At 55.5% G+C, this 69,347-nt stretch overlaps 4 protein-coding genes across 5 annotated transcripts in view; 2 read left to right on the top strand and 2 right to left on the bottom strand.

The window, feature by feature from the left end:
* The first annotated feature begins 20,574 nt into the window (after nt 1–20,574).
* FAM240C (family with sequence similarity 240 member C) lies at nt 20,575–23,021 on the top strand. Its single transcript, XM_089916068.1, has 2 exons — nt 20,575–20,793; nt 22,907–23,021. Exons 1-2 carry the CDS (start codon nt 20,648–20,650, stop codon nt 23,019–23,021), a joined length of 261 nt encoding a protein of 86 aa, XP_089772194.1. The 5' UTR covers nt 20,575–20,647.
* Nucleotides 23,022–37,055: 14,034 nt separating this feature from the next.
* RTP5 (receptor transporter protein 5 (putative)) lies at nt 37,056–39,005 on the bottom strand. Its single transcript, XM_022568251.2, is given in 5 exon segments — nt 37,056–38,109; nt 38,112–38,381; nt 38,384–38,460; nt 38,463–38,792; nt 38,795–39,005. Coding segments are annotated over 5 exon segments (1,545 nt in total). The 3' UTR covers nt 37,056–37,452.
* Nucleotides 39,006–49,312: 10,307 nt separating this feature from the next.
* PDCD1 (programmed cell death 1) lies at nt 49,313–58,667 on the top strand. Of its 2 annotated transcripts, none has more exons than XM_022568249.3 (5): nt 49,313–49,616; nt 55,771–56,130; nt 56,487–56,648; nt 57,301–57,335; nt 57,619–58,667. In XM_022568249.3, the coding sequence occupies exons 1-5, from the start codon at nt 49,541–49,543 to the stop codon at nt 57,847–57,849; spliced, it is 864 nt and encodes a 287-aa protein (XP_022423957.1). In that variant the 5' UTR covers nt 49,313–49,540; the 3' UTR covers nt 57,850–58,667. The 2 variants fall into 2 exon arrangements, with proteins under 2 accessions (XP_022423957.1, XP_022423956.1); XM_022568248.3 differs by having other exon boundaries at nt 49,315–49,616; nt 57,616–58,667.
* Nucleotides 58,668–62,332: 3,665 nt separating this feature from the next.
* Nucleotides 62,333–69,347, bottom strand: part of NEU4 (neuraminidase 4) — an 11,778-nt gene continuing 4,763 nt past the window's right edge. The window contains 5 exon segments of the mRNA XM_030760452.2: nt 62,333–65,288; nt 66,664–68,653; nt 68,656–68,788; nt 68,790–69,130; nt 69,133–69,267. Of these exon segments, the coding sequence (XP_030616312.2) occupies nt 68,301–68,653; nt 68,656–68,788; nt 68,790–69,130; nt 69,133–69,267 (962 nt within the window). The 3' untranslated portion in view covers nt 62,333–65,288; nt 66,664–68,300.

Consider the following 69,347-nt stretch of genomic DNA (forward strand, 5'->3'; position numbering starts at 1 on the left):
ACTAAGGCTGTGATGATGTCTCTACCTGAGGCACTGTCACTGTCTATAATAACAGCCGACTCTTTCCCTAACACCCTGATGCTGTCCCTAATAGCCTCACGTATCTCTCAATAACGCCCTGATCCTGTCCATAACTAAGGCCCTGAATATGTCCCTAAGTATGTCTCTGACGCTGTCCTTAACTAAGGCCCTGATGCTTTCTCTACCTAAGGCACTGACACTATCTATAATAATGGCCTGACTCTTTCTCTAACTAATACCCTGATGCTATCCCTAATTGAGGCCCTGAAGATGTCCCTAAAATCCTTAGGTGTTCCTCTGTATCACCCTGATCCTGTCCATAACTAAGGCCCTGAATATGTCCCTAGGTAAGTCTCTGACGCTGTCCCTAACTAAGGCCCTGATCCTGTCTCTACCTCAGAATCTGAAATTCTTATGTCCTGACTCTCCCTAACATCCTGACGCTGCCCCTAAGTGAGGCCTCAACACCTTAACTAAGGACTTGCCGCTGTCCCTACCTAAAACCCTGACACTGTCTGTAACTAATGACCTGACTCTTTCCCTAACTAACACCCTAGTTTTGGCCCTAACTAACACCCTGACACTGGTTCTAATTATGGCCATGATGCTGGCCTAAGGCCCTGAAGATATCCCTAAGTAACAGCCTGAACTGTGTCTAACTAAGGCTCTCACATTATCTCTAAGTGAAGCACTGACACTGTCCCTAAATTAGGCCCTGATGCTGTCCCTTATAGTCTAAGCTGTCACTAAATAATGCCCTGATCCTGTCCATAACTAAGGCCCTGAATATGTCCCTAAGTACATCTCTGACGATGTCCTTAACAGCCTGAGCTCTCTTCAAGTTATCTCTGAGGCTCTGACACTGGCCCTTCCTAAGGCCTCACCCCAGGGTTGTCCCAGGCCGCTGGGCAGTTTTCTCTTGTCCGCATCTCTAGCCAGCTGCCTGCCATCAGCCACTCTAAGATTCTGCGATGCAGTGGTCCCACGTGGGATGTGCCTGTGTAGGCTCACCTGCAGGAGGAGAGTCATGGCCACTCCGCCCTCCAGGGGACTGCGGCTCAGGGTAGGAGCCTCTCAGCCAGTGTCTGGGCACAGGGTTCTGTGTCCTTGTTTGTTGTAAATCCCTTGGAGTTACCACTCACATTTTTGAATGGATATCCCCCGCTCTGCATATTTATAATATAAATTATTTACCACATTAAAATCCAGGAATGACATTCTCAGAATGAGCAGGAGAACACTGGATGCCCCCCCAATGATCTATTACTTGGAGGATTTAAAATTCTAATGAGAAAACACTCACGCTCCTCACCCTCTTGGGCGTCAGCACAAGGCGGGAATCAGCTGCATCCTTTATTTATCCCTCTGATTTTCCAGAACCTTTCCTTCCAGGAGAAATCTCTGGGCTCTGCGGGAGCTGTGAGTGGTGGCCATCAGGTAAAATCTGAGACTGAAAAGCAAGAGGAAGAGAGACAGAGGAGGAGATGAGAATCGGTGACGGGGAGAAGCAGGGGCGTCCACGTTCAGTCGCAGGCTGAGAGTCTGGGTTAGTCTCCAGCGAAGCTAAGGACCACCAGGGTCTGGCCCCACTGGCCTTGTCACCTGGTGTGGGGACTGGGGACAGCCAAACCACCATGGCCACTCTCAGGGAAATCAAGAAGGTTGGAGGGCACCCCTGAAAGCCAGATTGAAAATGGTCATGCTGTGAAATAATAAGATGCCCTTTCAGAAAAGTGAAGACGGTTCTCTTGGTTCTCAAAGACTTGCAAATACTCTGTGTCCTTCTGGAGGCATGATGAAGCCTTCAGCCTTTGAGGGCAGTAATGGGAGTGCATCTGGGCTCAAAACCATCCAGCACTCACTCCCTGAGGGTGCTGAGGGTGACCCGTGTCCACCCCTCGGGTGCTGTGGGGCCTGAAATCCCCTGATCACCGAGGACGGGAGGGGCCGCACAGACACTCCCCTGGACCACCGGGGGCTTGGCTGCTGGGCTACAGTCCTTTATCAGATACATGGTTTGCAAACAACTTGGGCCACTTTGGATGGTGGATTATCTTATTCCTTGCTTCTTTTATATACAATTGTTTTTCATTTTGAGGAAGTCCAATTCATCTATTTTGTCTTTTGTTGCTTGTGCTCTTGGTAGATCTAAGAAATCATGACCAAATCCAAGGTCATGTAGATTTACTCTCATGTTTTCTTCTACGAGTTTTATAATTTTCGTTCTTGCATCTAGGCCTTTGGTCCATTTTGTGTTGATTTTGTATATGGGGTCGGGGGAGGTAAGGGTCCAACTTTACTCTTCTGCATGTGGGTATCCAGTTGTTCCAGAACCTGTGCTCACTGTTTGGGCAAAAATACCTGCAAATGATGCGACCAACAAGGGCTTAATTCTAAAATATACAAACAGCTCATACAACTCAAAAAAGAAAAAAAATCAAAAAATAGGCAGAAGGTCTAAACAGACATTTCTCCGAAGACATACAGATGGCCAAGAGGCACCTGAAAAGACGCTCCACATCGCTAATTATTAGAGAATGCAAGTCAAAACTACAGCGAGTTATCACCTCGTAGTGGTCAGAATGGCCATCATTAAAATGTCTAGAAATAAATGCTGGAAGGGGTGTGGAGAAAAGGGAACCCTCCTTCACTACTGGTGGGAATGTAAATTGATGCAGCCACTATGGGAAACAGTATGGAGGTTCCTCAAAAACTAAAAACAGAATTACCATATGAACCAGCAATCCCACTCCTGGGCACATATCCAGACAAAACTATAATTCGAAAAGATACATGCACCCCAGCATTCACAGCAGCACTATTCACAATAGCCAAGATATGGAAGCAACCTGAATGTCCCTCAACAGATGAATGGATATAGAAGATGCGGTACATATATACAATGGAATATTACTCAACCATAAAACAGAATGAAATAATGTCATTTGCAGCTACATGGATGGACCTAGAGGTTATCATACAAAGTGAAGTAAGTCAGACAGAGAACAACAAATACCATATGATATCACTTATATGTGGATTATAAAATGAGACCCAAATGAACCTATCTACAGGACAAAAACAGACTCACAAATATAGAAAACAGACTTGTGGTTGTCAAGGGGAAGACAGGGGAGAGGGATGGATTGGGAGTTTGGGATTAGTAGATGCAAATTATTATATATAGGATGGATAAACAAGGTCTTACTGTACAGCACAGGGAACTGTATTCAATACACTGTAATTAACCATAATGGAAAAGAATATGAAAAATATGTATATATGTATGTTTGTATTTATGAATCACTTTGCTGTACAGTAGAAATTAACACAACATTGTAGGTCAACTATACTTCAGTATCAATTAGTTTGAAGGCACTTTTATAAATCAGGTCTTATTTCTCTTGTCCTTTCATCCTGGGACAAATGTATAACAGAAACTAACCTGGATTACTCCGGGATGAACTCATATCACACAGAACTTTAATTGTTGAACAAACCATGAATACCAGTTACACCATGGGAGGTCCTGATCCAATATGAAGTTTGTAAACCTTGTATCAAGCCTGCAGAATCCACTAAATTTGGAAATTCAAACTGAAATGAAGCCACCTATCCCATGACTTCTCCACAACTAGTTATACAACATCAATTGGAAACCATATACAATCAAATGAATGTAGACAGAAACAACTATAGCCGTCCTTTTTTTGCCTTTTAGATGAAGACGGTATTTAAGGTGATGTCTTGGGCCGTTTCAGGGTGTTACTCAATTTCCTGGGTATCTGCCATGCACACAGGAGGTACACATGTTAGTTAACTTGTTTGTGCAACTATATGAAGGTAGTTAATACCACAAAACTGTATACGTAAAGTGAATTAAATGCTAAAGTCATGTTTTGTATTTTTAATGACAATGAAAAACAAGTGCAGCGCTGATATTTGTTACAAAAATGAACATTAAAAACATTCTTAGTGAAAAAAGTCATACAGAAAACGCCACCTAGATCCCATATTCATCTTGTCTGCTTCAAATCCATCAAGGTTGTCCAAATGAGGGAGAAACTCAGGAATGGTTCCAGAAAAAGAAAACTGGATCAGGATGGAAAAAGACATTTTCATACAGTTGGGATAGGAGGTGAAAGTTGAAGTGGGGCTGAGTATTAAATTATAATGTGGACATCAGGATTTCTTCATTTAGGGGTTATGTGCTGGTTCCGTGGGCAAAACACACTGAGCATTTTGTGTGAAGTGGCAAACGTGAGTGCTTTTTACCATTATTGCAACTTTTCTGTACATTTAAAATTACTGGAAAGTAAATTACTTTTCTAGACAACCATGTCAGTATCATGCCAGAAAATCAGATAAGACAGACATCAAATTTTATTATAGAGGCCAAGACATACCCAGACCACGTTCAGCCAAAGTTGTGATACTTATTTCCCTTGTCGGAGTCCACATGGTATGAAGAGGCACCGTGGGAAGAGTATATTAGTAGCTACCATCTCTTGGATCCTGTGGATTACCTGGGGTGCAGTAGAAACTGTGAGATTTTAGTATTGCAATTTTTCACATTACTTCAAAAAATATGCTAAAAAGTAAATTCAGTAAAGTTGCAAAATATGGAATCAATACACACAAATCAGTTTTGTTTCTATACACTAATAATGAACCACCAGCAAGAAAAATTAAGAAAACAATCCCGTTTACAATTCCATCAAAAAGAACGAACTATTTAGCAATAAATTTAACCAAGGACATGAAAGACCTATACTCAGAAAACTATAAAGCATTGATAAAGAAACTGAAGACACAATAGAAAACAATATTCCATGCTCGTGCATCAGAAAAATTACTATTATTAAAATGTTTGGGAGAGGGGGAAAATGGCGGAAGAGTAAGACGCGGAGATCACCTTCCTCCCCACAGATACACCAGAAATACATCTACACGTGGAACAACTCCTACAGAACACCTACTGAATGCAGGCAGAAGAGCTCAGACCTCCCAAAAGGCAAGAAACTCCCCATGTACCTTGGTAGGACAAAAAAAAAAAGAATAAACAGAGACAAAAGCATAGGGACGGGCCCTGCACCAGTGGGAGGGAGCTGTGAAGGAGGAAAGGTTTCCACACACTAGAAGCCCCTTCGCGGGCGGAGACTGCAGGTGGGGGAGGGGGAAGCTTCAGAGCCGCGGAGGAGAGCGCAGCCACAGGGGTGCGGAGGGCAAAGCGGAGAGATTCCCGCACAGAGGATCAGGGCCGACCGGCACTCACCAGCCTGAGAGGCTTGTCTGCTCCCCCGCCAGGGCGGGCAGGGCAGGGAGCTGAGGCTCGGGCTTCGGTCGGAGCGCAGGGAGAGGACTGGGGGTGGCGGCGTGAACACAGCCTGCAGGGGGTTAGTGCGCAATGGCTAGCCAGGAGGGAGTCCGGGGGAAAGTCTGGAGCTGCCGAAGGGTCAAGAGGCTTTTTCTTCCCTCTTTGTTTCCTGGTGCGCGAGGAGAAGGGATTAAGAACGCTGCTTAAAGGAGCTCCAGAGACGGGCGCGAGCCGCGGGTAAAAGCACGGACCCCAGAGACGGGCATGAGACGCTAAGGCTGCTGCTGCCGCCACCAAGAAGACTGTGTGCAAGCACAGGTCACTCTCCACACCTCCCTTCCGGGGAGCCTGTGCAGCCCGCCACCACCAGGGTCCCGGGATCCAGGGACAACTTCCCCGGGAGAACGCACGGCTCACCTCAGGCTGGTGCAACGTCATGCCGGCCTCTGCTGCTGCAGGCCCGCCCCGCATCCGTGCCCCTCCCTCCCCCTGGCCTGAGTGAGCCAGAGCCCCCGAATCAGCAGCTCCTTTAACCCCGTCCTGTCTGAGCAAAGAACAGACGCCCTCCGGCGACCTACATGCAGAGGCGGGGCCAAATCCAAAGCTGAGCCCTGGGAGCTGTGAGAACAAAGAAGAGAAAGGGAAATCTCTCCCAGCCGCCTCAGGAGCAGCGGATTAAAGCTCCACAATCAACTTGATGTAACCTGCATCTGTGGAATACATGAATAGACAACGAATCATCCCAAATTGGGGAGGTGGACTTTGAGAGCAAGATTTATGATTTTTTTCCCCTTTTCCTCTTTTTGTGTGTATGTGTATGCTTCTGTGTGAGATTTTGTCTGCATAACTTTGCTTCCACCATTTGTCCTAGGGTTCTATCCGTCCGTTTTTTTTTTGTTTGTTTGTTTGTTTGGGGTTTTTTTTAAATTTTTTTCTTAATAATTATTTTTTATTTTAATAACTTTATTATATTTTATCTTTATTTTATTTTACTTTATCTTCTTTCTTTGTTTCTTTTTTCCTTCCTTCCTTCCTTCCTCCCTCCCTCCCTCCTTTCTTTCCTTCTTTCCTTCTTTCTTTCTTTCTTTCTTTCTTTCTACTTCTACTAATTCTTTCTTTCTGCTTTTTCTCCCTTTTATTCTGAGCCGTGCGGATGAAAGGCTCTTGGTGTTGCAGCCAGGAGTCAGTGCTGTGCCTCTGAGGTGGGAGAGCCAACTTCAGTACACTGGTCCACAAGAGACCTCCCAGCTCCACGTAATATGAAATGGCGAAAATCTCCCAGAGATCTCCATCTCAACGCCAACACCCAGCTTCACTTAACAACCAGCAAGCTACAGTGCTGGACACCCTATGTCAAACAACTAGCAAGACAGGAACACAACCCCACCCATTAGCAGAGAGGTTGCCTAAAATCACAAGTCCACAGACACCCCAAAACACACCACCAGACGTGGACCTGCCCACCAGAAAGACAAGATCCAGCCTCATCCACCAGAACACAGGCACTAGTCCCCTCCACCAGGAAGCCTACACAACCCACTGAACCAACTTTAGCCACTGGGGACAGACACCAAAAACAATGGGAACTACGAACCTGCCGGCTGCAAAAAGGAGACCCCAAACACAGTAAGTTAAGCAAAATGAGAAGACAGAGAAACACACAGAAGATGAAGGAGCAAGATAAAAACCCACCAGACCTAACAAATGAAGAGGAAATAGGCAGTCTACCTGAAAAAGAATTCAGAATAATGATAGTAAAGATGATCCAAAATCTTGGAAATAGAATAGAGAAAATGCAAGAAACATTTAACAAGGACCTAGAAGAACTAAAGATGAAACAAGCAACGATGAACAACACAATAAATGAAATTAAAAATACTCTAGAAGGGATCAATAGCAGAATAACTGAGGCAGAAGAACGGATAAGTGACCTGGAAGATAAAATAGTGGAAATAACTACTGCAGAGCAGAATAAAGGAAAAAGAATGAAAAGAACTGAGGACAGTCTCAGAGACTTCTGGGACAACATTAAACACACCAACATTCGAATTGTAGGGGTTCCAGAAGAAGAAGAGAAAAAAGAAAGGGACTGAGAAAATATTTGAAGAGATTATAGTTGAAAACTTCCCTAATATGGGAAAGGAAATAGTTAATCAAGTCCAGGAAGCACAGAGAGTCCCATACAGGATAAATCCAAGGAGAAACACGCCAAGACACATATTAATCAAACTGTCAAAAATTAAATACAAAGAAAACATATTAAAAGCAGCAAGGGGAAAACAACAAATAACACACAAGGGAATCCCCATAAGGTTAACAGCTGATCTTTCAGCAGAAACTCTGCAAGCCAGAAGGGACTGGCAGGACATATTTAAAGTGATAAAGGAAAAAAACCTACAACCAAGATTACTCTACCCAGCAAGGATCTCATTCAGATTTGATGGAGAAATTAAAACCTTTACAGACAAGCAAAAGCTGAGAGAGTTCAGCACCACCAAACCAGCTTTACAACAAATGCTAAAGGATCTTCCCTAGGCAAGAAACACAAGAGAAGGAAAAGACCTATAATAACAAACCCAAAACAATTAAGAAAATGGGAATAGGAACATACATATTGATAATTACCTTAAATGTAAATGGATTAAATGCTCCCACCGAAAGACACAGACTGGCTGAATGGATACAAAAACAAGACCCATATATATGCTGTCTACAAGACACCCACTTCAGACCTAGAGACACATACAGACTGAAAGTGAGGGGATGGAAAAAGATATTCCATGCAAATGGAAACCAAAAGAAAGCTGGAGTAGCAATTCTCATATCAGACAAAATAGACTTTAAAATAAAAACTATTAGAAGAGACAAAGAAGGACACTACATAATGATCAAGGGATCGATCCAAGAAGAAGATATAACAATTGTAAATATTTATGCACCCAACACAGGAGCACCTCAATACATAAGGCAAATACTAACAGCCATAAAAGGGGGAATCGACAGTAACACATTCATAGTAGGGGACTTTAACACCCCACTTTCGCCAATTGACAGATCATCCAAAATGAAAATAAATAAGGAAACACAAGCTTTAAATGATACATTAAACAAAATGGACTTAATTGATATTTATAGAACGTTCTATCCAAAAACAACAGAATACACATTTTTCTCAAGTGCTCATGGAACATTCTCCAGGATAGATCATATCTTGGGTCACAAATCAAGCCTTGGTAAATTTAAGAAAATTGAAATTGTATCAAGTATCTTTTCCTACCACAACGCTATGAGACTAGGTATCAATTACAGGAAAAATATCTGTAAAAAATACAAACACATGAAGGCTAAACAATACACTACTTAATAACGAAGTGATCACTGAAGAAGTCGAAGAGGAAATCAAAAAATACCTAGAAACAAATGACAATGGAGACACGACAACCCAAAACCTATGGGATGCAGCAAAACAGTTCTAAGAGGAAAGTTTATAGGAATACAATCCTACCTTAAGAAACAGGAAGCATCTCGAATAAACAACCTAACCTTGCACCTAAAGCAATTAGAGAAAGAAGAACAAAAAAACCCCAAAGTTAGCAGAAGGAAAGAAATCACAAAGATCAGATCAGAAATAAATGAAAAAGAAATGAAGGAAACGATAGCAAAGATCAATAAAACTAAAAGCTGGTTCTTTGAGAAGATAAACAAAATTGATAAACCATTAGCCAGACTCATCAAGAAAAAAAGGGAGAAGACTCAAATCAATAGAATTAGAAATGAAAAAGGAGAAGTAACAACTGACACTGCAGAAATACAAAAGATCATGAGAGATTACTACAAGCAACTCTATGCCAATAAAATGGACAACCTGGAAGAAATGGACAAATTCTTAGAAATGCACAACGTGCCAAGACTGAATCAGGAAGAAATAGAAAATATGAACAGACCAATCACAAGCACTGAAATTGAAACTGTGATTAAAAATCTTCCAACAAACAAAAGCCCAGGACCAGATGGCTTCACAGGCATATTCTACCAAACATTTAGAGAAGAGCTAACACCTATCCTTCTCAAACTCTTCCAAAATATAACAGAGGGAGGAACACTCCCAAACTCATTCTACGAGGCCACCATCACCCTGATACCAAAACCAGACAAGGATGTCACAAAGAAAGAAAACCTACAGTCCAATATCACTGATGAACATAGATGCAAAAATCCTCAACAAAATACTAGCAAACGGGGCTTCCCTGGTGGCGCAGTGGTTGAGAGTCCGCCTGCCAATGCAGGGGACACAGGTTCATGCCCCGGTCCAGGAAGATCCCACATGCTGCAGAGTGGCTGGGCCCGTGAGCCATGACCACTGAGCCTGCGCATCCAGAGCCTTTGCTCCGCAATGGGAGAGGCCACAACAGTGAGAGGCCCACGTACCGCAAAAAAAAAAACAAAAACAAAAAACTAGCAAACAGAATCCAGCATCACATTAAAAGGATCATACACCATGATCAAGTGGGGTTTATTCCAAGAATGCAAGGATTCTTCAATATACGCAAATCAATCAATGTGATACACCATATTAACAAATTGCAGGAGAAAAACAATATGGTCATCTCAATAGATGCAGACAAAGCTTTTGACAAAATTCAACACCCGTTTATGATAAAAACCCTCCAGAAAATAGTCATAGAGGGAATTTTCCTCAACATAATAAAGGCCATATATGACAAACCCACAGCCAACATCGTCCTCAATGGTGAAAAACTGAAAGCATTTCCACTAAGATCAGGAATAAGACAAGTTTGCCCACTCTCACCACTCTTATTCAACATAGTTTTGGAAGTTTTAGCCACAGCAATCAGAGAAGAAAATGAAATAAAAGGAATCCAAATCGGAAAAGAAGAAGTAAAGCTGTCACTGTTTGCAGATGACATGATAATATACATAGAGAATCCTAAAGATGCTACCGAAAACTACTAGAGTTAATCAATGAATTTGATAAAGTAGCAGGATACAAGATTAATGCACAGAAATCTCTGGCATTCCTATACACTAATGATGAAAAATCTGAAAGTGAAATCAAGAAAACACTCCCATTTACCATTGCAACAAAAAGAATAAAATATCTTGGAATAAACCTACCTAAGGAGACAAAAGACCTGTATGCAGAAAATTACAAGACACTGATGAAAGAAATTAAGGATGATACAAATAGATGGAGAGATATACCATGATCTTGGATTGGAAGAATCAACATTGTGAAAATGACCCTACTACCCAAAGCAATCTACAGATTCAATGCAATCCCTATCAAACTACCACTGGCATTTTTCACAGAACTAGAACAAAAAATTTCACAATTTGTATGGAAACACAAAAGACCCCGAATAGCCAAAGCAATCTTTAGAATGAAAAATGGAGCTGGAGGAATCAGGCTACCTGACTTCAGACTATACTACAAAGCTACAGTAATCAAGACAGTATGGTACTGGCACAAAAACAGAAATATAGATCAATAGAACAGGAGAGAAAGCCCAGAGATAAGCCCACACACATATGGTCACCTTATCTTTGATAAAGGAGGCAGGAATGTACAGTGGAGAAAAGACATCCTCTTCAATTAGTGGTGCTGGGAAAACTGGACAGGTACATGTAAAAGTATGAGATTAGATCACTCCCTAACACCATACACAAAAATAAGCTCAAAATGGATTAAAGACCTAAATGTAAGGCCAGAAACTATCAAACTCTTAGAGGAAAACATAGAACACTCTATGACATAAATCACAGCAAGATCCTTTTTGACCCACCTCCTAGAGAAATGGAAATAAAAATAAACAAATGGGACCTAATGAAACTGCAAAGCTTTTGCACAGCAAAGGAAACCATAAACAAGACCAAAATACAACCCTCAGAATGCAAGAAAATATTTGCAAATGAAGCAACTGACAAAGGATTAATCTCCAAAATTTACAAGCTGCTCATGCAGCTCAATAACAAAAAAACAAACAACCCAATCCAAAAATGGGCCGAAGACCTAAATAGACATTTCTCCAAAGAAGATATACAGACTGCCAACAAACACATGAAAGAATGCTCAACATCATTAATCATTAGAGAAATGCAAATCAAAACTACAATGAGATATCATCTCACACCAGTCAGAATGGCCATCATCAAAAAATCTAGAAACAATAAATGCTGGAGAGGGTGTGGAGAAAAGGGAACACTCTTGCACTGCTGGTGGGAATGTGAATTGGTACAGCCACTATGGAGAACAGTATGGAGGTTCCTTAAAAAACTACAAATAGAACTACCATATGACCCAGCAATCCCACTACTGGGCACATACCCTGAGAAAACCATAATTCAAAAAGAGTCATGTACCAAAATATTCATTGCAGCTCTATTTACAATAGCCCGGAGATGAAAACAACCTAAACAACCTAAGTGTCCATCATCGGATGAACGGATAAAGAAGATGTGGCACATATATACAATGGAATATTACTCAGCCATAAAAAGAAACAAAATTGAGCTATTTGTAATGAGGTGGATGGACCTAGAGTCTGTCATACAGAGTGAAGTAAGTCAGAAAGAGAGAGACAAATACCGTATGCTAACACATACATATGGAATTTAAGGGAAAAAATGTCAAGAAGAACCTAGGGGTAAGACAGGAATAAAGACACAGACCTACTAGAGAATGGACTTGAGGGTATGGGGAGGGGGAAGGGTAAGCTGGGACAAAGTGAAACAGTGGCATGGACATATAGACACTACCAAACGTAAACAGGGAGATCAGCTCGGTGCTTTGTGACCACCTAGAGGGGTGGGATAGGGAGGGTGGGAGGGAGGGAGACGCAAGAGGGAAGAGAGATGGGAACATATGTATATGTATAACTGATTCACTTTGTTATAAAGCAGAAACTAACACACCATTGTAAAGCAATTATACTCCAATAAAGATGTTAAAAAAAAAAGAAATACGTGGTGCCTCATGGTCGTCAGACGTGGCAGAGCGAGGTCGGCATCCAGCCGTCCCACACACCTGGGGAGAGCCGGCCCCAGGAGACGGGCGCTTAGGAGGCTGAGGCAGCGGAGGGGTCAGTATTTCTGTGCTTCGAGAGCGGCCCCTGAATCTGCCTTGAGAACAACGTGACATCATCTGGCTTCGCGGAAGTTTACATTTTTCCCTAATATCCCCCAAGTCTGGATAAACAGTGTTTCTATTTCTTCCCTTAGAAAGCAGTTGATTTATTTACCTACAGCAATTAATTTCATTTAAGGGGGCTGATAGAAATACTTATGATGTATCAGGATGAAAAATTAATGGATGAAAAAATCAGAGTAGGGCTTCCCTGGTGGCGCAGTGGTTAAGAATCCGCCTGCCAATGCAGGAGACACGGGTTCGAGCCCTGGTCCGGGGAGACCCCACAGGCCGCGGAGCAACTAAGCCCATGCGCCCATGCGCCACAACGCACAACGTGCGCTCTAGAGCCCACGAGCCACAACTACTGAGCCTGCGTGCCGCAACTACTGAAGCTTGCGTGCCTAGAGCCTGTGCTCCGCAACAAGAGAAGCCACTGCAATCAGAAGCCCGCGCAACACAACGAAGAGTAGCCCCGCTCACCGCAACTAGAGAAAGCCCGCGTGCAGCAACAAAGACCCAACGCAGCCAAAAATAAAATAAATAAATTTGTTTTTAAAAAATCAGGGCCAAAGGAAAATAAAGGCAGATCAGTTTGGAGAAGATGGCAGTCTGATTTGATTCGTGGATGAAATTCAGATTATTTAGAATGACGGTAATAGATTACTCCCAATAACGTTTTCGAAGCACATGCCTCAGGGTGTTGATAGGGTTTCTAAAAAAATAGAGGAGGGTCCTGTTATCAAATACATTTGAGAAATGTAGAGTCAGACAGAAAAACAGGGGCCACCTGCCCCAGAACCCTTTTTCAGAGGATTCTCACATCCTTCATGCAATCTTCCTGAATAATGAGTATATTAAAACAATTAAAACAACAATATCCACCATCACCACATGCAGAACCCCTGTTCATGTGCCACTCATATGTTCACTCAGACCCCTTTGTGCCCATTGCACAGATGGGAAACTGAGGCCAGAAACCCCTCCCCAGCCCCGGGTTCCAGGAACTCATCCTTGGTCAGAATTGGCCAGGAGAGTGTCAGCCACACCTTCTGACAAGAGCCCTGAGTGAGGGGTCTGTGCTCCTTCGTGGGGCCAGCCCCCCTCAGAGTCAGCCCATTGAGGCTGGGACCAGGCCCTTTATCTCAAGAGGAGTTCCCAGGGTCCACTTCTCACCACGGCTGAGCTTGTGCACATCAGACCCGCCAGCCCCCTGCATCCTCTGGGCAGACAAGCAGCTAACCAGCAGAGCACACTGGCAGGCTGGGCAGACTGAGGAGTCGGTACGTGGAGGCGAACATGTGCGTGCGTTTCCCTCACCAGGGCCTTTTGCCTGAGGGAAGTTCGCCCCATTCAGGTGGGCGAAACCTCAGGAGGGAAACCCATGTCCACTGGTGTGAAGACCCAGAGATGGTTGGGTGACCACAGCAGCTGGAGACCAAGGAGGAATCCCAGAAAGGGGAGATCTCACCCCAAATCTCCCACTGACCCCAACACATGTGCAGGACTCCAAGTGGCCATGAGAAAACCTGTCAGAGATGGCAGGGAGACAGAACTTGGGGTTTACCTGATTGACCTGATTAAACAAAAATCCAGACACTCATGGTGGGAGGCAGGATCTCCACAATGCATTGTCCAAGATGTGCAGGATGCAATCTAAACTTACTGGACATACAAAGAGAGGGAAAACTGTGGCCTATCATCTGAACAGACCTCCAGCCCCAGTGACCAAGGTGACCCAGGTGATGAAGACAGCAGTCACGGACTTTAAGGGAGCCATTCAATGTGTGCTCAGGTAAAACGTGAAAGAATATGCTCACCTTGCATGAAAAAAAGGAAATGTCAGCAGTAATAAAAAAAAAAAACTGTAGAACGTAATCAAATAGAAACACTAGAGCCAAGAAATACAGTATTCAAAATAAAAAAAACTACTGTGCACAACAGCAGATTGGAGATGATAGAAGACAGAGCTGGTGAACTACAGAACAAATCAGCAGAATTTATCCAACCTGAAGAAGAGAGAAAAGGAAAAGAAGTGAGCAGAAGCCCACTGACCTGTGGGCCAAGAACAAAAGATCCTGCCTGTGTAATCGGAGTCCCGGAGGAGAGGAGAGAGGGGCTTGGGGGAAGCACTTAGAATAAACAGCAGCTGCATTTCCCGTTTTGGCGAGTTACATGCGTTTGCTGAGGCGCACAAAGAGTGGACAGAGCATCAGGGGACCTGGCTGCCCAGGGGTCCCAGCGGAGGGGCCCAGAGGGGCTGGACCCTGATTCCCCTGGGCTCAGAGCAGAGTCAGCCGGGCTCTGCCGGAGGTTAGCAAATGCTCCAAGTGGGCTCCCCAAAACGAAAGGCACCTGGAGATGCCTCCTGCACCATTTCCGTCTCGAGGCACCCTGCTGTCCGGGACCCACGAAGACCATCCAGCCCAAGCTTCGAGGTGAGCCACTGTCCCCAGGGCCTGGCCGTCCACCCTCAGGGTTTCCCTGCCGGCCTGTCCTCTGCGAGGGGCACACGCCTCCCCCCAGGAGCCAAGAGCCGAGCCCGAATCTGGACCCGGACCTGGCCCAGGAACTCTTGTCCCACCTCCCTCCCAGTCACTGCAGTGTCCACCTGGGGGTCCCCCTCCCGCCCTTCCCTGCCTCCTGCCCTGCAAAGGCCACCCCAGAAGGCACCTTATTTCCCTGGTGAAGGGCTCCTGGGGCCAATGTACACGACCACACTCAATATAAAATTCCCACGATGAGCTAAGAAATAAGAAAAATGTTACTTATGGCTGAGTAAGAGTCCACTGTACGTATGTGCCACATCTTCTTTATCCATGCCTCTGTGGATGGATATCTAGGTTGCTTCCATGTCCTGGCTATGTACATAGTGCTGCTGTGGACATTGGGTTGCATGTTTCTTTTCGAATTGTGTTTTTCTCCAGATGTACACCCAAGAGTGGGATTGCTGGATCATATGGCAGCTCTATTTTTAGTTTTTTAAGGAACCTCCATACTGTTCTCCACAGTTCACATTCCCACCAACAGTGTAGAAAGTTTCCATTTTCTCTACACCCTCTCCAGCATTTGTTATTTGTAGACATTTTGATGATGGCCATTCTGACCGATGTGAGGTGATACCTCATTGTAGTTTTGATCTGCACTTCTCTAATAATTAGTGATGCTGAACATCTTTTCATGTGCCTGTGGACCATGTGTACGTCTTCTTTGGAGAAATTTCTATTTAGGTCCTCTGCCCATTGTTTGATTGGGTTGTTTGGTTTTTTGGTATTGAGCCACATGAGCTGTTTGTATATTTTGGAGACTAATCCCTTGTGAGTCGCATCTTTGCAAATATTTTCTACCATTCTGTGGATGGTGTTTTCATTTAGTTTATGGTTTCCTTTGCTGTGCAAAAGCTTTTAAGTTTAATTGGTCCCATTTGCTTATTTTTGTTTCCTTTTCGTTACTCTAGGAGGTGGATCCAAAAAGAATGAAATCATGCCATTTGCAGCAACACGGATGGACCTAGAGATGATCACACTCAGTGAAGTAAGTCAGACAAAGACAAACATCCTATGACATCACCTATATGTAGAACCTTAAAAAATGATACAAATGAACTTATTTGTACAACAGAAACAGACTCACAGACATAGAGAACAGATTTGTGGTTACCAAAGTGGTAAGGGGGGAAGGGCTAAATTAGGAGTTTGGAATTAACAGATACACACAACTATATATAAGCTAGGTAACCAACAAGGACCTACTATTAGCACAGGGAACTCTACTCAATACTCTGTAATAACCTACATGGGAAAAGAGTCTGAAAAAGAATGGAAATATGCATACGTATACCTGAATCACTTTGCTGAACACCTGAAACTAACACAACATTGTAAATCAACTATGCTCCAATATAAAAGAAAAGTTTTTAAAGAACGCTATTTACGATATGGCTGCCTTACTATGAGCGTAATCATGTATTGTTTGGAGGCCTTCCTCTCATACATCTTAAGATAAAGGGGGTTTGATGCCAGCAGTTCTTTTTTTAACCTCAGCCTACGAGGCGTCTCAGGAGCAGCCCATCCGGAAGAGACGGCGGTGATTTTGGTAACACTCTCTTGCCAGGAGCCAGCGAGCAGGGAAGACTCCCCGGGCTGCCCTCCAGTTCCTGGCCGAGCAGCCGAGGGACGCGTGCCTGCCAGGGCCTGCGGCGGGAGCCCATCGTGTCTCCAGGGGCCGCCAGACTGAAGGCAGCTCGTCTTTCCGGCCTCTGACCGGACGCCAGGCACGGTGTCACCAAGCCCGTATAAAAGCGAGGGGCAGGCACAGTCCAGGCGCGCTGGGGACACGGGAGGACACCTGCCTAAAGAAGCTGCGCCGACCGTCCCGGACAGACCTCAGAGTAAGCCTGGGTGATGCGACCACGGGGCTGGGCCGTCCGTGGGGTGCGGGAGCCAGGGCCGCACACTGGCGTCTTCTGGGGATTTAACTTTTGTTAGCAGCTTCTGCCATTCAGCCTTCCGGTGACAAAGCCCGGGATGGAGACCGAGCCGCCGGCCCCCTCCCCCTTCCTCCCACCCCCGCCGACTGCGGGGACTGTTTCCACTGTCCTTTCTGTCCTTTCTGGGGCTTTCTGGTGCCCCTTGGCTGGCTGGCTGGCTGGCTGGCTGGCTGTCCGTTGTTTCTGCTCCGTGAGGGTTTGAAGGGCTGCACTGCAGGGCTGGTCTTCCCGAGAGTAAAAGCTCTGATACCCCGTGTCTCTGGGAAGCCCCGCAAGGAGAACAGCCAACTCACCTTAAAATGTCAACTTTTCCCTCGGTCAGAATGAGTCCCGCGCCAACCCCTGGTCCCTCCCAGAGGCAAAACCCTTGAGTGGATGCACCCCAGCCCCACACACAGTCGCCCACGTTTTCACTCTTTTTTTTTTTTTTTTCGTTTTCACACTTTTAGTTCACCGGCAGCACTGCCAGCAAGGATTCGGCCCCTGGGGGATAAACTGCGGGCGTTTCTAAGTCCTCTGGTCTACGGGGGCCCCCTGGGGGGACAGGAGGCTCTCCAAGATCAGCAAGGGGTCTGACCCAGGCTCCTTCAAATTACTGCCGCTGCCCTGGGTCTTGGAGTGTGTGAGATTTTGCCTTTAAGAGCAGAGTCTATTACCCACAGCCCTCTGGCTCTCTTGAAAGTAAGCCTCGCTGGCCTTCAAAGCCAGACATTCTGGGTTTCATCTTCCTGGTGCAGGACCCCCAAGCTGGAGAGCTAACTGTGGGGCTCAGACCCCTTGCTCCTTGGGGAGAAACTCTATGATTGTGAAATCCCTCCCATTTGTGGGTTGCAGACCCAAGGGTGTGGGTCTTGACTATACTGTGTCTCCACCCCTCCTACCTGGCTGGTGGTGGTTCCTTCCGTATATCCTCAGTTGTGGAAGGTCCTGCCAGTCTTCTGGTCACTCCCACTGACAGCTGCCCTGTGAGTAGTTAGAATTTGCACGTGCTCACAAGAGGAGGTGAGTTCAGGGTCTTCACCATCTTGACTCCTTCCCCATCACTGCTAATTTTGGAGTTGTTAACAGCCTCCTTTCATGGAGTTCACTCATTTCTTTATTTGCTCTGCAAATATACGTGTGTATCCTGGTGCCACAGGGGGCCTGCGGTCACCTGGAGACACACCGAGGCCCATGGGACCCAGAGGAGGGGCCCTGCCTGATTGTCAGGGGAGGCTGGGGTCCTCAGAGTGTGGACATGACAGCGGAGTAGGGCTCATCCCTGGAGGCTGGGGAGGGGCTACATTCCAGGATGAGGGACAGACAGCCACGCAGAGTCACACAGAGTGAGGAGGGGTCTCCCCTCATGCCCATGGCATTCTGCAATTTCACTGTCACAGTAGACCCTGTCCCCAGCTGGGCTGCACTTGCTCCCAGATCCAGCCTGTCCCCACCTCCTTGGTGAGAACATGGTGAAGACAGCCCAGCCCCACGTGCCAGGGTGAGGACCAAAATAAACGATGGCCCTGAAAGATAGGTTCACGGCAGGCTGTCCCATCCCGCGGGCTCCTGGCGTGGAGGGCAGTGACCAGGAGGAGGGTGGCTCGCCCCGCGGCTCGGACAGGAGAGCCCTCCCCTCCGTTTCCCCGCCTCCCCCGCCCTCCTGCCCAGACCCTCCCTGCCAGCTTCACCCTCCGCCCTTGAGGCCTGCAAGTGTCTTTTTTGTTTCTCCTTCAGAATCCACAGCAGGTGCAGGCTTGGCGCTTTGGGGTTAGTCACGCAGCCGCGTAAACCCCGACCCAACAAGCCAGCAGCCTCGGAGATTTAAAGTTGTTTTAAGGGATCTGCTGCCGGTCTCCAGGCTCTGTGGTTTCTTCTTTAGTTTTTGTAAGCATCCTGCACCTCAGTGTGGAGGACTGGCCTCCCTGAGATGCTTTTAGACTGCGAAGCGGGCGGCTCATCATTCTTCCTCTCTCCTCCCGGGCTCCTGCACCAGCGTCATCTCCTTCTCCCACACTGCGCCCTGGGTCCAGCTCTGGCCACAGATGTGAGCAGCTGTCCCTATGGCCAGCCCTCTGTCCCGAGGGTCAACCAGTGTCCAGAGCACGGAAGTTGCTTCCCAGTACTCATGCCCAGGCACACAGGCACGTGTGCACACGTGCACACACATGCAGCATGTGTTGACAGGCTGGCACTGGGCCTCTTCTTCACTAGAAGCTGTGCACTAGCCTCGTGGACTAGACGCCGTGCAGGTGGAGCAACAGAGGAGCCAGCGCTGTGGGGCTGAGGGCTGGGCCTCCCCCCCGCTGCCTCCACCCTGCTCCCCCTCTGCCAGCAGGGAGCAGCCTGGTTGGCCCTTCAGTGCATGGCCTGAGGTTTTAACAGCAGCCAACTCTACATGAAAAACAAAAGCTCATTCTGTCCCCAGAAACTTACCTTGATCTCGATTTCTAATTAAGCTGGAGGTGCCCTTCCAATGATCTCGGCTGGTTTAAGGGGTCCACTGGGGTCCTGGAATCTCCCACGAGGCTTCTCCTGACCCAGTGTCCACCTGTGTGTTCTGAAACATGGGGTCTTGATAGAACACGTGGGGTGCAGCCAGGCCAGCAGATCAGGCTGTGACTGCCGTTGAACAGACAGTTTGTCACTCATGGTCCCCAGAGGAGGGGGCACGCCCCACCCTGCATGGCCTCCCGGGGAGCGGCAGGGTCAGCTGGGGGGCAGGGAGAGAAGGGGCTGTGATTTCCATGGGAAGGCCCAGGTGAGGCAGGGCAAGCTGAGGAATTCCAGTGGCCCGGGGTGCAGGGCCGTCCCTGGTTTCTGGTACCTGGTCCTGGGTGATGAGGGCAAGTGGATCGTGGCCCGGAGTGTGGCAGCCCACAGAGGGAGCCTCTGGATCGGTTGGGGTATGTTTGAAAAGGCACCCAGGAGGCAGGAAGCCCAGGCACAGCACTGGGACGTCCAGAAGAAGGCGTGTCGGGGTCGTGTGTGCAGGGTAGACACTAGGGCCCCGAGCTTACAGAAGCTGGAAACCTGGTTATGCAATGAGGTGCTGGAAGGTACCACAGGCTGAAGCAAGAGACATTGAACGTCTCCATCCTGGAGGCTGGACTCCAAGAGCCAGGCGTGGGCAGCGGGGTCCCCTGAGGCCTCACTCCTTGCCCTGTGGATGGCCGCCTTATCCCCGGGTCTTCATGGGGTGCCCCTCTGTGCGTGTCTGTGCCCTGACCTCCTCTTCCTATAAGGACCCCAGCTCTACTGGGTCAGGGCCACCCTAGTGACCTTTTCTAGCCTTAATGACCTCCATCACGTTCTGCAGTCCTGGGGGCTGGGACCACCTAGGACCTGGAGGACACGGCTCAGCGACAGCTCAGGGTGCTCCTGCCACGTGGAGCCATATGAATTGCTAGCCGTCCTCACCCAAGACCACCTGCATGAAACATCCAAAGACCCAGAACGGGATTTGCCATCAGCTGCTACTTCCTCTAACGCAGGAAACGCCCAGAAGGTGGCAGCGCCGCTGGTCTTAGACAGGCCACGAGGGGCTGACAGCCCAGCCCCCAAAAAGGTGTACAGGGTGCCTGGGAAGTGTCTGGGGCCAAGCCAGCTTCCTTGCTGTTAACAACTGGCTTCATGTGCTCTCGCACCAACACAGCATAAAGTGACTGAGGTCCTGTAATTCTCCTTTATCCAGAAAATGAGTAAAAGCTACACCTTGAAGAATCCGGCAAGGGTGTCCTACGATGCTGGAGTGATAAAGATGTTTTGGGAGAAAAAAATCGAGCTTCACACTACACAGCTGCAGAACGAGGACATGAGGATCCGCAGAAGTGCCCTGGACAGGTGAGCGCAGTGCCGGCGACCTGCGGGCACAGAGACACACCTGCACCAGGGCTGCTCAGCCCTCAGGATGCAGGCGTCCACAGACCCCACCACCACCACCCGCTTCCTCTCCCCAGATCAGTGTCACAGGAGAAATGGGTACGAAACACTGAACACCAGCCACGTTAACTCAGATTCAAAATCACATTATTGAATCACTAGTGGGAGAGAGGAACACCCCATCCCTCCCTCCCCCCATCCGACCATCCCTTCCAATCACCCCCTCCCTCCATCACCCCATCCCTCCTTCACCCCCTCCCTCCATCACCCCCTCCCTCCATCACCCCGTCCCACCATCACCCCGTCCCTCCTTCACCCCGTCCCACCATCACCCCGTCCCACCATCACCCCGTCCCTCCTTCACCCCCTCCCTCCATCGCCCCGTCCCTCCATCACCCCGTCCCTCCTTCACCCCCTCCCTCCATCACCTTATCCCTCCTCACCCACTCCCTCCATCACCCCCTCCCTCCATCACCTTATCCCTCCATCACCCCATCCCACCATCACCCCCTCCCTCCATCACCTTATCCCTCCTCACCCCGTCTCTCCATCACCCCGTCCGTTCATCCCCACTCTCCTGAGGGTCTTGTAGGAAGCTGTCGCCCAGTGTTAGTCTGGCTTTGTCTGTTTTCTGACAGTTGTTCCCACTGAGTTCAGGATAAAACAACGTGTCCCTTCTACTCCTTCCCGCACATTTGCTTGACTTGCAGATACAAAGCCACCCCTTTCTTTACTGGGTGGACTCCAGGGGCCTGTGAGTGCTGAGGGCGTCTCCCTGAGCTCAGGTGACCCTGAGCAGACCCAGGAGTGACCGCTCGTGGACAGCTAAGACGGCGTATTGGCACCTAGACAAGGATTCAAACGGCCAGAAACTTCCAAAGCGGGCGCAGCCTTAGCCCCCAGATAGTGTCAGCAGCTACCGCCCTGGAGGCTGGGCTGGAGGAGGTTCTCGGGGGCCGCGGCAGGACCAGGCTTGCACTGACCTTGTGAGCAGCCAGAGGTCTGGTTGGCGCACTGGGCGCCCCCCACCTGTCGTCCAAGGCTTCTGGCCGCTGGGCACAGGCATGGGGGCCATGACATCTCCTGTCCTCACGGTGAAGCCCCCAGAGCTGGTCACTGCACCCACCTGGCCTCCGGGGGCAGGGTTCCTGCACGGAACCGTCACACGAATGGTTCCCCCCCACCCCAGGCTCCCTCCTGGGTCTCCGTGGCCTTGTCCCTGTCTTTCATGTGTCATCAGGCCCTGGGATGTTCTGGGTCTTTGGCCCATGGGGGCAGGCCCCAAGAGTGGGCCACAGGTCAGCACCGGCCCGGTTAGTCACCGAGGTCCTAGACTGCTAGGGGCCGGACTGGGGAAGGGGGTGACATCTTCGCCTCTCTGGAGAGAAGTGGCTGTTATGGAGCCTCGGACCCCCGCCAGCCCACACCTTACTCCTGGCCGGCAGCAGCTCTGGGCCACGTCCCCAGGGCCACCACAGCCTGGTAAAGGGCAGGAGCGTGGCCGAGGCGCGGGGCCCGGCTGTCCCAGCCTCTCCATGGGCTGCTGGGAGGCGCCCTCCTCACCTAGGTCCCTGGGCACTGGGACAGGCGTCTGCGGGGACTCTCGTTACCAGTCTGCCCGCCAGCCCTGGAGGTCAGTCTGGGCCAGGCGCCCCCCAACCTGCCTCCCTCCAAACCAAACCACATGCTCACATGTGGCCCACAGGCAGGTGTGACCCCTTGGCCAGGCCGTTCCTGCCCAGGGCACACCGTGTGTTGTGCTGTGGTCACCGCAGCAGGCCACCTTCCCAGGAAGGGACCGCCCAAGGGGCCGGCGTGAGGGCGCATCCAGGCCTTGGGAGCACAGGTGACTGCAGTGATGGGCGCATCCCCAGGTGCGAGTTCAGGACGCAGCTGGATCCCCGCTTTCCCTTCCGGGAGGAGCCCGAGTGAGACCCTCCGTGGCAGGCGAGGCCTGAAGCGCAGGCACCAGCTGGCAGGGAGGGGGCAGCTTAGCTCGCACGCGGCCAAGGTGCCAACAGACGGACCCAGCTGACCCCAGCCCTCCCTGAGCCCAAACGGTCGCCCGCCCCAGGCTCCGCAGCGAGTGGGCTCGGAAGCTGGAGAGGAGGAACCAGATGATGCTGAGCAGCCAGGAGGCGCCCCTGGGGCCCACCCCGCCCGGCACCCCCGACCAGCCCGCAGCCTGAGGCCCGACCTGCTTCCCCCGACGCTCCCGCCGTGGCCCCCGCGCCAGCAGAACCGCTTTGTGGTTTTGCGTCTCTAGCGTGACACAAGCGCCCAATAAAATCTAAGATAAGTGGATGTTTTGTGCACATTTGTCTTCGCATCTGTAAAATGTACACAGATTAAAAGCGACAGTGATGCTACTAACTTACAACAAGCCACAGAGAAGCCACTGGGCTGCAGGGACTCGTGCAACTTAAACAGTTTCATTCACCTTTGACCAAAAGGTGTCAGGATGATGCCTGATGCGAAGGTGTGTCGAGCATGTGCTTCCCCAAAATTCCTTCCACTCTTTACTCATCACCAGGAACATCTCAGGAAGCTAAGCAGTCTTGTCCTCACAGTCAGAAATTTCACTCGGGTTTGGAGGCACAAACCTCCTAAGTCCACAGAGACCATTCGAGCCGGGATTCGGTGCTTCGGGTTCAGTCGTGTCCCCGCCGAGCCCCCCAGCGGGGGCTGTGACCACCCCCAACAGGCAGGAGGGCCGAGCATGCAGCAGAGGCCGGGCCGCAGCAGGAGGACCTGGTCTGTCTCATCTCCTGATGAGGCCCAGACACCAGCCGGTGCCTGACCCTACTCCACCAGCCTGCCTGTGTGCGCCCAGCAGTGGCCACTGCGGCACCTCGTTGGCGGTGCAAGACTGCCGGTATGGGGCTGGGGTCTAGCTCACGTCATCTCTCCAGATTGAGTAACAGGGAAGGACAAATCTGACTCCATATTGGGTCTGTTTCTTTAAGTTTTGTATCTTATTGCTTTTGCTACAAGTTAATCGCTGAAAGAGTGTTGCCTATAACCTGAAATATACAGGGTAGCCATTCTCAAGGCTCTGACCTTTAAGGGTACAACACTTTTCATTCATATAAAGAGAAAAATTTGCAGGACAGAGAATACCACTTGTCTTGTTGGAGGTTTACAGGAACATCCTGACCTGACCTAGGTGGACAGCTGCAAGAACAAAAGATGCTGACACCAAGAAGTCTGCAACAACCAGCCACGCCCCTCCCCTTTCAGTAGAAAAGAAGGCTGAATTCTGACTTGGGTGAGACAGTTCCCTGGGACATGCATCTACCATCTTCTCGGTCTGCCGGCTTTCCTAATAAAGTCCCTATTCCCTGCCCCAGCACCTGGTCTCTCAAGTTATTGGCCTGTCGTGCAGCCAGCAGTGCAAGCTCGGACTCAGTAACTATTGGGTTTGGATTCTGTTCTGTTCTGACCATCTGGTCCAGTGGGCAAGCAGAGGGGAAGGAGCATGGCTTCACCAGTTTGGGGAGCCTCTCCAGAGACTTAACCAGACAAAAAACGTTGACACCAATGGCCACGTGACACCCTGTGCTGAACACAGATGCCTTGTAGGGCGTTTCCAGAGCTGACCACACAGAGTGGAAAGGCAAGCGAAAGTCCAGCAGGAAAGGCCCAGAACCTGACACAAAGCGTGGATGCTTAGCTCCCCAAATGGCCCAGTGGAGAGAACCTAGCAAAGGTCCCTTACGACACCAACTTGCGAACACATGTTCCTTGGGTCACCTCATGGGCTGTCCGTCATTGCTCGTGACTCAGGACATTCCATTGATAAACATGCTGGGAACGTGGTGATTAATTGCCCTAAAAATAGTTGGAGAACAAAAGTCCGTCACTAAGACTCACAAAGCCCCAGGCAGCTGGAAGGTAATTTCATCTGGTGATGGGCTTAGAGCTCCGTGCTGTCAACACTGATAAACAGAGCCATCATCTTGGACCGTTTGGGGTGGAAGGGCGTGTCGGTGCAGCAGCCCTAGTTGTGAGGCTGTGCACAATCTCTGCCCTCACTGCCTGTCATGCTGTGGTCACTCTGCAGTGACCCAGTGACCTTCCCTTCATGGCAAAAGCCAAAATGGCGTGGAGACAAGGCTCTTCACCAACCGCATCTACTCTCTTTATCGTTGATCTTGGCCTCAGGCGAAGCCAAGCTAGACTCTGAGGTCGGAAGGCATTCGGTGAGGGAGAGGGTGCTGCAGCGAGGGCGAGGGCGGGCGGGCGGGCAGGACCCCAGCCCCAGGGGCCCACGTGAGGGCTCAGGACCGAGCTCTCCTCACACCTGGCTCTTTTGTAATTTTCCACGTGTGCAGAGCATGTTTAGGGGCTGAATTCCAACAGAATATCCACTCCTTCCTCTTCTGGAGGAGAATCTGAGACACAGAGAAGTGGGGATGGGGCCCCAGCCATGCAGCCTGGAGAAGAGAGCGAAGAGAGCCTTTCTCTTCTCTCCACAAGCCTTCGCCCCTTCCCGGCGTCGGGAGTAACTGAGGGAAGGGCCGTGATGGCGGAGGGTGTGGGGTCACCCGGGCTGCCTGATGTGAGGGGCGCCCCTGAGCCCGGGGCACTCCAGCCCTCAGGTTGGGCACAGACACCTGCTCCCAGCGGGTCTGTGCAGGCACCTGCCGCTCTCGGACCTCCACGGGGCACCTGGGGTCCGTCCACTGTGCCCATCAGCTCTTCCCCAGACAGCATTGCCGCTCAGGTCTGACGTCATCCTAGCACAGCAGGATAACTCCCAGTGGCTAGTTGGGTTTTTTCCTGCTGTATCATGGAAGGGTTTCTGAAACTCACACCACGTTTTGCCGAACTCATTAAGGCCGAGCAGAGCCACGCGTTCTGAAGAGTAACCGTGACTCTGAGTCCACGGCTGCCTGTCCTCCAGAACCGAGCTGGGGTCAGGCAGTTAGGTGACGGTCCGGCAGAGCCTCGTAGGGCCGCCCGGGCCCCCGGCTTGCTGTGCTGTTCCTCACCCGTGAGTCCCTTGCTCCGCCTGCATGGGACTCAGTCCCAGTTCTGGCAGGAACCACAGCCCACAGCCCAGAAATTCCTGACACCTGTGGTCAAGCATCTTAATGTTTCTGCCGGGAAAACACAGGGAAGTTTCCTCTCAGTGTAATATGAGAGGGTCTGGCTGACAAGTGAGCTACAAAGAAAGCTTCTACTTTTCAGAGCTATTTGGACCTGGGCACTGCAGACAAGGGACTGAGGGGCTGTCATTGTGGGAAGTGAAGCCGCCCACGCAGGGCTGGCCTCCAAATTGGAGACCCCATGGTTCGAGACCCCATGGGCGGCACCCACGGAGGCTCCCTGGAGGAGGGTCCCCCCTGCAGAGCAGTGATGCTGGGGCTTGCCAAACCAGAACAGGGCTCATTAAACAAGGAAGTTAGTCATCCTTAGCGGTGCCTGGCCGTGTACCGTTTCTCTTTCCTTCAGCACACGTCTTGTAAGAATAAGAGCGTTTCTCAGCCTAGGCAAAATTAAGCTACTTAACAAAAAGGTGTAAAGATTCCTTGACACCAGTTAATGCTGAGTCCTTTTTCGAATGCACCCAGTTACCCCCAAATTCCTGTGACAGCAGGTTTGTGTGAACAAGACTCACATCGAGCAGGTAACTCTACTTCCGGGGGGAGACCAGCATCCTGGGGACTGTCCCCCAACCCCGTCCTGAGGGGCCCCTTCCTCGTAGTGTCATTTGTCTGCTTCTCTATCCTCTTAAAGATGGAAATTCCCTCCAAGGGCTCAAGAGGTTCGAGCTAAACATCAGGGCTGCGTCACCTCCCTCCCAAAGACCGGCACCTGGGCGTCCCGTGCATGAGGCTGAGTCTGAGTCTGCGTCCAGGAGACACGCGCCCCTCGTCTCTCTGACGCCAGGTAAGTCCAGGTCCCCAGCAGACACTCCTGAGGGTGTGACCACAAATCCCCACCTTGTCCAACCAGTCACTTCTAGAAAGCTGACAAGGGGGACTTGCTCATCTGTCACCACTTTTATGTCCACTAGACAGCAACCCTTTTTCAAGTGGGTTCTTCCTTGTGGCGTGGTTTGGTTAGACTGCCCCTCATGAGTGCAGAAAGCAGGATAATGTTTCATTTTCCCTTTGCCACCAATATTCAAAATGAAAAGTTGGCTTAATATCTACCTTGAATCTATTTCTCAGGCTTTCTATTGAGCATCACCATGGATTCATGGATTTACATAGACTGGATGCAGTCAGTCAACTCTGAGCATCATTTTAGATGCTTGAATTGTCACCGATTTGACCAGTGGGAGCTTTTCAAAGGATTTTCCACTCATCTTGAAAGTTCCCTTGCTTTCTGAAACAACAAAAGGTCCTAAGCTTGTGTGTACCGCAGCTGCCCTGGAACAGAAAATGAATAAACAAATTGTGGTACATTCAATAGTAAAATAATAGGAATAAAAAGTAACAAACTGCGGATACGTGCACCGAAGTGGCACGTGTGGTGAAAGGAGATAGGGGTGTGATAAAAACATGCCCATCCTGCAGGTGACATCCCAGAAGGGGCAGAGAGAGTCATGGTGAAAGCGGGACTCCAGTCCCCTCCGGGCAGGGAATCATCTCTGAGCAGCTCAGGGACCGAGTAGGGGTGGAGATGCTCCAGATCTCGTTCGGGTGGAGGTTACATGACACACAATCCTCACGGCGCATAGAGCTGACCCTTGGATGGTGTACTTTATTGCATGTGAATTTCATCCCAGTAGAAAAGGTTTACAGTGAAGGCTCAGGTGCACCCCACCTCTGCTGCTGACCGGTGGCAGGGGGGCACATCCCATCTGAAGGGACGCGTTGCCCCCAGGGAGAGGCCACTCCACCCCCAGGGAGGGCGAGTGCTGGGCCCTGATGGGGGCGGGGGTGCTTATCCTACCCAGGGATCTCGGGTCCCCGGTCTCGTGCGTTGCCCACCAGGATCCACTGTCCCTCTCCTCCCAGTCGGACCCTGACCTGGGCAGGTGCTCCTGGGACCACTGAATGGCCCTTGGGCTCAGGATGGGGAAGGGGAGGGTCCTCCTGGCTTCACACGCGGCCTTTGACTGACGGCGCCTCGTCCAGCCTCGTTCTGTCCCTCTCCAGCCATCTCGCTGTCCGCACACCATCCACCAGCCCTACTGTCCCTCCCTCGCCTGGTCTGCGCCCGCCAGCATTCACTTCCTGGACCCCAGCCCACGGCAAGCACTTGTGGGTTCCCCTGGTCCTGGGATGGAAATGCCACGAGGGGTGGGTCCTCACTGCCAGTCCCAGGGGCCTGGGCTGTGGGATCCCAGGGGCAGACAGGGGCCCCATCAGAGCAGGGTGAAGGCTGCTGCCAGGGGGCCCTGGAAGACGGGAGGTCGGCAGGGCTGTGCAGGGGAGACATGTGGCCGTGGCCGGTCCCTGAGGGGCTCTGAAGACGTGTCCAGGTGAGCAAGGGGCCGGGCCTTACACTCGTGCAGAGGGCGAGGTCCAGGCCAGGGCGGCAGTCGGAGAGGGACGACGGGGGAGGGGCAGCCCTGCACTGGCCCCACCCAGGGAGCAGTGCTTGACGGGGCTGGGCGTGCAGCCCAGTGGTCACTGCGTCCCTCATCACCTGCTGCAGAGAAGGCCGGTGTGAGCAACAGGCTGGAGCCAAGCCAAGGCTACAAATAGACTTTTCCACCTGCGGAGACGGGGACTTTGTGCAGAGTACCGTGCTTCGTGAGCTGCTCACTGTTCAGGGCCATCTGACTCGTGCTGTTGTCGGCAGGACAATGCTGCCCCCGATATCCACGTCCAGATCCCCAGAGCCTGTGCATTATGTGACCTTCATACGAAGCGACTTCTCAGATGTAATTAAGTTAGGGGTCTCGAGATGGGGGATTATCCTGGGTTATCCAGATGGACCAATGTCATCACATGGGTCCTTATAAAAGGGAAGCAGCTCACCATCTCAGAGGGATGTCCGCACCCTGTGTTCATTGCAGTATTATTTACAATAATGGAAATAATCGAAGTGTCTGTAGACAGATGAATGGATATAGAAGATGGGGTATAAATGTATATATACGAGTATTCAGCCATGAGAAGGAAATCCTGCCATTTGTGACCTTGAGGACACTACACTAAGTGAGATAAGCCTGACAGAGAACGACAACTAACATATGATCTCACTTACATGTGGAACAGAGGAAAAACATGGTAGAAACAGAGAGTAGAACGGTGCTTACCAGGCACTGTGGGGAGGGGAAATGAGGAAATATTGGTACAGACTTCTAGTTCTAAGATTAACAGGCTCTGGGATCTAATGCACAGCGTGGTGACTCTAGCTAACAGGACTGTACTGTATCCGTGAAAGTGGCTAAGAGAGTAGATCTTAAATGTTATCACCACAAAAAAACAACAACAAAAAAAACATGGTACCCATGTGAGGTGATGGAGGTGTTAGCTAACCTTATTGTGGAATCATTTTGCAACACATACATGTATCAAATCATCACCTTAAACTTACACAATGTTATATGTCAATTACATCTCAATAAAGCTGGAAAAAAAGGAGGGAGGCAAGAAGGTCAGAATCAGAGAAGATTAGAGGGTCAATGGGAGAGGGACACAGTGGCCTCTGGGATCTGGAAAAGGCAGATTCTCCCTGGAGCCTCCAGAAGGAACCGGCCCTGAGTACACCTTGATTTTAGCTCCATGAGACCCCCTCTGCACTGTACAACGTGAGTCCCACTCCAGGGCTGTAAGAAAATTAATTTGAGCTGTTTTAAGCCAGTAAGTTTGTGGTGATTTGTTACAGAAACTACATCATACAAACTAGTATGCTTCACCTGTACCCCCTCAGGTGGGGAAACTGGCTACATCGCATGGGTGGAGAAGACCAGGAGAGAATTTCAATCGTGTGGTAAGGAGAGACGCCTTGAGGAACAGTGGAGGTGGAATCGCAGGCCTGAGTGTGATGCAGGGCGGGGGATGGTGCCCAGGGACAGGGTGCGTGGAGGGGATCGCCCACCTAGAATGTCGTCTGAGCAGAGGGGTGGAGGGGCCGTCCCCGCAGGTCTGGAAACTGAGGATGTGGGGGCAGGGGGTGGCGCTGGCCTGATTCCGGCTCCTGGTTGCATCTCTCCCTGGAGGTGCATCTGTGGGCCACGCATGGGCGCAGCTCATCCTTCAGGGGTAATCGACTTAGAAACACGTTTCAGAAAATCCATAAACAAAAGCAGTTATTCCTGCGCACAGAGGGGAGAAAATACAATGGGCCATTTTCCCAGCTCTGCACAGAGACCCTCCGGGCGGGTGGCCAAGCCTCCAGCGCACCCGCCCCTCGGATTCAGCCCAACCCCCTTCGCAGCACAAGCTCAGGGGACTCCTGTCCCGAGGACCTACCCGCCCCCCAGCGCCCCCAGAGATCCAACAGAGCCGTTCACCATGAGACCTGAGGACAGGTGACGTGGAAGAGCACGGAAGCTTGAACTTTATCAGGAAGAAGTGACAACACAGGGCTTGGGGCTCCGAAAGCCAGGCGTGAGGGTGTCTGTGAAAAGCCATAGCGCACCTCCCTGCTTGCATTGCAGGCCCCAGAACAGAGACCTGCCCTCCCCGCCAGGATCCTTCTTGGGTTAATCCCGATTCAGGTGAGAGGACCCGACTTCTAGTTCACGCGCTGGAAGGGGTGCTACCTGGGAAGGACCTCGAGGGAGCCGCTGAGCGTAGAAGCTCCCGCCCAGGACAGCCCCATCTGTGGATGAGAAGGCAGAGCACGGAGTGGCCGGGCCAGGGGACAGTGGCCCTAGGTCAAGACCGCCGGTGGTCACCAGGTGGACGGCCACCTGGGAAGCCTTGACTCCTCTTATCTCCCCGCGTGTGGGTTTATCGCCCTCTCCGAGGGTCTAGCCACCCAACACCAGCCCATGCGATTAACCCCCGACCGCAGCCCTGCATGAACGCCCCGAGTGTCCCCCGCTGCAGCCCTGATCGTCTCGAATCCTTTGAAGCCCAGGTGCATGATTTCCTGCCCAGCACCCAGGCTGGGCAGCTCATGGCTGCAGCTTTGAAAGACACGCTCAGAACGATGCCTAAGAAAGTGGGGCATCGCCAGAGAGGCCCCCATGAAAGGCGCTGAGCTGGCCCAGGAGCCCAGAGGAGCCGTGACCTCACTGAGACCAGCACCAGCGTCCCGGACTGCAGACACTCCTGGGAGCCGCAGTACAGGGCACGAACAAGAACCGCCACGCCCTGGAGCAAGGGCCACAAGGGGACGAAAATGGAATTAAAATGGACCCGACAAGCAGCAGACCAGCCTCCTCACCAGTCAGGGCAAAACTCAAGCTCCGAAGGAAGGAAGTGGATTCTCGGCCCCAAACCTGGCCACCATCAGCAGCGTCAGGACCCCAGGACGGGTCGCCAAGGAAACAGGGATATGTCAGTATTTTGACTGTTAAAGACTACACCCCAAATCCCATTTTGTCTTATCTAGAGAGAACTGCTGGATACTGCTGGATAACGCAGAAGAGAAACTTGAAAAAAACTGCAGACGTCCCAGGAAGCAGTTCTTAACCTTCTGTCTCTGGGAGCTAGAATTTTTTGTTTACTTTCATAATGAAAATGGACCGAGTACTTCAAATCACAAATACACAAATACTAATGGTATTAGTATTAACACTACAAATAGCAATGATATGAGTGGTTCAAATCACAAATACTAAGTATGCAGTTCTTGCGAGGCCCCCGGAGCAGCAGCTCCTCCCAGAAGAAAGCCCACACCCCGTGTCTAGAGTCACATTTCCTGGGAAAGGAAGCAACATGGCCCTCTGTCCCACGCACTCCCCTCAAGGCCACGCGGGGGTCAGGGCACACTCACCAGCCCCTTTCTGACTAGAGCTGTATAACTTTCTAGAAGGGAATGCCAGACTGCCCTAGCGGGTGAGAACATCTGGACTACAAAACAGATGTGTTTCCTAATTGACAATGAAAATTAATCAATAGTCAATCCAAGAAAGAAATAGAAAATTTTACTGTAGCCAACCTCAGGATTATAACTGCAGAGTCTCTCAGAGCGCTCTGGGGAGTGCTCTGCCCATCAGAAATCAAAGCCCATTTACATGAGGTCTTGAGACGGTTATGCATCAAATGACGTATTATTGACAGTTTACGTGATCCAGACCTGCACGTACAGAGTGAGTAGTGGGGCACAGGTCCTTGTGGGCCCTCACAGGATTAGGAAGGAAGGTTCCCTCCTAAGGAGGTCTGGTTGACGCAGACGCACAGCACACACTAAAGTGGAGGGAAGAGGCCCAAACGGGCAAGGAAACGTTTTTAAAATTTTTCTCATCTTGCCGTAAAATATGAATTTTATTTCATCATAATGAGAGTCAACAGTCTGCCGTCTAATCTTTCAACTAAGAGAACAAGTGATGAAAAGATGGGGCAGCTCGCACCCGGTGCAGCCCAGCCGACCCCATCCTCGGGAGGGGCACCAGCTAGTCAGGTTTGGCCAGATCAAGCCCCCTGCCCTGCGTGTGGTCCCCTGAACCTGCTCTGGAAACAGGTTGAGGAGAGGAGGGGTTTGTGTCCCCGACCGTGACCCTATGGCCTCTCCCTAGAGGGCAAGAAATCAGGAAATCGTTCACACTTTAAGTACCCCATCTTTGCTTGAACTAATAGCAATTACATTTGAAACGTGTCTGCCTTTAGTCCTCCTGGCCCAGCGTGGTCACTCAGGCTGCACAGGGGCTGGGGCGCCGGCTGCCCTGGATTTGAGCCCCAGGCTCGCCCTTGGCGTTTTATCCAGTGTCCGCAAGCCTGAACTTCCCTTGACCGCGCACTCACATAGCCCGCACGCCTGAATGGGGTGGGGGGGGGGGCCATGGGGGGCGCACAGGTCAAGTGTGGGTATTGCTCTCGCTTTCATCGTATTCCTGAATCTTAATTCTGAATGAATTATTAAGTAATTAAATGAGTTTTAATTATTTATGAAACCGTGTGCTAATGATGCTGACGATGGGTGGAGTTTGCTGGGTTTTAAGGAACCTTCTGATTAAACAGTAAACAGTTAAAACAGCGGCAGAGCCTTCCCGCCTCCTCCATCGCAGGGCTGCGCTTCCCGCCAGCGGCCACTCGGGGGCGCCGCAGGACAACGCGGGCGGCCGGGCGGGAGCTGGAGGAGGGGCCGGAGCTGGGGGCGGGGGCCTGGGGCGGCAGGAGACCGAGAGGCTGGGGAAGGGTGGGAGGGATGGGGCTGGGCTGGGAGTTGGGGAGGAGACTGGGAGTGCCTACTGAGGACCCCCCGGACCCGGAGGCGCTGCACCACCCCCCTTATGCCATCCGTGATGCCTCCCTCTCCCCACTCCCTATTTGGAGGACCCTAGCGCTCGCCACATTTTCTGCTTCCGGCTGGTGTGGACCTTACTGAAGTCCCCGTGTGCTCACACCTAAGGGGACACCGCTCTTCGCAGTTTCCTAGGGCGAGGGGTGCTGAAGACCCAGAGGGGCCATACGGGAACCCGACCCTCCCTCTCCCTGCACGTGCGCGGGCCGGCGGGCGACGGGAGGGACAGAGATGAGGTCAAGGTGTGTGGCCAGCAGGGCCCGGGGAGGCACAGACTGTTACCGTGAGTCCAACAGGCCCAGGACCGCCCGCCGCACAGCGCTGGCCGGGGATGTTGGGGGAGGGGCAGGTTACCGTCTGCCCCGGATGGCCCAGCTGACCACCAGGAGGTCCCAGAAGCCAGGAGCTGGTGCAGAGCCCACCCACACGGGAGGGAGGGGGTTGGGTGGTGGTGCTGGGGGCAGATTCCCCAAACCTACCCCAGGACCGGGGGTGACTCCGCCCTCTGAGCCGGTGTGGTCAGACTCCTGGACTGAACACCTGTTACGCACCCACAGGAAGAGTGGCCAGCACTGAAATTCTCAGCTGTCACAGCATCCAGTTTAATCCACCCAGGCAAGCTTTGCATCTGGGAAATAATTTTAGTTTATCTACAAGTTGGAAACCATGGAGGTGACGCTGCAGTTCGGCCAAGGCTGGGGAGGGAGAGACCTGCGCCAGCAGAGGTCACACTGGAACCAGGAACAGAGGTGACGCCTCTATGGACAGCACAGCCTCCACGCAGCCATTTCCGGGCAAAGCCAGAGAGCCAGAGGCTGGGGGCCCCTGACACGTGGGGGCAGAGGGAGTCCACCCAGTGTCCATGCTGAGCCCAGCGCAGGAACTGCCATCAGAACCCCCTTTCAGTCAGAACCCCCGATTCGGCAAAAGTGCTTTATGCACACTTAGCATATTATCAGTTAGAGAGGGGCAGGACTGAACCTCTGGGAAAACAGACCTCAGAACTCGGAGCGCTCTCAGAGCCATGGGGGTTGGGCCTCTCAATGTAGAGCCAGCGGTTCGGCCCTGGGCTCTGTGAATGGTTAATGAGCCCAGGGATTCCAGTTATTAGAGTAATGATTTTCTGTTTTGGCGAGGGGGGAGGGGGGCGGGGTGTTTTTGGTCTTGGTTTTGTTCTTTTGCCTGCGTTGGATCTTTGTCGCTGTGTGCAGGTTTCTCTAGTTGCGGCGAGCGGGGGCTACTCTTCGTTGCGGTGCGCGGGCTTCTCATTGCAGTGGCTTCTCTTTGTTGCGGAGCACAGGCTCTAGTGTGCAGGCTTTAGTAGTTGCAGCACGTGGGCTCAGTAGTTGTGGCTCGCGGGCTCTGGAGCACAGACTCAATAGTTGTGGCGCACGGACTTAGTTGCTCTGCGGCATGTGAGATCTTCCCAGACCAGGGCTTGAACCCGTGTCCCCTGCATTGGCAGGCGGATTCTTAACCACTGTGCCACCGGGGAAGTCCCTAGAGTAATGTTCTACCTCTAGTGCCAGGTTGGCTAGCCATGGAGGACTTTAATTTGGGCATGAAATGGCCATGGTCTTACCAAGGAGGTGATCCAGAACTGTAGGTTGACAACCTAATCTGTGGCTTCCTCTGCTGTATCTTCAGGAAACACCATATCTCCTGGGGCTGGATTGAGATAGGCAGCCCAAAGCAGTGTACAGGAAGGACCTAATTCTTGGAAAACAGGTAGACAAGATTATGGGTAAGAAGACAATGCTGAAATCTAGTCTAAAAGCCAAGGCAGGGTTGAAAGTGGAAAGTGAACAATGAAGGCCGAAGTCAGGACAGGGGAGAACAGACAGAAGGAGGAAGCGACTGAAAAATAACTTTGTGCAAAAGCTGAAGAAATAAAAGCCCCCTCCGCTCAAGAGTTCAAGGAGGAAGTTGCCTCCATGTGGTGCCGAGTATGTGACATGGGGCTTAGAGGCAGCTCCCTAAAGGAATTGTGCAGGGCCGAAGAGGACAGCTAGGCGGGGGGGGGGGGGGGGGGGGGGAAGCCTACCTGAAGCTAAAAGAAAACAGAATCAGAAAAGGTGGCCCCGGGAAGGGAGCTCAGAGTCAGATGGTAATTGCAAGCAGAGGCCGATGGGATCCTGTGTTGTTTCGGATATGCGTGTTCTCCCCCGTCTCTGTCTCTCCTCTGCCCTTTGCAGTGAACTGGAAACAATAACGCTGTCTCCTCTTACTCATTCTCAGCGCTTTGCACTCAAATTTCACCCCCCGCACTCCACTCATCATTGTGAAGGTGGTTTCCTAACTGAAGTGACTTCCTAACTGAAAAATCCTATAGATTGACTTATTTTAATCCTCATTTTGCTACTTTTATTTCCATCAAGCCTCTTCTCAAAAGTCTCCTAATCAAAAGCCTTCTCTCGGCCTTTCCTGACTCCCCCAAACACAACAGTGCTTACGTCATAATAAAAAACAGGGCTTCCCTGGGGCGCAGCGGTTGAGAGGCCGCCTGCCGATGCGGGGTACGCGGGCTCGTGCCCCGGTCCGGGAGGATCCCACGTGCGGCGGAGCGGCTGGGCCCGTGAGCCATGGCCGCTGAGCCTGCGCGTCCGGAGCCTGTGCTCTGCAACGGGAGAGGTCACAGCAGTGAGAGGCCCGCGTACCGCAAAAAAAAATAAAAATAAAAGTAAATTAGAACCCCAACCACCACAGACACCACCCAGCTAGGTCGTCACACCACAGTGTAGACGGGAAAACCAAGGTGGGAGGCTCAGTCCTGCTCTCAGGTGAGGGTTTCACCCAGTGTAGACAGACCACTGAAGGTGGGAGGGTGGGTCCTGCACTAAGGGTGAGAGTCTCACCCAGTGTAGACACACCACTGAGGGTGGAGGGTGGATCCTGCCCAAATAGTGAGGGTCTCACCCAGTGCAGACACACCACTGAGGGTGGAGGGTGGATCCTGCCCAAATAGTGAGGGTCTCACCCAGTGCAGACACACCACTGAGGGTGGAGGGTGGGTCTTGCACTAAGGGTGAGGTTAGCACATAGGCCACCTGGTGACCTGGCCTCGTGCTGTCTGGTGAGGCTCTGCTCAGGCTGGCTGAGGTGTACAGGCTCACGTCCCGTGCAGGTTTGGCCTTCCATGTAGGGTGGAAACTTCCGTGGCTCTGGTGTCGTGTGGGGTCTCTGTGAGCAGGCCTGGGGCTGGCACATGCCACCCTGGTGCTGATGTAAAGCCCCCTCCTCCCCTGCCACCTCAGGCAGACCTGTCTGTGCGGGAGCCCCGCCCCGCCTTCCCCACTCACCCTGACGTCAGGCCTGAGGGCAGACTCTCCAGTGCCACTGGATTCCGTCCACTCACCCCTCCCCACAGGGCAGGCCTTCCCAAATTCTCATCCAGCCAGGGGATGCAAGTCTCAGACCTCGGGCTCTGCAGACAAACCCCCCACCAGGGTCCTGGGGCCAGCTCTGCATGGGGGGCTACAGGGCGGCCTGACCCAGCTGCCCGCTGTCACGCCCCCAGCTGCCTGGGACCCACATGGCCCAACACCCCTGCCCCTTAGAACTGGACCTACGGCCTTTAAGATGGAAATCCAAGGTGTGCATACAAGTGACAGAACAGTTTTCTGACCTACAGCACAGATGGAGTTTCTTAAACCAAAACAGCGCTGTGGATGTAAATGCTCCAGGGGAACCGTGAACAGAATCCGGTAAAGCGCTGGCTGGCCTCCTGCCCCTCCCATGGGGAAGCTACCTCCTCAGCTACTGGGACCCTGGTGTTGGGGGGGGCGGGGGGGAGGAAGAGGCTTGCCAACCACACCTCAAGGGGCTTTCATCTTCGCAGAGCGGGTGGTGTAGGACCTCCTCCCCCCACCGCCCACCCCGCCCTGACAGCCTGTGCTGAACAGATCCGAGCGTCCCGTCCAGGGATCCAGGAGCCATCGAGGGAAGGAGACCCTGCAGGGACTGGGACCCAGGAGTCGGCCCATGTGCCCACCTCGCCCTCCCACCTCACACCTTCAGCTCAGCCTGAGTGCCGTGTGGCTGCTGCTTCTTAACTTTTATTTTATTGGAGTGTAACACACGTACAGAAAAGCGCCTGGAACACACTCGGTCATCTCGGGGGACGATCACGGCGTGAGCTTCCACGACACCACAACTCACGGCAGGAGACAGAACACGGAAGCAGGGGGCGGCCAAGGCGGCCGGGGGCTTGCTGGGGGGACAGGGAGGTCACTTGGCTCGCTGGCTACCCGGGCGGCCCTGCTGGGGGGTGAAGCGGGGACCGACGAGAGGCGCCACACTTCACACCCGCGGGGAGTGGCCAGGGCTGAACTTGTACAGGTACATTACCCAGAGGATGCAGACGGTCATGGAGACCCAGATCCAGACTTCTTCGTAGGGGTCGAAGCAGAAGCCTACGGCCCAGCAGAAGTCCTCCTCCCAGTAGCACCCAGGGCCGGACTTGCCCACCCTGGGCCCCGGCTGCCTCTGCTTCTTGGAAAAGCCAGGGGTGGCAAGGCCATTGCTTTCAGGGCCACTGTCATCGCTGCTAGAGCCCTTGCTCTGAATGATACTGAGGACGGAGAAGGGGATAGTGACGGAGCCCTCGCTGATGGGGACAGGGCCACTGGCATTGGTCCCTGGAAGGGGCTCACGGCCAGTGGTGGCAGGGCCGCTGCCGCCATCCTCCTTCCCTTTGCCTTCGGTGATGCCAGCAGAGGACGCCCCGCCTTCGCCCTTGTTGGCGAAGATGAAAGGGAAGGTGAGGGAGCCGTAGATGAGGTCAAAGGGGTCCTCGCCTTCAAGGACCACATTGGTCAAGGAAGAGGGGAAGGTGACGGAGCCCTCCCCGTTGTGCCTGAGGCTGATGATGTAGGCCACTGGCCGCGGGCTGTTTCCATCAGTGACTTCAGTGACGGCACCGCTGCTGCCGAACGCGGGGCCCCAGCCATCGTCTGCATCTCATCTCCATCAGGGTCGGAGACGCAGCCGTGGCCTTTGTAGATGAAGCCTGTCATGTCCTTGGTGCCGCTGAGGACGAGGCCTTTGCCATGGAACACGGGGACTTTGATGTTCACTGGGAAGCGTTTGCCTTTGGACGTGGCCTTGGAGCTGGTGGGCAGGTAGGGGGAGCCCCTGCCAACGGTGAGCGGCCCGGTGGGGTCGGCCACGGGCCCCTTGTCCTCGTGCACAAGGGAGAAGGGGACAGTGACGATCTCCTCATCCTCTCGCCGAAGAAGTCCCTGCCCTCGGAGAGGGGGTTCTTGATGAAGTCAGCCACGGAGAGGGGGACCGTGGTGGAGTTGGGGTGTAGCCCCTGGAGCAGTCCACCACAAGCCTGCAGCCAAGCGTGCGCAGCTGTTGGCTGGCGGTGGGGGCGTCCACGTTGCTGCCGCCATACAGGGTGAACCTGCCCTTGCTGGTGCTGGGGCTCTTGACCTCGGGCCCCCAGGCGGGGTCCGGGGGCTTCTGGAAGAAGCAGACCCCCAGGTCGCAGGCGTCGCAGTGCTCGCCGAAGCAGATCTCGGGGCACTGGTCGGAGCCTGGGCCCTCCCCGTAGCACTTCTGCGCGATGAACTGCACCAGCTTGTTGAGGAAGAGCCACACACTGAGCAGGCTGACGTGGCAGGCGGCCCCGCCCACGGGCACAGCCGGCACTGCTGGGCCCAGATGCGCACCTTCACCAGCCCCTGCCGGGCATCCTCGTCCCACTACAGGTGGAAGAGGATGTGCACATGGGCCGAGGACCAGCCCCACTGGCAGCAGCCACACTGGAGCCTGGGGAGGAGAGAGGGGGTGAGCGGGGACGGGGTTGCCCTCCCCCGGGCCCAGCGGAATTCATGACCCCAGCCCATGTGTGCACATCCCTCGCTGCACCCACACCTGAAAAGCCAAAGCCAACGCCTTTCATCCATTTGGCACCAAGGCGCTCTCAGCGGCAAAGCCACGCCTGCCACGTGCAGGGCCAGCTCTGCGCTTGCTGCTGCTGGTCTGTCGCCTGCTGACCTGGGTCTCAACTGCTCGAGGAGACGCCACCAGGACAGTGAGAAAAGGAAAAGCTTCTGTGATGCCCAGTGCGGGGGCGGGGGGCTGCAGAAAGGACCTGGGGAGCCCACCCCACGGGAGAGAGGCAAGGGGGAGGCTGGGGGGGCAGAGGAGCATGAGGAGAGCGGTGAGGGTGCCGCTCCGGAGGCTGAAGGCCCTGTGTCCTTCTGTTTCCGGACTGTGAGGTCACAGGTGAGTGACCCTCTGGCCCTCACCGGAACTTCCCCTGATGGTGGGCTTGTCCCCACTGCGCCCCCGCATGCAGCCTCCAGCGCTCGTGGCCAGGGAGCACCTAGACGCGGATGGTGCCCTGGGGACTGAACTTCCTCCTTTATCTGTTAACTAATGAGCGCATCATGGCTGCACGTGGCCAGTGGCTGCACATGGAGAGGTGGGTCTGCCCTAGTGACCATCCCACCAGCTAGCATTTCTGTCCGTGAAAACAGAAAACCAAGGTGTGCTCAGGGTCCTCATCCCACCTGTGTAGAGCGGCTCCTCTGTGGGGCCGTGGGAACAGTACCGGGTTGGAAGGGGCCCCTCAGATGCACTGAAGGCTGTTACTTCCTAACACCTGGGAAAGCCAGCATCCCAGCGCACACCTGACTCCAGGGGTTTCGGACGCTGGGGAACTGGGGCGTGACTGGTCTGCGAGGCCCCCTCTCCCCCCGGCCCCCTCCCAGCTGGCCCCTGGGGGACCAGGCTGCCTGGCTGGGCAGGGCCCCTGCAGGTCTGGCCCGTCCTGGCTGCTCTGACGGCAGCTGGCATCACGAGGAAGAGCGAGGCTCACGTGGTGACCCGTGGTCCCAGGGGCTCGCGACGCAGCCCCCACTCGGCCACAGCCCAGGCCGGGGACATCCTCCTTCCTCTGGGGCCCGTATCCCCTTCTTCCATCCCCTCAGGCCTCCCTGCAGTGCAGGGCCGAGCGGTGACCGGGTGCCTGCCCACACCCTGCTCCCGCTGTCAGCGCTGCCACGGAAACGAGGAGATGCTGCAGTGAACAAGCAAAGCCCTCCACGCAGGGGCAGCATCACCACGCCAGCTGCCCCTTGGCAGGGCCCCAACTGGCCTGGCAGTGCCAACACTGCCAGGCAGGGCCTCAGCTGGCCTGTGCTGAAAGGCAATGAACAGACTGCTCCCCAACACCCCCATTTCCCGGAAGGGAGGAGCAACATCTGGCCCACCCACCCACCTGTTGGGTGCCAAGGCCAGGCAGACACACGGCCCCCCCGCCGCCTTCCTCACTGGCCAGGCCACACCCAGCCTAGCCAGTGGTTAAGTAGCCTCGGCCCCTCCCTCCCAGGACCCCACAGGAGACCCCCCCCGCCTCAGCCGCACCTCGAGAGTCCCCGCAGCCGGTGCTGGAAACCGCTGCTGTCCAGGTGCCCTGAGGCCAGATTCTCCTCAGGGACCAGCTCCCAGGTGTCCTGGGGCTTCCTCTTGGCCATCAGCTGGGCCAAGGTGGTGGCCCACACATCCACGCCGTCCATGCTGGCGCTGGGCTCCCCATTGCGGTCTGAGGGCTGCGCTGGCTGCGGTTCCTAGCGAGCACCCACCCGCCTCGGCACCGACCAATTGCCGCCTTGACAACCGTCTCGTCTCCATAGCAACCGGATTTGTCTCAGAGAAATGAGAAATAGGCCTTTTTTTCTGACCCTTTTGCGTATTTTTTATTACGCAAGCAGTGGATTTTCATTTTAGGAAAAATCAGAAACATAAAAAGGACAAACTACAATACGATAAAAATCGCCCATAGTCATCATTGTGGTGCTGACATCCACGTATTTTCGGGGCCTATGCACATATACATTTCCATAATTATTTTTCACAAATAGGAAATCTTACTGAACATATTACCCTAAGGCCTGCTTCTTTTACCCACAGCGTAGCATGGACGGTGATGCCCATTCTTCTAAATATCTGATATTTTCCAGTCTGTGGCTGGGGCATGATCTACCTGCCCGGCCTCTGTCCTTGACCACGGTGCTAAGTCTTTGCCATTACAAACAAAGCTTGAGGAACTTTACTGAACGTGTATCGTTGCAAATTTTCCCATGACTTTTCTTTTTCTTTCTTTCTTTTTTTTTTTTTTTTGGTGTTTGTTTGTTTGCTTGTTTGTTCAGCTGCGCCACGCACGCAGCTTACGGGGTCTTAGTTCCCCGAGCACGGATGGAACCCGCGTCCCCTGCAGTGGAAGCGTGGAGTCCCAACCACTGGAGCGCCAGGGAAGTCCCTCCCAAGTCTTCTCCTTTCTTCATACTTTTTATTGGCTAGAAATGTACATTTACGTAAAAATGCCTTAAAGGTAATGCACAGCTTCACAAATTACTCTAAAGTCTTCGCTCAGGACCTGAAGGAGTCGGCCCCCAAAGCTGTCTGCGTGCCCCGTACCCGCCGCCAGCACTCGCCTCCCGGCAGAGGCACCGGCGCTGGGAGCTCTGGCCGCTCCACACGAGATGCAGCCTGTTTGGGGCTTTGCGCCTCCCCTGAGAGGAAGCTCCGCCCCGCATGTGCGCATGCGTCTGGCTCCTGTGCTGTCTGTGGGCCAGCTTCGCCCCCCGCGTGCCCAGTACTTGGTGAAGGTGCGAGGGCGACATGGCTCGAGGAAAGAGCCAGCCGAGGCTCGAGGGTTGAGCAGAGCCGGGAGGGGCCTGAGCCCGGGGCGGTGGGGGGAGGGCTCAAGCGAGCTCTTAGGGGAGGCGGCACCCAGCGCCCTGTCCACTGGGCAGCGTGGCTCCGCCGAGGAGCTGGCCGGCCCAGTGCCACGGAAGCGGGTTTCTCCGTGGGCCCAAGGCTGTGAAACGGCGGCTCATGTTGACGAGAGGAAAAGCTCTGACCAAGTGAAACAGGGACATGGACTGTCGGGATGTGCTCAGCAGCCAGCAAGTCCCCCAGCGCCGCGGCTGGCGGGAAAGGATGCTCCCCCCAGGCCGTTCGGCAGCTCCCAGGCCAGAGCGGGCCTCATCCGGAGCACCCCTCCCGGAATGAGGGTCGTGGACCCTGCCCCTGGGCCTCTGGGCAAGCGGCAGTGCCCACAGCAGCGAGCTGCCTGCTCTGTGTCCCCTGCCGAGGGCTACGGCACCTGCCGGGCAGCCGGCTCCAAGTTCAAGAATCGCTGCATCCACCCCTGCTGGGAGCGGGCCTTGCGGGCCTTTCCTGCAGCCTGTTCGCGCCCAGAGCCACCTAGAAATTCCAAGGCACAGACTTAGCATAGCCTTCGCCCCCAGTGAATGCTCTGCCCACGGCCTGTTCACCTCCCTGTGGGCCTCCTCCCTATATCCACCTGTCTCGGGACTCTGCCTCTGTACCCTGCATGCTGAGCAGTTTCTTCTCATTTTTCTCCCAGTTCCTTGATTCTCTCCTCGTCTGTGTCCAGACTACAGCTGATCCTGTCAAGTGACTTGTTCCTTTCTCAAACTTCCTTTTGGCTCTCTTTCAACTGGATGACATCTTTCTTCCTTGCAGCTAAGTGTGACAATGAGATAGAACAGGAAATTATTGGAATGTGCTTTGGGGAAGGTTCTGTAATATGGGACCAGGTAACCAGGGAAAGTCCAACTTTTCCCATTCCACTTTCACCTTCTCTGTTCATCAGTGCAGAGGTGATGGCTGGCACTCCTGCAGCCACCTTAGACCACGAGGTGACCTTGCAGATGGAAACCACATGCTGAGACCCTGAATCCTTGAGGGCAGTTGGAGTCACAATACCACTTCAGGGTCGCCTACCTCTGGATTTCTTCTTCAAGAGAGAAATAAACTTCTAGCAGCCATTTTCTGGGAGTTTTTTGGTTATCACCCAGCCAATCATAGCAATTCTAAGGTCCTGAATTTTGCTGGTCAGTCCGGGGCCATTGTGTGTATGTGGGCACACATGCTGTCCTGTCACATGCCCGTGCAGGGGGATGAGGGGATGGCTGTAGCCCTGGCCCAAGGAGCCCCCACCAAGCTCTCCCTCTCTGGTAGCCCCTCCAGTCACAGTGGCCCTGGCTGTGCCTGCACCGTGCTGGGTGTGGGCACCCTCACTCTGCCCAGACCGGACCACAGCCCTGTACACCAGGCCACCCTGCAGGCCTCTCCGCTCCGAGACCACCAACTGTCTCTGACTCTGGAGGAGAGTCTTGGAATCATGACTCACCACCCCCCGCCCTGGAAAATAACCTTTGGGTGATGAGACGGACCCTTTCAAAATGGAAGGAGCCTGTCGCCTCCAACCTTTCTCAGGACCTCCTCAGTCTGGCCCAGAGCCTGTTCCAAAGGCCCAGGTGCACACCCCGGGGAAGTCAGCCTCCACGTACCTCTATCCGTCTGCCCATTTATGTGCTCCCCAAACCCACGAGCCAAGCCCCCTGCAAAAACTACTTACAGGGTCAGCTAACAAATTCTTCAGGCATAAATATCCCCTCCTTTTGACCAGAGAAACGATGGGCGAAGCAAAATGCACGCACCACTCCGTACGTGATTCCTGGGTTGTGCGGCGTGTCCTGGAACCACGGGTCCAGCTGTGTGACTGTGCAGCCCGTAGGTGGGGTGGGAGAAGCCCTTCCTTGGAGCTGGTGCAAGGATGCTGGCACCGCTAAGGACAGGCTCTAAGAACAAGGCTCGTAGCCACGCCCTCTGCCTCTATGCTCCCCTCCACCTTCTAACCTATGACAGCCTCCCTGGGGCACTGATGACCCCAGTCTGGGGTGGGGTATGGGTGGAGAGTGGTGTCAGGAAACCAGGTACCGTTTCTACACGATCGCCCCCCTGAGGGAGACGCCGAGGCCCCTCTCCCCATGGACACTCTCTGGCCTCCTCCCTCACACTCACTGCCCTGATCGGAGGGCAGGGGCAGCCCTCACACTGGGGGCTTCCAGGTGGAGCATGTGAAAGCAGACCTTCCACAGCCCAGGTGAGACACGAGGACAGTCTCCTGCAGGAGTGTCTGTCACCCTCTTGGCCTGGCTGGCTCCCCTGAAGCCCCTCACTGCGACCCTGGACGAGGGAGCTGCCCCATTTGGACTGGGGGTGGGGAGGGGGAGGGTGGCAGAGGCAGGACCGCACAGCAGTGAGGCCTCAAAGCTGGCAGCCAGGTCAGGGTCAAGGGGTCACAGGGTCCAGCACGAGGCCAGCCAGCTGATTGGCTTTGCTCTGTCAACAGGGCCCCACCCTGTGTGTCTGGGCAGGAGAGGTTGAGACAGACAGGCAGACAGACAGACAAGAGGAGAGACTTGGGCAGAAGCGTGGTGCTCAGCCCGTGCTGGGCTCACCTCAGCCCCCTAGACCTCAGCAGAGGGGGTGCAGCTTCAGGAACATGGGCCACTCCCCGAACCCCAGGCCGTGTGGCCCCCCAGGAGGCCCGAGCCCAAGCACGCCGTCGAAGTGTGTGTCCAGGGCCTGCAGGCAGCAGGAGGGGGTCCTGGCCAGCAGCTGGGACAGCAGCCCCCACCCAGCCGGTTCTGTTCCTAAAGGCACTTCCCGCCGTCCCAAGTTCCAGCATTCAGCCCAGCTGCTGCCAAGCGAGGGGCCGGCACCTCCACCAGGTCCCGGAAGGAGCCGTGACATCGGGCAACGGAGGAGAAGAACAAGGGATGCAGGCGAGGGGGCACCTTCTGAGTGAGCCGGCACAGGCTGGGCAGAGGGGACCCGGCCCTCCAAGTTGAGGACAGCCTGCCCAGAGGGCAGCAGCTCTTGCATGTCCACGGGGGCGGCTGCACGTCCACCCAGGTCAGGCTGGCACCGGAGCCCGCGGGGCAGCAGCTCAGTTGCCTGGGCGACCAGCCAGCAAGAAGCGTGAATGACACCCAGTGGGAGAGGCCAGGGAAGTGTTCACACACGTGTACTACACACACATGAACACACAACACACACATACCTATGCACACACAAACACACCACACACATATGCACATATACAAATACCAACCCATGTATAAGCACACACATGAACAGGTACCGGTGAACACACACCACACACAAAACACATAAACATATGAACACCTATACAGGCATGAACACACACCATACACACACCTGCACATGAATACACACACACGCCTACAAACCTACACACACACACACATGAACACATACACCCAAACACACACTTTTGGAAATTTAAAATATAAATTTGCATTTAAACTCCCAACAGCATTCTAGAAAGTTTAGAAATGAGGGGGTAAGAAATCTGGGAACCCACCACCTTAACAAACAAGCCAACTATTATTCTTGTGTACAATAAATGGTGAAAATATTTTGTCCCTATTTTTTAATTTGATTCTTAAATTGGGCAGATAAATTAGGCGCTCTTTTTTAACTTCTGGGAAATGCTTCAGAAACAGGATAGAGCAAAAAGTTTGTATTTGCAATCACTATTAACCATTTCCTGTTCCAACCTCAGACTAGCTGTGAATCCACCGCCCTCCCGGGCTGTGGGGCATCATTTCCACTGTGCGCCTCCCAGTCTGGGTCAGAGGTCACTGACACCACCACTCTCCAGCCCCTCGGAAGCAGTTTCAGGACGATCCTCCCACTTGCTGTGTTTCTCCTGTGAATGGAAACGTCCCTCCGGCTCTGGTGGTGCCTCAGGAGCATGGGAGCCCCCTCTCCCCCACTCTCCCTCCGCTCCTGTCCAGCTGTGCGTGTCACCTCGGCCGGCACACCTGGAAACTCTTGGGCCCCTCTTCTCAAGGTAGAAGGGTGGGTGGCCCGAGTAGGGAAACTTCCCCAGGCTCCTAAGAGCTAGACCCTGTGTCCTCAGTGCCTGCTTTGCTGAGAACCTTCTGGGTCGTTGGCTTCCTTCACTGCTGGTCCCCGGGCTTCTGCAGTTGGTCGGGCAGGAAGCAGCCGGCAGCCTGATGGACTGGGTAGAGGTGGGGTGCCCCGCAGACACAGAACACACACCCCGCGGCACCTTGCACCCAGCCACCCATGGATCCCAGGACCAAAGCTGCTGCTCACCCAGGCCCTGCACATGGGATCCTCCCAGCGGGACCACCCCAAACTAGATCCACCCAGTGCACCTCAGCAGAGAAGAGCCAAGTGTGCCACCTGCCACGGACTACATGCGGGCACAGCGACGATCCCAGTGGAGACAAACGCATGCATGGACCACTGTCCATGGGATCGTGCAGCATGAGAGACCCACCCCGCGGGCCACTGCCGGGCCATCCCACTGTGTGCTTTGTGGAGACAAAAGTATATGCTGGAGGATGGACCAGTGGATGCCGGGTGAGAGCGGAAGGGAGATGGGTGTGGCTCAGAGAGGCACAGGGTGTCCCGTGGTGACGGACCTTGGCGTCATCTCAGAGGGCTGGATGCCAGGGCTGTCACATGGCTACATCGTACAGCACTAAACACACACAAGTCAGTGAACTAAAACAAGGCCCTCTGCACTCCTTTGCTGGGCCGCACCCATGGCAGCATCCTGGTTGTAATAGCAGATGGCAGTTGTGCAAAATGTTATCACTGAGAGAGACTCGGCCCCATGTGCAGAGCCAGCTCTGTTATCCTCACAACTGGGAGCACACCTGCGATCACCTCAATGACAATGACACACAGCTGTCGTCACTGGAAAGCCCGCTGCACTGGGGGTCCCCTGTTGGCTCTGATGAACCCAGTCCAGCGCCTGGTCATGTGAGAGGGTAATAGGTGGGACCAGGGGAACGGAGGCCCTGGCTGGGACCCCGGCTGCAATCTCCCAAACCTGAAGGGGTGAAATAAGGACGCAGGACAGAGAGGACAGGGCCAAACATCAGGGGACACAGAAAGGAGACAGATGGAGCCCTGACCTTCCCTCTTCCCTCCATCCAGGGAGACTATTCTGTCCCTAATGAAGGATGGTGAGGGAGGGGGACAGGTGGGCACAGTGTGTGGGGTGGGCACGGTGTGTGTGGTGGGCACGGTGTGTGTGGGGGGGACAGTGTGTGTGGTGGGGACGGTGTGTGTGTGGTGTGACAGCATGTGTTTGGATGGGGGTGTTTGGGGGAGAGTGAGCTGATAAGCACGGGGGAGCTGACTTTGGGGGGCCAGCACCCCGGAGGCTCTGGGGCTCCTACCCCATCCCTCACTTGCCTGCGTCCCTCCCTGGCTCTGACCCAGTTGCCCTGCTGGTCCTGCCGACCCCAGGCCATGTGCACCGCCCCCCCCAACATCCACAGTCTCTGGGCCCCTTTCAGCCTCCTGAGTCTGGGACCCCCCCCAGCCCACAGCCCCAGGGGTGTCAGCGGGGCAGGGGTTAAGAGGCTGGAGGGAGGGGAAAATCAGGAGGGGAGAGGAAGGGAAGGGGGGAGAGGAAGGGAAGGGGGGAGAGGAAGGGAAGGGGGGAGAGGAAGGGAAGGGGGGAGAGGAAGAGAATGGGGGGGAGAGGAAGGGAAAGGGGGAGAGGAAGGGAAGGGGGGAGAGGAAGAGAATGGGGAGGAGAGGAAGGGAAGGGGGAGAGAGGAAGGGAAGGGGGGAGAGGAAGGGAAGGGGGAGAGAGGAAGGGAAGGGGGGAGAGGAAGGGAAGGGGGAGAGGAAGGGAAGGGGGGGAGAGGAAGGGAAGGGTGGAGAGGAAGGGAAGAGGGGAGAAGAAGGGAAGGGGGGAGAGGAAGGGAATGGAAAGGAGAGGAAGGGAATGGGGGGAGAGGAAGGCAAGGGGGGAGAGGAAGGCAAGGGGGGAGAGGAAGGGAAGGGGGAGAGAGGAAGGGAAGGGGGGAGAGGAAGGGAAGGGGGAGAAGGGGGAGGGACAGAGAGTGAGGGAGGGAGGTGGGCGGGTGAGGAAGGGCCTGCATCGCCCTTTGTGGACACCGTCTGAGCTCTCGCAGATGGAACTGAGGTGAGGGGTAGTGAGGAGACCCCCCCCCATGGTCGGACCACACCTCCCAGCTCAGAGCACACCCCCACCCTCCAGCCCAGCCTCGTCCAGCCCTGGTCCTCAGAGGAGAGCTGAGTCCCCCAGAACAGAGCCTCAGGGCCCCAGTGTGAGTGCCACATGCCTCACGGGGACACAGTCAGCAGCGAGCAGAGTGCTGGGTGCCTGGCGGCCCTGGGCTGACAGGAGTCCCCCCAGGGCTGCAGCCCCCCAAGGGGAGGCCAGGGGGGAGGGTTTGCCAGGAGATGCCTGTCTGCATGGGGTGTCACAGGGGTCAGCTGCGGCCACTCTCTCCCATACCAGCCACCTGAGCCATCTGGCCAGCTTCCCCCCCTACGCTCGAGGCTCGGAGCACACCTGGTCGGCAGGGACCCCTCCCACGCTCCAGGCCTTGCCATGCTGGGGCCTCAGCAGCTGAGGCTTGGGGAGTGGCCCTCTGTTTGCCGCTGAAGCCTCCTCCGCCCGCGGCGTGCCCGAGACATCGTCTTTGATGCTCTTTTCCCACCGTTTCAGCTTTCTTTAATGTTTTCCCTTCACAACGAACCCTGAGTGTCTCAGAGCCGGAGCTGAACAGCAGCTGTCAGGCGGTTTCAGTCTCTGTCATCTCAGCCGATGAGACCTACACATTGCGCCACTAATATCAGCAGTTTCATTTTTCCTGTTTTCCATTCATTAGAACAAAACGCTTAGAGCGAAATGCGGTGAATAATCCAATCACTTCACAAATGTTCCGGCTGTGCGGGGGGGGGGGGGGGGGTCACGGACCCCAGGACCTCCCCCAGCCTGAGGCAAGTCAGTCCTGGAAGGTGAGGTCTGCATTACCCGTCAAGCCCCAGCACTGGAGGGGCTCAGGAAGCTGCTGAGCCGCCCCCAGCCCCGACGCCCCTCAGCACAGGGCTAGCAGGGCCACCATGGGGGCAGGGAGGGGCCCCTGGGTAGGACAAAAGGGAAAGGGTCTTAGGTGGGCCTGGAGGAAAGGCCCCAGACCCTCACTGCCCACTGGGGGCAGCAGTGTGACCACTGCCCACAGCCCTCGGGGTGGCGGGGGCGGGCGGTAGAGGCCTCGCCCAGCAGCGGCAGAGCGTGGTGCTCCAAACACTGTGACTCCAGGGACCTAAGTCCAGAGAGGGCAGAGGGACAGCTGGGGAAGGGGAGGAGAGAAGACCCTGCACCCCCTCCCAGCGGACCCACAGCCTCCGGAAGAGTCAACAACAAACACAGAGACAAGAAGTGCCCGGGATGGAGGCGCCCCTCCCCCACAGTGGGAGGAAGGGGGCCAAACCCACCTCCCCCTCCACCTGCCTCCGTCTCTCTGTTTCTCTCTCCCTCTCTCTCACCTCGTCTCTGTGCAAAGCATCTCTCTCCCTCCCACCAGCTCCCTGCCCAAGGGCAGGAGGAGGAAGGGGGAGCAGGGACTTGGGGCGTGGCCCTGCGACCTGACCCGGACACGCTCCTTTCCTCCTGCACTTCTGCAAGCAGTGGAGGAGACAGCATGCCGGACGGGCTGGCGCTCCGGGCATGGGGACCCCGCGGGCACTGTGGCCACTCGTCTGGGCCGTGCTGCAGCTGGGCTGGCAGCCAGGATGGCTCCTAGGTATGTGGGTCGGGGCTGGGTGGCGGGGGGTCAGGCTGGGCAAAGACCTCCGGTTCTCAGTCTCTGGCGGGGGTGTGGGGGGAACCAGGCCCCTGAGGCCCAGCACGGCCCCTGGCAGGGCGCTGTGTGGCTTTGGGCAGGTGAAGGGCCCTCTCTGGGCTCTGGCTCCTAACCCACTCCCCTCACCTGGTGGTGAGTCCCTTCCTTGCTTGTGAGCAGGCAGGAGTATCCCAGCTCTTCCTGGGAGTCCCGAGGGACGGGCAAGCTCATGGCCCTCTCCGTAGGATGAAAGGGCTGGGCGGCCAGAGCCCCAGACCTCGGCCCCACTTGTGTTTTCCTGGGGGGAAGGGACTGACTGGTTCCATGAGGGCACAGGCTGGGTGGCCTGGAGATGTTTCTCCAATTATGTCAAAAGTGCAACAGTTCCAGTAAAGACCCATCCCATCGTGGGCCTGGGATGACCCCCACCTGGGCCTCTGGACGAGATGCCCTGGAGCACAGCGCCCGGGCACATCCAGGAGCGTCCACAGCAGGTTCTGGAGAGGGTCCCGGCCCCAAGCCCCTCAGTACGGGCTGTCCCCTAGGCAGGCCCTGCAGGCCCATGGCCAAAGCGGTGGTCAGGGAGAGGCCCCTCCTGGCTGCCCTGCCCTCAGCCACTGTGCCCAGTGCTGCCTTGATGGGAAGGGTTCCCCAGCCAGACCCAGGGCCTGTCCTCTAGACCTCGCTGGGCTCAGGGGTCAAGGGCCCTAGAATGGCCAAGCCGAGGTGAGGCTGCCTGATCCCCACTGGCTGCCAGTCTTGGATTCTGCGCCCAGAGGCCCTCAGTTGTCTCTCCAGCCGGGCCTACTCAGCACCTGCTCAGCGCCCAGGTCGCCCTGCTTTTTCCCCACACCTGGCCTCGCTCTCAAGATGGACGGAGAGCCTGTGGCCAAAAGGTGCCCTGTGGGGAGGCTTGTGGAGCCCAGGCATGGCATGCGGTGGAGACGGGGTGCGGGTGGAGACAGGGTGCGTGTCATCCCGGGAGGAGGAACCGAGGCCCGGGGGTTCGGGGGGCGCTGTGACTTGCCCTCGCCACCCACTCCCCACCAGGGCCCCTTCCCAAAGCAGGGGAAGATCAAAACGTGAAAGGGGCCGGCCTTGAGTTCCAACTGAAGCTGACACTGGTGAGCTTTGTGCCCTCAGGCAGGTCCCTTAACCTCTCTGAGCTGCGGTTTTCCCACCTGCAGTTTGCTGATAATAATGCCTGCTTTATAGCGTCATGAGAATTCGATCTTAGAAGAACTGTCTGGTCCAGCCTATGACACATTTTTTTAAGTCAGATATGTGTTATTTTTTTCAACGTACAAACTTGAAAAATATTTGAAAGATACAGAAAAGTTACCGAAACACAGCAGTGAACACCCTCACCCAGAGTCTTCAATTTGGTAACCCTGGCACATTGGCTTTCTGTGTTAGTTTGCTGGGGCTGCCGTAGCAAACTCCCACACCAGGCGGGCGGCTGGAACCACAGAAACTTATGGGCCGGCGGTTCTGGAGGCTGGAAGTCAGACCTCGGTGTCACGGGGTCCCTTCCTCCCCAGGCTGCGAGTAAGACGTGGTTCCAGGCCTCTCCCAGCTGCAGGCGGTGGTGACGATGCTTGGTGTCCCTCGGTCTGTGGACACGTCACCCCAGCTCTGCTCCGTGTCACACGGCGTCCTCCCGTGTGTGGAGCTGTCCACGCGTCCCCTTTTCCCCAGTAAGGACACGGTCGTGTCGGGTTAGGGGCCGCCAACCCCACACCTCATCTCAACGGATCACATCAGCAAAGACCCTGTTCCCAATAAGGTCACATTCCGGGGTGCTGCTGAACACGGGTATTTGGGGGCCGGCGCAGCCCACAGCCCTCTCCATCCGTGCACCGCTGGTCACCTGAGCATTAGTCACAGACTCTCCTAATGCCCGGGATGGTGGCTGACGCAGTCCCACAGATCAGATGCCCTTGAGTCCCGAGCCTGCCGTCTGGCTGGACTCTTTTCCCTGACGGAGCCGAGTCCAGACCCTCAGCTTCAGCCGGACGCCACTGTCCTCAGCCACCTCTGACCTACAGCAGGCATTTTTGTTTGTTTGTTTGTTTTTAATCAAACCTCAATTTTATTTTAGATATGGAAATCCTCAGAATTAGGAGTTTTTGAGGTGTAATCGGCATAGCATTATATTAGTTTCAGGCACACAGTGTATTTGTATTTGTATATATTCCAAAATGGTCACCTCAATAGGCCCAGCTAATATCATCACCATATACAGTTACCAGATTTTTTTCTTGTGAAAAGAACTATCAAGATCCACTTTCCTAGCTACTTTCAAATACGCAACACAGAATTATTAACTCTAGTCACCATGCCGCACATCACACCCCAAGGACTTATTTATTTTATGCCTGGAAGTTTGTACCTTTTGACCACCTTCACCCATTTCCCCAGCCCCTACCTCTGGAAACTGCCGATCTGTTCTCTATATCCATGAGCTCAGTTTCTGTCTCGTTTTGTTTTTTGGGTTTTTTTTTAGATTCCACATATAAGTGAAATCATACAGTATTTGTCTTTCTCTGCCTGACTTACTTCAGGCAGAGAAAGACAAATATTCTCTAGGTCCATCCAAGCTGTCTCAAGTGGCAAGATTTCATTCTCTTTTATGGCTGAGTAGTATTCCATTGTATATATACCACATCTTCTTTATCCATTCCTCTGTCGATGGGCACTGAGGTCGCTTCCATATCTCGGCAATTGTAAATAGTGCTGCAGTGAACATTGGGGTGTATATATCTTTTAAATTAGTGTTTTCATTTTCTTCAGACAATACTAAGAAGTGAAATTGCTGGATCACATGGTAGTTCTGTGTTTAGTTTTTAAGGAACCTCCGTACTGTTCCAACAGCATCTGTGCCAGTTTCCATTCCCTTTTCTCCACGTCTTCTTCACCACTTGTTATCTCTAGACTTCTTGACGAGGCCATTCCGACGGGCGTGAGGTGATACCTCATTGTGGTTTTTACTTGCATTTCCCTGATGATCAGTGATGTTGAGCATCTCTCTTTTCATGTGTCTGTTGGCCATCAGCATGTCTTCTTTGGAAAAATGTCTCTTCAGGTCCTCTGCCCACTTTTTAATCAGGTTGTTTGGTTTTTTGCTATTAAGTTGTAAGAGTTTTTTATATACTTTGGATATCAACCCCTTAACAGATATATGACTTGCAAGTATTTTCTCCCATTCACTATGCTGCCTTTTCATTTTTTGATGGTGTCCTTTGCTGTGCAGAAGCTTTTTAGCTTGATGTAGCCCCACCTGTCTGTTTCTGCTTTTGTTGCCGCTGCTGGCATTCCTGAAGGAGCCAGGCCAGGTGTGCAAGCACCTGCCACCTCGGTGTGTGTCATAGACATGATGGTCCTTCTTGGGGCACCCATCGGAGATCCGTCGTACGGGGTCGCTCCCTCTGGGTCCACTGCAAAGCACGGTAGTGGTGGGGGGAAGGTGCTCTTCTCCCTTTGGGATGAATCAGAGACCTGAGGTAGGGACCCAGCAGTCCGCTGGGCAATGCTTTCAGCACCCACAGGCGGGTGTTGCCTAAATCAGGTGTTAGATAGTAGCTGTGAAATGTGGTCTCTAAGGCTACCCTGAGCCCGTGCCAGGCCTCCCTCCACGGGAGCCGGGCCGGTGCCACCTTGGTGCTCACAGTGTGCCCCACACCCAGGCACCCCCCCCCCAGGGTCTCTCCCTCCTGACCCTGCTGAGGCTCAGCGGCTCTCTCCTCAACCCACTCCCCAAACAGAAAAACAAGCCTGGAGACCCCTCACTGACATTCCATTATTACATAAATAGACAACATTTAAATTTTCAATTACTCAAACAACATAAGAAAAGATGCACAGACATTCATCCTGCAGGGATAAAGGGAGACCCCAGGACTCGGGAAGAAGCTCTGTTAGCAGCATCCCAGGCCAAGGCTGATGTAGAGGGATGGGGGTAACACAGGAGCCCAGGTCCCACCTGGCTCTCCCGCCTGTTCCCAGCGCCATCTCAGCCCTGAGGTCTCCGGCCCCACACTCCCTCTGCTCTGCTTCCCGTGATGCTTCTGGGCTCTCGTTCCAGGGAACCCATCTTTCTCCATCTGGGGGGCCTCTGAGCGCCCCGTGAGGGTCCCCCCTGTGGCCCTGCACGCTGGCCGGGCCGCCAGGAGCCCCTGACAGCCAGGCACCCTGTGCCTTTGGGGAGGCGGGTGCTTCCTGGTCAGTGTTGGCTCCCGAGCAGCCCTGGGTGATGGGCTACCCCTCCCACACTACCCCGCGGACACTGCCCTTGACCTGTGTCCCAGGCTGGCCCCCCAGCAGCTGCATCCAGCCCCTGCCTCTGCCCACACTGTGAGGGTCCAGGGTGGGCAGGGGGGGGAACAGGCATCCAGGTAGGGCTGTGCTGGGGGAGGGGTCTGAAGGGCAGCAGGGAAGCCATGCAGAGAACCAGGCCAGGGACCTACGTAGCCCAGGGTCCCAGCTACTCAGGTCCAGATTCCGTGAGAGCCCCACAGAGAGCAAGCAGGTAGACAAGAGACTCAAATGGCCACCAGTTCAGGCTGGCGGATGGGGGTGGTGGTGAGGGCCTGCACTGAAGACGAGCAGGGCCCCCGTCCATGCAGGGCTCGTCAGCAAAGGTCCCCACAGGCGCTCACGGGGGCCCTGATGGAGGGGCCTGTGCAGGAAGGGAGGCTCCCCAGGGGGCTCACTCGAGGCCTTGGCAGGTGGGAAAGGGGGGGTGGCGTGGACACAGGACGGCTGGGAGCACAGTCTGGGGGGCACCACCCAGAACAGGGGCTCCTGGTGTACCTGTGAGGCGTCCTGGGTCTCCGGACCCAGATGCGGGCTCGCTGCGGGTGGGAGCCCGGGGGTGGGGGGCGACCAAGGGCCTTGTGCAGAGCAGGGCTCTTGGATCCGGTGCACCATCGCCACCGCGCGACTTTGACCAAATCTGTGTCCAGCTCGTACCGAAGCGGCGGTAGGGCGGTGGCGGGGGAGCAGATGCGGGCCCCGCGGGGCAGCGGGCCTGGCTGAGCGGGGAGGCCCGGCCGCCCTCAGGCCGCCCCGGCCTCCCCGCTGCCCCCGCCCCTCCTTGCCAGTGGGACGGGCCTCCACAGAGATGCGAAGACAACTGCCAGCCCTGCACAGAGCTGCCCCTCCACAGGGGCTGGGGGGTCCCCCGGCCTGGAGGAGCGGGCAGGGGGCTGAGGGGGGCTGGGTCTTGGGGGGGCAGCCTCAGGCCTGCCACTGTGTGCAAATCAGGGGCCACTGCGCAAGCTCCCAGCATGAGCCGTCCGCAGGGGCTAAAGCACCGGGTGTGGGTTTGGCCACATGTGGGTCCCACCCGGGGCCCCTCCCTGCGACCCGGGCCATCACATCAGCCTGGACTCTGTGTGGGGTGCGGCTGGGCATCTCCTGGGAGGGGCTGCCCCACCCCCAACCCCCCAGCCAGCAAGCTGGGTGTGAGGGCGTGCACACCCGTGCGTGCGCGTGCCAACGTGAGCTGCGTATGTGTGTCGGCGAGGCGGGCCCCTGCACGTGGCGGGGCATCCCCAGGTGGGGCCTGGCAGGCAACGGCTGGCCTTGTCTGGGGCGATGGCCCGGCTGGCCTCTGGGCACCAGTCCCCAGTCGTGGCACGCCCAGTCAGCAGTGCCCACGGGGGGAGTGGAGGGGGCGCTCCCAGCTCTGAGCTGGTTCTGAGCTGGAGCCTGCCGGGGCTGGGTTCTCCGTGGGACGCTCGCACCAGCCCAGCCCGGCCTCCCAGTTACCCTCCCCCTCCCCCAGCGCAGCGAGCGTGGGGGTCAGGCCTGCGGGGACTGGCAACTGGGGCTCAAGGAGGGAGAGGGTGAAGGCCCTTAAACCACCACTGCGGAGGGGAAAAGCGAGGGCCTGGAGGTCAGAGCCAGATCGCAGCCTGGCCCCAGGTCTCAGTAGAGTCAAAGGACAAAGTCCCACCCCGGAGTGGCCCATGAGAGGCGAGCACCCGGCCCCAGAAGCACTGCACAACCTTCCCATCAGACAGGCCATGGGAGAGTGGGCGGGGAGGGTCTGGTGGGCGGTCCCCATACCCCTTCCGCACACCCGCCCACTGCTCCTCTGTCCACCCCTCAGATGCCCCCAGCAGGCCCTGGAGCCCCCTCACCTTCTCCCCGGCCCGGCTCACTGTGCCCGAGGGAGCGAACGCCACCTTCACCTGCAGCTTCTCCAGCAAGCCCGAGCACTTCGTCCTCAACTGGTACCGCATGAGCCCCAGCAACCAGACGGACAAGCTGGCCGCCTTCCCCGAGGACCGCAGCCAGCCTGGCCGGGACCGGCGCTTCCACGTCACGCCGCTGCCCGGCGGGCGACACTTCCACATGAGCATCATGGCCGCCCAGCGCAATGACAGCGGCGTCTACTTCTGTGGGGCCATCTACCTGCCCCCCAAGACGCAGATCAACGAGAGCCGGCCTGCGGAGCTCACGGTGACAGGTGAGGGCGTCAGAGACCCGAGGGCAGGGGTGAGCAGGGCGGGGTCTGGGCAGCCAGCAGGAGCAGCCTCAGCCATGGGGCATCGTGGGCAGGGGTTGCCAGGCTCCATTCCAGGGCTCTGTCCCACACCCAGGACCACGGCGACCCACGGCCCTGGCTCTGCATGACTGGAAGCACCCCCAGACCCACTTGTCCTTGAGGGAGAGGCCGCTGGCGGGCGCCTCTCAGGATGAGCTCGTGCTCGGAAGCTGTGCCGGGGTGCAGGCCTGGGCGAGACTGGTCAGTGCAGGTCTAGGACTCGCAGAGGGCAGGGCCCTGGTTCCCCGGCTCTGACTCCCGTCCTGTTGCCCCTGCAGAGGGAGTCCTGGAGCTGCCCACAGAGCGCCCCAGCCCCCCACCCAGGCCCGAAGGCCAGTTACAGGGCCTGGTCGCCAGCGTCACAAGCGTCCTGCTGGGAACTCTGCTGCTGCTGCTGCTGACCTGGGTCCTGGCAGCCGTCTTCCTCTGGGCCACTCGGGGTAAGGCCGCGCCAGTCCCCACAGGCGCAGCCCACAGTCTCCCTCCCTTCACCCCTCCTCTACTCCTACCCCCTCCGTGTCCCCCCACAGGGAGGGGCCAGACTGGGCTTCCCAGGGTCTGTGGTCCCCTCACAACCCCTGTGCCTGCTCTCAGGAGGGGTGTGAGGGAGGGGAGTGGGGAGGGCAGCCCCCCCGCAAGGCTGAGTCACCTCAGGCTGCACCTCAGGCTGCAGGACACTGAAAGCTCTTCTAACCGCTGGGCGCCCAAGGTGAAAGCCACAGCCACCGCAGGCCTGGAGCCCCCGGCTTCGCCCCACCGCCTGGAGACCGCTGAGGACACCCCACCCCTTGAGTGGGGTAGGGGTGCAGCCCAGCTGAGAGCAAAGCTCCTGTGGGAGGTCATCGCTCCAGGGAATCGCTCTTTCTGCCTTTAAATATTTTTGAGAACGTGCAGGGATCATTGATGATGCGCCCGCTGTGTGTGCTGCGGCAGCCGAGCGGGCGCTGGGCACTGGGCTGGGCCGCACGTGAGGCCTGGAAGCCAGGCGGGCCCCTGGGGACCAGACAACCCAGGTCCCTTCCCAGGGACCCCTGAGACCCCCGCCACGACAGCAGGGCCTCGGGGCTCCCTGACTCGTGTGCTTCTCTGCAGAGGGCTGCGCGCGCAGGAGCGAAGACCAACCTCCGGTGAGCGTCCTTCCCTTGGCGGTGCCGTCGCCGCGGCCGCACCTCCGTGGGGGGGCGGGGCGACTTCCGGGGGCGGGGCAACTGCCCGGGGTGGGCGGCCTCAGAGCAGCCACGCCCCTTGCGCGCCACCGATGCGTGTCCGAGGTTGTGTGGCCAGCCCTGCCCTGCTGTGCGCGCGCGTTTAAGTGTGTGTGTGTGTGTGTGTGTGTGTGTGTGCGCGCGCGCGCGCGCGTGTCGGCCCCTCGGAGACCGACGACCCGTCCCTCCCTCTCTCCCCAAGAAGGAGGGCTCCTCCACCGGGCCTGCGTGCACCGTGGACTACGGGGAGCTGGACTTCCAGTGGCGAGAGAAGACCCCGGAGCCCCCGGCCCCCTGTGTCCCGGAGCAGACCGAGTACGCCACCATCATCTTCCCGGGCAGGCCGGGCTCCCCAAGCCGCAGGGCTTCCGCAGACAGCCCGCAGGGGCCCCGGCCTCTGAGGACTGAGGACGGACACTGCTCCTGGCCCCTCTGACCGGCTTCCTCGGCTGGCCCGAGTCCTTCAGACCCTCCGGCAAGAGCCAGGGGGGCACCTTCCCTGGAAGAGCACAGAGTGGTAGGGCCGCCCAGGAGGTGAGCCTGTCCAAGGGTGACCACGCCCACCCCTGCCAGCACCTGCCAGCCCTGCCCGGCTCCATGGGCAGGGGAAGGAGCCTCACCCCGGACTCCAGACCCAGTCTCAGGCTGAGCTGGCCAGAGCCTCCCTCCTACACACGCCAGCTGCCTCCCAGGAGGGCCTGGTGCCTGGACATAGGGGCCCGCGGGTCCCGGTTGGAGACTCCGCCTTGGAGCAGGCCTGGTAGGTCCAGCACGGATCCCTCGTGGGGCGCACGGGGAAATGCACAAGGTCAGGACTCCCCTGGGGCCTCGTGTTCCCCCAGGCCTGGAAGAGAGCTCCTGGCAGCGGTGAGGCCCCTCCACCCTCACGTGTGCCCAGGCCCGTCATGCAGCCCAGGAAACAGGCAATGAAGGGGAGCTGGCGGAGCTGGAGGCACGCCGCCGAGGCCATCTTGGGGGCCCTGGTGTCCCCCGTGTATCCCCACTTCTCCTTGGCGCCCATTCACAGTGCTACTTAAAGGGGCCTCCGCCGGGCTCCCTCCAGGGCACTGGGGCAGGTGCGGGGCCCCCTCGGCAGGGACCCCTCCGACGGAGCCGCCACTCCCCGTGGCCTGCACACAACGTCCGGGGCAGCTGGGTGTGGGGGACTCCGAGGCACGTGTCCCTTCTAGGGGTCCACGCACACTTCCTTGCTCTGTTACACTGCAATTAAAGAGTGATGAAAGCTCTAAGAAAGGCGCCGAGGGATTCCCTGGTGGCGCAGTTGTTGAGAGTCCGCCTGCCAATGCAGGGGACACAGGTTCGTGTACCCGGTCCGGGAAGATACCACATGCCGCGGAGCTTGCGCGTCCGGAGCCTGTGCTCCGCGGCGGGAGAGGCCACAACAGTGAGAGGCCCGCGTACCGCGAAAAAAAAAAAAAAAAAAAAAAGGGCGCCGAGTTTTCCTGCTCACTCATTGGACACCGGCCTGAAGAAGGAGGATGCGCCAGCCTGCCCGGCCTGGCCCTCACTATCCCAGAAACACACTGGCCCTTCAAGGCCCTTCCTCTCCGTCCCCACCACACTCACGTCCACAGCCTGAAACCCCTGGGGCCACCGGGCACCGCCCCCCCAGAAGCCCTTTCCAGGCTCCACGCCCCTGGGTCCCGTAGCCCCCTGCCCCCGAACCTGGCACAGGACGTCCCCAACTGAGCAGCTGTGCCTGAATGTCCTGCCCCAGCCCCACGTGTCCCACACCAGGCCGGCGGGGGGATGGAGCGGGCAGGCAAGCGAGTGGGCTGCCGCAGGCTATGAGTGAGCGGGTGCCAGGCTGCTGGGGGTCTGGCATCTGTGGAGAAACCCAGTCCCTTCCCCTCTACAAACTGGATGATGGTTCAGTCCCCCAGGGAGGGGATGCACTGCCACCACACAGGTCATCGGCTCTTGTCCCTGACTACCGTGACAGACACCCCCAACCTTGCCCCCCCACCCCGCCCCGGCAGTGAGCCTCGTCCAAACCCGCAGGTGCCGGGAGCACGGCAACCCCCACCAGCTCCTCAGCCCTCGAGCCCACACCCTGTGCCTGCCATCCTGGAGACTGTTCCAGGCAGAGGGAGAGTCACCGGGTCTGGGACACTGGAGGGAACACTGCTGGCAAATTTTGCAGACGACGCGGGCTTTTGTGCCTGGAAAACCCAGGAGGTTCTGTGGGGAAACTGCTATGGCAACAGGAAAATCTAGTCCAGGAGCAGCTGTAAAATTAACATCCCGAAATAAATGGCTTCCGTACATCCAACGGTAACCACTTAGAAGAAAAAGTGATAGCGAATATTCCGCCTATGATAGCAACAGAAAAGCTTGCGTGTCCAAGGCGTAGATTTAGTGAGAAAAGCACGAACCCGCAGGAGGAGAGCAGAGTACCGGCGTGGCCTGGTGATCTGGGGAGGATGCCTCGATGCCATCGAGACGTCAGTTCTTCCTAATTCTACAAATTTAATACGATCCCTGTAAAGACCCACATTTCTGCAACCGTAAAGTTCATCTGGAAAAATAAACAGGCAAGTAACAGCCAAGAAAACCAGGAAAGGAAAGTGAAAGAAGAGCAGCTTTATCAGATCTAGTACTGATGATCATTAAAACAGTGGCGTTAGCATATGAAAAGGCAGGAAGAGAGCCAATGAGTGGGGAACCATAGACTTCCTAGGTGGTGCTGGGACAGCACAGCTATTTGGAAAGTATAGTATAGTAAGGTAGATACGTCCCTCCTACCCTGTGCTTGCATCAATCCCAACCCTGTGAGACACAGGAGAAAAACCTACCAGAACTTCACAGGGATGCCGGCTCACCCTAGGTGCCATGGAAGAGAAGATGGGGAAATTCAGCTGTGTAAATTGGGGAAAACCCTGTAGCACAGCAAAAACATCATCACGAGCAGACTGGGGAAGGAATTTGCAATATCACGCAGAAGGCTAATGCTCCAATTATAGAAAGGTCTAAAGTCGGGGAGACAGCAAGGTCAGAGTTGCAATGGAAAAGCGAGCCAGAGAAATGATGGACTGTTCACGCACATGCCTCCCACATGTTATATGCACACATGTGCACACATGTCCCTTAAACAGGGAAAGGATGCTTATTTTCACTCAAAATAAGGAAACTGCAGATCACAGCCACACCTATTCGCCAGCCAACTCGGAAGCCTGACTGCACCCCGGGCGAGGATGCTGGGAAGCGGCTGCTTAGCACTCAGTGGAGCATTTGCCCTTCACTCCTGAGCCCCGCCTGTGCAACACCTCCCGGGGGCACTGGCAGAAACAGGAAGCACGTGGGGTTCACTGTGCTGGACCTGATGGCTGAAGGTAGGGAGGCCCCGGGGTGGCAGGAGCAGGGGCCCCGCCCGGACTCTGGGTGAACTGGCTCCTGGGCGGCCGCCAGCCCTCAGGTGTGTGCAGGAGGGATGGAGACACTCGGCCCCGGAGCACGGAACCAGGTTGGGGTCCGGTCAAGAGACAAGGGGGCAATCTGAGCATCAAAACTGCCAAAATTAACATGAAAAATCTAATTGATTCACACACTCTGAGCAAGTTTAAAAGACCACGAGCTCATACTGATACTGGAAAAAATTTTTAAGATGAAAGATCAGGGAGGGAAGGAAGTGGCCTCAGGTGTGCTGGCAGTGCCGGCCGCCCTGGCAGCCGCGCTCAGATAAGAAGTGAGACCGAGAGCGACACTCAGCACTTTGCATCCGCCTTCCCGTAAGGCGGCCCCTGCCACCTGCCGCCTGTCGCCTCTCACTTTTTCCGTTCCCCTGCTCTGCCGCAGCCGCGTGTGTCACCGGCCTGGTGGGGCGTCGCGCCCACCCCCCGCCCACACCCGTTCCAGCGGGTCAGTCTCTGCATCGGCGTCTGTGCATCTCACGGAGCCACAGCGTCGGGGAGGGGGGAGAGGGGGAGGGCGGGTCTCAGGGCTCCCTGCTCCCAGCCTGAGACCTCGGCAGCCCACCAGGTTCCAGGTGCTCCCTAGCCGAGCCCCACCCTGGTAGCCCCTCTGCCCAGCAGAACACCCCCTCGGGCCACCTGTGCCCTCCCGGTCCCTGGCTGCTGTGCTGGGAAGTGGGGGTGGCCAGACACCTCACCATAGGAGTCCGAGGTCCCACAAGGCCTGCGGGATGGGAGGGGGGCGCTGTGGCCAAGGCCTCCTGGCAGCAGAGGGGCTCAGGTCTCAAAGTGAGCCCAGCCTTGGGAACAGGGAAGCGGGCCTGCCGTGCGGCGCCTGGGCTCTCAGCCCTTGTGGGTTGGTGGTCTGATGTGGACGGATGCCCCTATGGTCTGAGTGAGGTTCCTGAGTGTTTGGAGACTTCAGAATGTGGGGACCCCCCTGTGAGTGACCAAGGCGGTGCAGGGGACCCTTCCCGGGGGTCCTGTACCTCGACCCGGTCGGGCTGCCCCATCTGCTGGGGGGTGGCCTGTGTTCCTGGCTCCTGAGCCCACGACTTGGGTGGGCAGGGGTGGCGGGGGCTCCCCACAGCCCTTGCCTCCCGCGGTTTGCGGTGCCATGGGCTTGCCGCAGGTCAGGGCCGCCTCTGAGAGCCACTTTAGGGGAAAGATGTGTCACCTCCCCATAGCCCTGCTTCTCGGGCCCCGTTATCTGAGCATCACAAGGCGCTCGGCTGCTGGGCCCTCGGGCGGGAAGAGGCTCTGGGCCAAGGCACCCACACGTCCAGGCAGATGGCGCCCAGCCTCACATCCGCCCCGAGGGGCGCCGGCCCCCGGTGGCCTGCCCAGTGGGCACAGAAGCCACATCTAAGAGCCCCCCAGCCGTTTTGACTTCTCCCAGCCAGGGGTCCCAGTGGGGGTCGTAGCGCCTCTAGATTCAGCTCCTGTTGGTCCTTTGGGCAAAATGGGGCTGGCCCAAGGGCATGGCCTGAGGGCGGGGCCTGAGGGCGGGGGGCGGGGCCTCAGGCACGCGCGTACCAGCGTCCCACCGACCCACGGCGGCAAAATACATGATTGTTTTCTGTTTTTATCTCAGTCTGAATTCCGAAAATATACTATCAAATGCTATTATTCAGCCATTTAAAACATTAACTAATTAATTTAAAAAATTCTGTCCATACACATTCATAGCAGCATTATTCACAGTAGCCACAAGATGGAAGCAACCCACGTCCATCAACTGATGAAGGATAAACAGAATGTGGTCCGTCCATATGACAGAATATTATTCAGCCTCAAAAAGGAAGGAAATTCTGAGTCATGCTACACTGCGAATGAACCTTAAGGACATGATGGTCAGTGAAATAAGCCAGACACAAGGGGATGGACACCTATGATTCCCTTATAAGAGGTACTTAGGTAGTCAAATCATACAGAAAGTAGAATGGAGGGTGCCAACAGCTGGGGAGAGGGGTTGGGAAGTTAGTGTTCAGTGGGGACAGTGTCAGTTTAGGAAGATGAAAATGGGGCTGGGGTAGAGAATGGTCATGGCCACAGCTGTGGCAAGTCAGAGAGGCTGGAGAGCCGGGCGAGCTGATGCGTGGCTGGAATCTGAGCTGTCAAGGGCAGAATCCCCTCTTCCTCAGGGAAGCTCAGCCTTTTCTCATAAGGCCTTCAAGTGGTTGGGGGAGGCCCCCACGTTATAAAGGATAACGTGCTTTACTCAAAGTCTGCGGATTTAAATGTTAATCTCATCTAAAAATAGCTCTGTGGGCAGCCTCCCTCCTTCCCACCTTCCAAACACTCTTGAGAGATGGCACAGGGTTTGCAGACTAAAGAAGACCACGGCCCCGCCCCACCCCACGTTCATCACAGTTTTATTCTCGGTGCCGCTCTGAGCGCACAGAACCTCTCCCTTCTTCCCTGTTACAGACACTGCCCGGGAAGGACCCCGGCCACCACCCCCCCACGCCCCTCCCCTGTGGGTCCACACCAGGACAGGTGCAAGCACAAGCTCACGGTCACCTGGGGAGGGCAGGACGGGCCGCCGTGCACCCATCAAACTGGAGAAAGGAAAAAGGCAAACAGCGTGCAAGAAAACAGCCTTCTCACTTGTATGGATAGCTTGTGAATTACTACTCCTTTTAAGAGAATAGTCTGCTGTTATCTACTAGAATAAAACATTGCCGAGATTTGTGCTCAGTCACCCCACAGTTGAGAATCCATCCTGCAGAAATCGGTCTTTGTTTGTAAAGACAGATGTTAAAAGATGTGCACTGCAGCTTTGGTTGCAGTGCAATAATAATAATAATAATAGAAGCCATCTGAATGTCCCCAGCAAGGAAATGCTGGATGGCCCATGTACATCGATGCTCTAGAACACATCGTGCAGTTACTAAGAAAGCACGAGCTAGGATGTGAGTCTTGAAAGGCATCTGTGTTGTTGTCTGGACTCCGCAGGAAATGGACCCCAGGATGGAGGTTTGCAGCTGGGGGCATTGGGGTGAGGGAAGTGGCCGTGAGCCACACCAGACCACAGCGACGAGCCTCGCCCACAGGGCACGCGGCCCGGCCAAGCACTGCTGCACTCGGGCGGTCAGCTGCAGGACTACAGTCATGCGACTATTTCACCCTGGTGCAAAGGGAAACACGTCCATGTATGTTCCCATTTATTTCCTCTTGTATGAACCTTGGGAGGGGAGCAGGCTGCTGTCACCTTTAGGGGCAGAATGGGGTGAGCCGAGACTCTGGATTGACTAATTAAAACAAGCACTTGTGGCCACTGAAATTGTTTTAATGACACACAGCGGAAAACATTCAAAAGACTCAATGTGGGAGCCACCAAATGGACTGCAAGCTGGTCTCTACCCCGAACTGTGGGATCAGCACAGGCCGCTGAGCCTCAACTTCCACATCTGGGAAATGGACATAATACCTGCTTCACAGGGGCTTTGACTTATTAAAGGGAATGGAGGGTACAAAGCATGTGACACACAGGAGACCTTCTGTTAAGTATTTTATCCTTTCCCCTCTGCGCACACACAGAAACGGAGCACAGTACTGAAGCAGAAAGAGGGACGGAGGAGAGAGACAGCGCGGAGGAGGGAGGGAGGGAGACCCAGAGAGACAGAGACAGAGAGAGATGGGGGAGGGAGGGAGGGAGGAAAAGCCGGATAGACAGAAAAACAGAGACAGAGACAGAGAGACATGGGGGGAGGGAGGGAGGGAGGGAAAGCTAGACAGACAGAGAGAGACAGACAGAGAGACATAAAGACAGAGACAGACAGACAGAGGAGGGAGGCGATGACTGCAGCCAATCAGTCACAGCAAAGACAGAATTAGTGAGTTGGAAGAAAAGTCTAAGAGTGAAGCACAGAGACAGAAAATCATGGAAAACACACAGAAGAGAGTAAGAAGCATCCAGTGAGAATGGTAGCGTTCAAGAACTCGGGTCCCAGAAACTCTGGAATGGGATTAGGCAGCCAGTGTCGCCTGTTGGCGTCTCCCGCGGCCACTGGAACTAACTTGCTTACAGCAGCACAAACTCATCCCCCTTCAGCTCTGAAATGGGTCTCACTGTGCTAAAGTCACGGTGTCCACAGGGCCGGTTCCTTTTGGAGGCCCCGGGGGAGAATCCGCTCGCTGCCTTTTCCAGATTCCAGGGGTCACTGCATCCCTTGGTTCCAGGCCCCTCACCCATCCTCAAGCCCAGCATCGTAACACCGGCTCTCCCCTCTGACCCTCTGTCCCCCTTCTAAGTGCCAGCCCACCCAGATAACCCAGGACAATCCACCATCACAAGACCCTTAACTTAATCACGGCTGCGAGGTCCCTTTCTCATGAAGATCACACACTCACAGGTTCCGGGGGTTAGGATGCCGACGCCTTCGGGAGCCTGTATTCTGTCTACCAGACATCACGTCTGTTTCACATTTCCTTGGAGGTCCTGCCAGTCCAGTAAAACAAGGAAAGGAAACAAAAGGAACAGCATTGGAGAGGATACAACGCAACGGGCAGTCTGCACTAGACTGTTTGCAGTGCAATAATAGTAATAATTATTATTGTTAGAACCCCCAGCAAGACCCGACCCAGCCTGGGGAAAGCACCACAGGTGCACGGCAGAGCCTGGGGAAATGCCCAGGGGCTGGTCCATCACGTTGGACCCGAGGAAGGAAGGAGGAGGCTGGGAGAGCCCAGGGCCATCCCAGAGGGCCTGGGGGGTCAGATCAGCCTGTGGGGCAGTGGGAGGAGGGGACAGAGGAGCGGCTCCTGTGGGGTCAGGCTGGGCCGCACCTGAGGACCAGTGGCCCTGGAGGCTGGACAGTGGGGCACTGCTCGAGGTACAGTCACCCAGGACCAGGGAAGCCAGGGCCACAGGCCCCAGCAAGGTTGACCCCTGCAGGCCAGCAGCTGGATCCAGGCCCGGAGAGCGGGGAGGGCCTTCCCTAGCTCAGCTGCCCCCTACAGCAGCAAGCACTAGGTGCCCTGAGCCCTCGGGGACCAGCCAGAGCAGGTGCAGGTGGCGACAGGCCTCGGGGGTGGGTGAGGACGGTTTTAGGAGGGGGCCTGAGCTGCCCTGAGCCCAGGGACTCTCCCCACAGCCTCTCTCCCTGCCTGCGGGTGGGTCACACCTGGGGAAGCCCTAACCCAGAGCCCTCAGCCGCGGCCTAGACCATGAGGAACCAGGATGGGGCCCCGAGGAAGCCACAGCTCTGGGATGGACCCAGTCACCGAAGGCTGGCTCTGCTCGCTTCAGAGACCTCACTCCACGGCTGGCCTGCGTGGGGTGCTCGATGGAGGGACTCGCCCCGGCCCGCTGGGAGCCCCGTGGCGGGAGGAGCCTGCGCAGGCTGCAGGTGCAGGAGTGAGAGGCTGGCGCCAGCCTGCCGTGCCCGCCAGGACTCCAGCCGGTGTCACAGTCCCCACACAGGGACAGCCGGGACCTGCCCTGGCTGGCGCTGGCCCTCCCCCAGGTGGGCCAGCAGTGCTTTCCCGAAGTTCCACAAACAGGGCAGCCTGAGTAACAGGTGTCTGTCCCCTCCCAGTTCTGGAGCCAGAAGCCCCACGTCAAGGAGTCCCAGGGCTACGCTTCCTCCCCAGGATCCAGGGAGGGTCCTCCTGCCTCTTCCCTTCTGGGGGCTCCAGGTGTCCGTGGGCCTGTGGGCACGTCCCTCCAGTCCCGGGCTCCATCTTCACATGACTTCTCCCCGACGGCCCTTTTCTCTTATAAGGACACTCACTCCTGCCTGACTTAGAACCCAGCCTAACCCAGGATGGTCTCCTCTCAGTCCTAACCTTAATTACATCTGCAAAGACCTTACCTCCAAACAGGTCACAGTCTGAGGTTCCAGGTGGAATTTAGGGCACAATAATCACCCAGTCTGGAAGTGAGTACAGGACCCTGCCGTACACACCTGTGACCTCTGGGCCTCTGGAAAGCCCCACCTGCCCGTCTTTGCCGGTTTCTGTGGCTTAAACCTGAAAACAGAAGAGCGGACTCAAGCCACTGCCCAAAAGCCCCAGGTAGAAGGGCTGTCCTTACAGGGGACTGAGGCAGCCTGGAGGTGGGGGGGTGCCTGGAGCCCAGTGGTGACCCCTGAAAGGTGGCCACCCCTGCAGGGACGGCTGACAGTGAAAGAGAGCAATAAGCGGTGGGGGGGGTGTCTCCCGGCTCCCAGGGGACTGGCTGTTCTGAGTTCCCTGGGGACCCTTGGGCCTCCACTGCTCAGAGCCTTCCTGCACGTCCCCACCCTTGGGGAAGACCATGTAAGATGTCATGCTGTTCCGGAATCCAGGCTAAGGAGGTGACAGAAACTGGGGCCATCCAGGGACACCTCAGAGATGCTCATCACGCATGACCGGCAACTGGGGAAACTGACCAGCCCCAGAAGGTCGCCCTGCAGGGTCCTCATCATGGAGCATCGGGGCCGTAAACAGAGCTGCTGGGAAGGGTGATAACGTGCTAAAATGAAGTCATATGTTTTTAAAAAGAATTTCTTCAAGGAATCAGAAAGAAATGCCGAAAAGATAATCATAGTTGTGGTGGGCAGAAGGATATGCGTGGGTCACTTTTTTCTTTATAGTTTTATACATTTCCCAAATTTTCTACAATGAACACATTTTATTTTTGTAACCAGAAAGAAGATGTTACAAAGAAGAGGAAATAAGAAGGTGCTTCCACGAGGGCACAGAGGGCCGGTCCTGGGAGGTGACCCATCCAGGGAGGGGCAGCCACCGCGCTCCCCACCGGCCCCGCCGGCCGGCAGTGCAGACCAGGCACGTCTGGGGCTGCCGCGCAGAGAAGGCTTTGCCTGTCCCCCTGCCCCATGGCTGGCAGCCCCCAGCACTGGAGAGTCTAGCTAAGGGGGGCAGACCCCACAGTGACGTGGCTAGAGCACTGGGGACCCTCCCCAGGCTTCGACGTGGAAAGAACTGAGGAGAGACAGCCCTGGACAGACACGCAGGATCCCTTTATTTCTTGTTCATAAGCCAGAAAAAAGCCAGCAGAGCAAGAGGAAAGAGGAAAATGGTACAGGCGACCAAGCACTGCGGGCCAAGCGAAGGATCCCAGCGCCACGCTCCCACCACCACACGCCCCAGCCCCTGCTGTCGGCCTTGGGAGGGGGAGGGGTGGGCCATGCAGGGCCAGCCGCCCGTCCACCCTGGGCCATCCAGGCCACCCTCCCTTCCGGCTGTACACCTCCTTCCTAAAGACCAACCCTGCTTGGAGACCGTTACAACTGAGCTTCTGTGAAATTCAATGAGGTCCCACACAAACACTCACCCTCACGAACCTCCATGGAGAAGCCAAGGAGCAAAGGCGCCTCTCCAGGATGGAGCCCCGTCCAGGCCTGGGGTCACACCGACGCCCCCACCCTGCCACCTCCCAGCATCCTCCGCCCCTGCTCCCCTCCCCGCTCCTCCTGGGCACCCGGGGCCAGGCCTGGCCAGAGGCCCATCAGGAGGGCCAGCAGCGCCCCAGAGGCTCGTCCCCAAGGCTGGGATGCCCGGTGCCCGCCCCAACGTTCCCCAGGGCCTCCTGCAGGGAGAACATGCAGAAGGAGATCTCCTCACAGGAGACCCCGGTCCCACTCGCATACAGACAGGCGAAGGTCAGGGCTCTCTCGGGGGTGGGCCTGATGGACGCCAGGTCAGAGTAGCCACTGGGGCCCTCGTGGATCGCCCAGGGCTCCGGGCAGCTGTGGGGGTCCAGGGGCGACCGGCTCAGGCAGATGCCCATGTGCAGCTGTGCCCTGCACCCCACCGGGTGGGAATACAGCAGCCACGTGGGGCTCTGAGACAAGGCCGAGGGGGGACCGGGAGCTCGGGGGTCCAGGTCCCCCTGTTCCCCTCAAACCCAGGCCCTGGGCCGGGCTCACCGGAGCCATCCCCACATCCCTCCATCCCACCCAGCCCCCCGCCCCCTCGGGTATCTCCAGCGCCCTCCTTCCTCTGGGGGTTCCTGGGGCCCAGGGCAGAGGTGTGGAGGGTGGAGGGTGTTCCTGGTACCCATGGAGCACCCCTCATTCTCCGGCCTGCTGGAGGGCGGGGCCGGAAAGCCCACAATGCTGCCCTGGCAGCCCCCGGCGGCCCCGGCCAGGGCGAGCACCAGCTCCCCAGGCAGGAAGGAGGCGCCCTCGTCTACAATGAGCACCTGCACGTGTCTGCCCAGAGGGCTCCAGGCACTGCAGTAGAGGATGGCACCGGCCTGCCCCCTGTCCACCACCGCCAACTGGTCCTCGCCCGAGCGCAGGTTGGGCATGAGGCCCCCGTGGTGCCAGGTGCGGCGAAGGAGTGGGGGCCGGTCTCGCAGATCTCACCAAAGCACTCTCGCCGGTCCACGTGGTACGTGTAGGCCGGCACCAGCAGGCGGCCCAAGCACAGCCGGATGCCATGGCTGGAGCCGACGGCAAACGTGGCCCAGTCTGCAGGGAGGAGGGGCTGCTGGTCCCCTCGATGGCAGCACCACCACCCTGGGGGACAGGGAGGACGGGGGCCAGTACCC

The sequence above is a fragment of the Delphinapterus leucas genome, chromosome 8 (genome assembly GCF_059928025.1).
Source record: "Delphinapterus leucas isolate spDelLeu-1000000601 "Yukka" chromosome 8, BTC_Dleu_Yukka2, whole genome shotgun sequence".
Lineage (NCBI taxonomy): Eukaryota > Metazoa > Chordata > Mammalia > Artiodactyla > Monodontidae > Delphinapterus > Delphinapterus leucas.

What these genes read in the sequence shown, in the direction of transcription:
- PDCD1 (XM_022568248.3), top strand. Translation starts at nt 49,541, where the DNA reads ATGGGGACCCCGCGGGCACTGTGGCCACTCGTCTGGGCCGTGCTGCAG. An exon ending in GCAGCCAGGATGGCTCCTAG is followed by an intron (nt 49,617 to 55,770) that starts GTATGTGGGTCG and finishes TCCACCCCTCAG; the next exon opens with ATGCCCCCAGCAGGCCCTGG. An exon ending in TGCGGAGCTCACGGTGACAG is followed by an intron (nt 56,131 to 56,486) that starts GTGAGGGCGTCA and finishes TTGCCCCTGCAG; the next exon opens with AGGGAGTCCTGGAGCTGCCC.
- FAM240C (XM_089916068.1), top strand. Translation starts at nt 20,648, where the DNA reads ATGAGTAAAAGCTACACCTTGAAGAATCCGGCAAGGGTGTCCTACGAT. An exon ending in CGCAGAAGTGCCCTGGACAG is followed by an intron (nt 20,794 to 22,906) that starts GTGAGCGCAGTG and finishes CGCCCGCCCCAG; the next exon opens with GCTCCGCAGCGAGTGGGCTC.